Below are 71,663 nucleotides of genomic sequence, written 5' to 3'. Positions count from 1 at the left end.
CTGTTGGAAGGATGTTCCCTAATTCCTTAGTGGTGTTTTAGCCAAAACACACAGTAGAAATACACTTTATGGGAGATCTGAGTGCACTTCTGGATGTACTGACTCTACGTCTTTCCATTCTCTTGAGCAACTTGATCTCTCTGTACCCCGATCTATCAATTGATCGATCATTCGTATTCACCGAGAGCTTACCGAGCATGGTACTAAGTGCTTGGGAGAGTACAATACAACAGAATTGGCAGATAAGTTCCCTGCCCACAACAAGCTTGCAGTCTAGAGGCGGGGGACAGACATTAATATAAAAACTTAAATTACAGATGCAGAAATAAGTACTGTGGGGCTGAGGGAGGGATGATAAGGGGAGCATGATCCAAGTGTGAGGGTAAGAGAAATAAGGGCTTAGTTGGGGAAAGCCTATTGGAGGAGATGTGCTTTTAATAAGGCTTCGAAGGTGGGGAGAGTGATCGTCTGGCAGATATGAATGAAGAGGGAGGGTGTTCCAGGCCAGAGGTGGGAAGTGGGCCAGAGTTCGGGGGCGAGGTAGACGAGATCGAGGTACAGTGAGTAGGTTGGCTTTAGAGGAGCAAAGTGTGTGGGCTGAGTTGGAGTAGGAGATCAGGGCGGTAAGATGGGAGAGAACAAAGTAATTAAGAGCCACAGTTTCCTCACCTATAAAATGGGGATGAAGTGGATTGTGAGCCTCAGCTGGGGAGAGGGACTATAATCAAACAATGGTATTTAATGAGGACTTACAATGAGCAGAGCACTGTACTAAGCACTTGGGAGAGTATAATATGGCCAAGTTGGTAGGCACATCCCCTGACCGCAAGGAGCTCATCAACATCTTCCAGAGATCCCAGAGAGGGAAGTCAAGGGACAGAGCAAAGACAATGGTGCCATCTCTATAACCTTGTTCAAAAGAATGTTTTTGGAGTGATTCTGGTCTTGAGTTCCAGCAAGTGAGTCAGCTAAATTTAGAGCTCCCCCTGCTATGGATAGCATGCTCAGCTTGGCCAACAAAGTCTTCAGGATGATCAATTTGTTTTATGGTACTTGTTGGGCGCTTACTGGGGGTCAAAGACTGTTCTCTGCACTGGGCTAAGTACAAGTTAATTCGGTCACACACAGTCCCTGTCCCCCATGGGGGCTCACACTCTTTATAATAATAATAATAAATGATTATGGTATTTCTTAAGTGCTTACCAGCGCTTAGAACAGTGCTTGGCACATACTAAGTGCTTAAATGCCATCATTATTAATTACTGTGCCCAAGATCACACAGCAGACAAGTGGTGGAGTCGGAACTAGAACCCATGACCTCTGACTCCCAAGCCCGGGCTCTTTCCACTAAACCACACTGCAAGCCCAATGTGGGACAACCTGCTTACCTTGCAACTACCCCAGCACTTAGAATAGTGCTTGGCACCGCAGTAAGCCTTGAAAAAAAAGCTCTCGTGGGTGTCAGGAGAGAGAATTTGAGACCTAGCTCTGACATCAGGCTGCTGTGTGATCTTGGGCAAGTCACAACCTCCCTGAGCCTCAGTTTCCTCTTCTGTAATATGGAGATAAGACACTTAATTTCCCTGCCTCTCAATTGGTAAGCCCCATGTGGGACAGGGACTTTGTCCGATCTTATTGTCTTGTTTTGACCGCAGTGTTGAATATGTAATAAGCTCTCAATAAAAATAAATCCTGCAATTCACGCCTATCGTTGCAATAGGCTTTAAGCATCAGTTGACCCAGGTGGAACGGTTTCAAATTTTGTCCCTGTCTCCTGACCAGTTTGAAAAAATTTCTTCCGACGTCCTGAGTTTCAGAGGCCTTAAGGAGGTTAGGTCAGGTCAGCCAGAGTCTCTCATTATTCATTCATTCATTCAATCCTATCTATCGAGCACTTACTGTGTGCAAAGCACTGTACTAAGTGCTTCGGAGAGTACATCGACAGACACATACCCTGCTCACAAGGAGCTCTCAGTTTAGAGGGGGAGACAGACGTTAATATACATAAATAAATACATAATTGTACATAATTGTTGTGGGGCTGGAAGGGAGGATGAATGAAGGGAGCAAGTCAGGGTGACACAGAAGGGAGTGGGAGAAGAGGGCTTAGTTAGGAAAGGCTTCTTGGAGGAGCTTTGCCTTCATTAGAGAAGCCACATGGCTTAGTGGATAGTGCACAGACCTGAGAGTCAGAGGACCTGGTTCTAATTCCAGCTCTGCCATTTGCCTGCTGTGTGACCTTGGGCAAGTCACTTCACTTAGTTTTCTCATCTGTAAAATGGGGATTAAGAATGTGAGCCCCATGTGGGATAGGGACTGTGTCCAACCCAATTTGCTTGTATCCACCGCAGGGCTTAGTACATTGCCTGGCATATATTATTCATTCAATAGTATTTATTGAGCGCTTACTATGTGCAGAGCACTGTACTGAGCGCTTGGAATGAACAAGTCGGCAACAGATAGAGACAGTCCCTGCCGTTTGACGGGCTTACAGTCTAATCGGGGGAGACGGACAGACAAGAACAATGGCAATATATTAAACGCTTAACAAATACCACAATCATCATCATCATCCAGGTCCAGCTGGAAATTGGTGGGGAGGGAATGCTCTGAACCCCCCACTGGATTGGAGGAAGAAGCAGCGTGGCATAGTGGATAGATCACGTGCCTGGACTCGAAGTCATGGGTTCTAATCCCAGCTCCGCGACTTGTCTGCTGTATGACCTTGGGTAAATCGCTTTACTTCTTTGTGCCTCAAGTTTCCTCATCTGTAAAATGGAGATTGAGGTTGTGAGCGCTATGTGGGACAGGGACTGTGTCCAGCCCGATTTGCTTGTATCCACCTCAGCACATAGTACGGTGCCTGGAGCATAGTAAGTGCTTAATGAATACCCCAATTATTATTATTAATATCACCTACTCTCCCACTTTTCCATTGTCCCACTTTCTCATTCCAACATCTTGCTTTCCCCACTCCAGCCCCACTTTTTCTGAAAACGTACATCAGCCTACTTGAATCGACCCGGAGGCTATGGGGGGAAAAAAGCTAATTTTATCCCCAGTTTAAAGCAACAGAGAGGTTAGGTTACTTGCCAAAATCACCCAGTGAGACACTAGTAGTGCTGGGACTGACTCTAATCTAGAAACCCAACTGCCTCTTTAGCTCTGGACTCTAGAAGCTCAATATCTTATCCGCACTCGAAGGAGCAGCAACAGCAAAGTTTCTGGAAGAGAATAATAATAATAATTATAATATTTATTAAGTTCTTTCTATGTGCCAAGCACTGTTCTAAGCAATGGGGTAGATACAAGATAATCAGGTTGTCTCACGTGGGGCTCGAATCTTAATCCCCATTTTCCAGATGCGGTAACTGAGGCATAGAGAAGTGAAGTCATTTGCCCAAAGTCACACAGCTGATAAAGTGGCAGAGATGGGATTAGAACCCAAGACCTCTGATTCCCAAGCCCGGGCTCTTTCCACTAAGCCAGAAGGTGATCTGGGGTACGGTGCAGGGGTTTTTCTCTCTCTGCAGCTCTGGTTTCAGTAGTGGGGAGTGGGTGGCGGAGGTGGACGGGGGGCGGGAGAGGGAGGAAGGAGTGGGAGCTGGAAGTGAAGAGCAGGAAGCTGTGTCCCGAGGCTCAGATAAATGAGTCTCGTGCTCAAGTCAACACTTGAAATTTACTGATGGCTTGCGCAAATATTTATAGGGTTGCTTCCTCCCCTGTTGGCCTGGATCCAGCCATCCCAACAATATGGGGGTTTTTGCAGTTGTCTTCAGAGGGATGGGATTTTGGAAGGAAGGCCGGGGGCAGTGCGGGGGAATGGCTAGGGAACAAGCTTGGGGAAAAGTGCCTTAGAAGCGAACAAGAGAAGCAACATGGCATGAGAAGCAGCGTGGCATAGTGGCTAGAACCCAGGCCTGGGAGTCAGAAGGAGCTGGGTCCTAACCCTGGCTCTGACACATCTGCTGTGTGACATTGGGCAAATCCCTTAACTTCCCTGTGCCTCAGTTCCCTCATCTGGAAAATGGGGTTAAAGACTGTGAGCCTCATGTGGGACAGGGATTGTGTCCAAGCTTTGTTTGTATCCACGCCAGCGCTTAGTACAGTGCCTGGCACGCAGTCCCCACCTAATTACCACAGTTATTCTTATTATCATTATTATTATGGGACAAAGCTGGACCAGGAGAAAACACCCCAGTCTCCTAGATCTCATCTACCTCACAGCCGACTCCTCGCCCGCTTTCTGCCTCTGGCCTGGAATGCCCTCCCTCCTCAAATCCAACAGACAATTACTCTCCCCAGCTTCAAAACCTTAATGAAGGCCCATCTCCTCCGAGAGGCCTTCCCTGACTAAACCCTCCTTTCCTCTTCCTCTCCCTTTTGCATCACCCTGACTTGCTCCCTTTATTCTTCCCCCCTCCCAGCACCGTGGCACTTAGGTACGTATCTATAACATTTATATTAATGTCTCTTTCCTCCAGCACTAGACTGTAAGCTCGTTGTGGGCAGGGAACGTGCCTGTTTATTGATGTGTTGTACTCTCCCAAGCGCTTAGTACAATGCTCTGCACACAGTAAGTGCTCGGTAATTATGACTGGATGAATGAATGAGGAAGGGGGCAATGTCCATCCCTCCCTTTAAACTGTAAGCTCATTGTGGGAACATGTCTACTAATTCTGATGAATGGTCCTCTCCCAAGTGCTTAGTACAGTGCTCTGCACATAGTAGACACTCAATAAATACCACTGAATGTGCTCTGCACAACCATCTCCAGGTTCTCAAAGAGAAGGACGGAGTCTACTTCATCCTGCTAAACTTCTCCTTTAAATTGAGACTTCCCCCCTTCTCCCTCCGCTTTCCCCACCCTTATAGTAATTTCTGTCTCTCCCCACCCACTGCTCTTGACTGGAAGCTCGTCGTGGGCAGGGAATGTTTCTATTTATTGTTATATTGTCCTCTCCCAAACACTTAGTACAGTGCTCTGCACACAGTAAGTACTCAATAGATACGATTGAATGAATGGATGATAGTTGCCAAAGCAGCCACCACTGCCTTGCCCCTTTCTGCCTTTTCTCAATTTTCCAGCTCCCCCATTTCTTCCTCTCCAACTCATTGCCTCACTGGGTCTCTCACCTTGTTTTGGTTATTTTCGATGGTATTTGTTAAGCGCTTACTATGTGCCAAGCAGTGTTCTAAGCACTGGGGTAGATACAAGATAATCGAGTTGTCCCATGTGAGGCTCACAGTCTCATCCCCATTTTCAAGATGAGGGAATTGAGGCACAGAGAAGTGAAGTGACTTGGCCAAGATCACACAGCAGACAAGTAGTGGAGCTGGGATTAGAACTCACGTCCTCTGACTCCCAAGCCCATGCTCTTTCCGCTAGGCCACTCTGCTTCTACCTTGTTCACACCCTTCCTCCTGCCCGGAGCTCCCTCCCCTTTCATATCCAGCAGACTGCCACTCTCCCCATCTTCAAGTTTCTTTAGGAAGTCGCGACTCCTCCAGGAAGCCTTCCCTAATTCGTTTCATCTCTCCATCCTCTGTCCTCCCCTCTGCCGCTTTGGCACTTCCACATCATCACCTAAGCACTTGGATACTCACTGCCCCTCTTCCCCACCCCCTCATAGTACTTCTCTGCCTATCTTTAAACTCTATTGCTTCCCCTACCTGTAATGTATTTTATAATAATAACACTTATTACGCATTTACTATGTGCCAAGCTATGTGGCCGATAAAAGATAATCATGTTGGACACATGTATGCCTCACACGGAGCTCACAGTCAATGAGGGAGGGAGAACAGGTATTTTATCTCCATTTTACAGTTGGGGAAACTGAGACAAAGTTCAGTGGCTTTCCTGAGGTCCCAAAGCAGGCAAGTGGAGGAGTTTGGATTAGAACCCATGTCTTCTGACTTCCAATACCATTCTCTTTCTGCTAGGCTACACTGGCCCCTCCCAGCTAGTTGTAAACCCAGGGAGGGAAGGGATTTTGTTTTCCAACTCTAACTTTTTAAATAGATTTTGTGTTGTTTCTGCCCTCAGGAACCAAGTAGTATTTTGTTTTGTGGTGGTTGGTTTTTTTTTAAATGGCATTTGTTAAACACTTACTCTGTGCCTGGTACTGTACTAAGCACTGGGGTAGATACAAGATAACCAGGTTGGACACGGTCCACATGGGGCTCACAGTCTTAATCCCCATTTTACCAAAAATGTAATTGAGGCACAGAGAAGTGAAGCGACTTGCCCAAGGTCACACAGCAGACTAGTGGTGGATCCGGATTAGAACCCGGGGTCTCCTGACTCCAAGGCTCTTGCTCTAGCCACTAGGCACATTGATTCTCTGTGCGGTTGCTAAGGGGTCACTGTGTCGGTTGCCTTAATGTTGGTATTTGTTAAGCGCTTACTATGTGCAGAGCACTGTTCTAAGCGCTGGGGTAGACACAGGGGAATCAGGTTGTCCCACGTGGGACACGTTGCCTTGATGGTAGCTGATGCGCAGAAGGCCTTTTCAGACCTCCTACCCAATAACTCCATTAAAAAAAAACACAAAATAATCAAAACACCTATCCTCCCCACCAGGCAAGATTGTACCTGCTAATTTAATTGGATTTGTTTTTCTTCTCAGTTCTCATTGGTATTTTAAAATTCAAGTGTTAATTTAAAAAAAGAGAAACTGTATTACAATCACTCTGTGTAGAGCGAGAGTTTCAATTTTAATTTTGGTTCATTATCTTTTTCCCTTATTAAGAAAGGTAAATCTGTTTTGTGTTTTCATTATTCCATTAGCTCAAGGAAGCTCATCAGTAACTCGCCAACCTGCCAACATAAATAGCACAATTTTCATATGTGTGATGGAATAATTTACTTACGTGCATATTCAGGAGGGGCCGCGGCTAACAATTAGAGAAGGTGCATGATTTGAAAATGAGTTAAAATTGATTGTGTTTCAGTGTAAACGAAGTTTGGAATGTGTTAATTGCATTTCACCTAAACATCTGAGCCAAAATGAGGCAGTTGGTCGAATAACTGGATCTTCTCTGGAAATGGACAAAAAATTGCTTAACGTAATATGGGAAATCCAATTAAAGCAAAGTGCTAATGACCTCGTTACATTTCAGGGGTGACAGACTGAGGGGTCTGACTGCTTCTCCTTTGGACTCCCAAACTAAATTGGCTGTAAATTTAACAGCTTCCTTGAAAACCCAAAATGAAGACGTGGGTCTTGAGATTTTCTGTCCAAGATCTAGGGCCAATGAGGCTTTTGATCCCCTGAGAAGCAGCAGGGCTCAGTGGAAAGAGCATGGGCTGGGGAGTCAGAGGTCACGGTTTCAAATCCCAGCTCTGCCGCTTGTCAGCTGGGTGACTTTGGGCAGGTCACTTCACTTCTCGGTGCTTCAGTTACCTCATCTGTAAAATGGGCATTAAGACTGTGAGCCCCATGTGGGACAACCTCATCACCTTGTATCCTCCTCAGCACTTAGAACGGTGCTTTGCACATAGTAAGCACTTAACAAATGCCATCACTATTATTATTAAAGATGGGCAGGTTGAATTTCCCACCAGGAAACCAACAGAACAAAGCCTTACCTATCCTCTCTCCTCCCCCACTACACCCCAGCTCGTTCTCTTTGTTCCTCTCAAGGCAACCCAACCCTCTGTGCTTCATTCTCATCTCTCTTGCCGCCGGCCTCTTGCCCATACCCTCCCTCCTGCCTGAAATTCCCTCCGCCTACTCATCTGGCTAACCATCACTCTCCCCATTTTTAAGGCTCCTCCAGGAGGACTTCCCTGATTTTTCTTTCCCATCTGGGCCAGGGCCTGGGAGCTAAATACCAGCTCTGCCACCTGTCTGCTGTGTGGTTCTTGGACAAGTCACTTAACTTCTCTGGGCCTCAGTTCCCCCATCTGCAAATTGGGGATTCAAAACCTATTCTTCCCCCTACTTAGACGGCGAGCCCCTGTGGGAATCTACCCCAGTGTTTAGTACTGTGCTGGGCATATAGTAAGCACTTAAATACCCCAATTATTAAGTAGGAGGGAGATCAGGTACTGACTCCACTTTACAGATGAGGAAACTGAGGCACACAGAAGTGAAGTGACTTGCCCAAAGCCATACAGCAGACTAGTGGCGACGTCGGGATTAGAACCCAGGTCCTTCTGACTCCCAGGCCTGAGCTCTCTCCACTAGGGCACGCTACTTCCCTTTTCAAAACTCTCCCCAAACCTCACATCCTCAAGGAAGTCTTGAACAGATCTGGGAGATTCTGAGCAGAGAAATACAGGTTTTTTTCTTTCTTCCACTGAAAGGAGAACAATGTGGCTTAGTGGCAAGAGCACGGGCCTGGGAATCAAAGGACATGGGTTCTAATCCTAGCTCTGCCACTTGTCTGCTGTGTGACCTTGGGCAAGCCACTTCACTCCTTTGTGCCTCAGTTACCTCATCTGTAAAAAGAGAACTAAGGCTATGAATCTTATGTGGGACAAGGCCTGGGTCCAACCCAATTCTCTTCTATCTACCCCAGCGCTTAGTACAGTGCCTGGCACAGAGTAAGAGCTTAACAAAAAACATTTAAAAAAAAAAAGAGGGGACTAGGGGAAAAATTCTCCTTCTGGCTTCCATTTTCTTGCTTCTGAAAAACAGAAGAGATTGAGTCATATGGTTCAAAGTTTTTCTTTCAGCTGAGAGGCCGAGTGGCAAATTTTGAAACCAGGATAGATCTTTCTTTCGGTCCCAGCCGCACCAAGTTATGATGAAAACCTCTCTGAACCGGAGAGGCTTCCAGGGAGAGTGTTGACAGGCTCTTGTGGATAGGGTTACAAATGCAGCGTTATGGGCTCAGAAATGATCTGTAATTTGCTACTAAGACTCAGTGTAGGTGGCACAGTCTATCTTGGGATCCTCTTCTCGGTCTTCATAAGACTTATATGCTTAGATCACTGAGGATAAAGTGGGAGGAGAAGGAGTTTCAATCATATTTATTAAGCGCCGACCGTGTGCAGAAAACTCCACTCAGCGCTTGGGAAACTACAACAATAAACAGTGACTATCACTGCCCACACTGAGCTCACAGTCTAGGAACTAGAGAAGCCAGATATTTGCTGCACTAATAAATAAATAATGAAAATAATAATAACGGTATTTGTTAATGTGACGAGCCCCTGGTTTGTACCAACCAGGGCCTTCCTGGACCGGGGGAGCCTCCCTGATACATAATACTGTCAAATCGCAGCGTGGCTTAATGGAAAGAGCTCGGGCTTGAGAGTCAGAGGATGTGGGTTCAATCCCACCTTTGCCACGTGTCTGCTGCGTGATCTTGGGCAAGTCATTTCACTTCTCTGTGCTTAAATTACCTCATCTGCAAAATGGGGATTAAGATTGTGGCCCCACGTGGGACAACCTGATTGCCTTGTATCTACCCCAGCACTTGAACAGTGCTCAGCACATAGTAAGTGCTTAACAAATACCATCATCACCTCTGATCACGGAGGTTATGGTAGAAAGTTTTTTGCTTAGTTTTACCAACATGCAAGGGAGTGACAGATACATAAACTCACTCTACCGCCCATGGGTCCAATACCAGTCTGTGGTGAAAGGAGCCCGGTCTGCCGATGCTGCTTCTTTCTGCTTTCAAGTGCTGCAGCCATCTGCTGCTCTCCTGCTGCTTTCTTGCTCCCGTGCTGACTCTCTTCTACACGTGCCTCTGTGTAAGTCAAAACGACCTCCTTTTATGCCGCTGTGCCGCTACGTAGCGGTCACTGATCGGTCCAGGCCCATTACCAGGTAGAACAGGGAGAGAAAGCCACGCCTCCCTCCATGCTCCTCCCCTAAAGACCAGCAATCACCTGCCCTCAAGTAGAGCCCATCAGTGCCTTGGCCAGTCTTTTCCTTGTTGTTATTTGCAGGATCACAAACAATCACTAATAATAGTAATAATAATGGTACTTGGTAAGGGCTTACTATGTGCGCAAGCACTGTTCTAGGCACTGGGGTACATAGAAGGTCATCAGGTTGTCCCACATGGGGCTCACAGTCTTAATCCCCAGTTTGCAGATGAGGTCACTGAGGCACCGAGAAGTGAAGTGACTTGCCCAGGGTCACACGGCAGACAAGTGGCGGAACCACAACTGATTCTCAAGTCGGTGCTCTTTCCACTGAGCCAAGCTGCTTCTCTAAAAAGGCAGCTCGTTGTGGGCTCACCAAAGTTGAGTGCTTATGATGTGCCAAGCACTGTTCTAAGTGCTGGGGTAGATACAAGGTAATCAGGTTGTCCCTCATGGGACACAAGGGGCTCACACTTTTAATCCCCCTTTTTCCAGATGAGGTAACTGAGGCACAGAGAAGTGAAGTGACTTGCCCAAAGTCACACAGCTGACAAGTGAAAGAGCTGGGATTAGACCCATGTCCTTTGATTCCCAAGGTCACTTTGGGTGTCCGATTAATCAGTGGTATTTATTAAGCATTTTATTAAAGCACTTAATAATTAGAGAAGCAGCATGGCTCAGTGGAAAGAGCACAGGTTTAGGAGTCAGATGTCATGGGTTCTAATCCCGGCTTTGCCACATGTCAGCTGGGTGAATTGGGCAGGTCACTTGACTTCTCGGCGCCTCAGTTACCTCATCTGTAAAATGGGGAATAAGACTGTGAGCCTCATATGGGACAACCTGATTACCCTGTATCTACCCCAGCGCTTAGAGCAGTGCTCAGCACAGAGTAAGCGCTTAACAAATACCAATGTTATTATTAATATTATTATAATGGTACTTGCTAAGCACTTACTTTGTGCCAAGAAGTGTTCTAAGCACTGGGGTAGATACAAGTTGTCTAGGTTGGATACAGTCCCTGCCCACATGGGACTCACAGTCTTAACCTCCATTTTATATGATGAGGTCAGTGAGGCTCAGAGAAGTTAAGTCACTTACCCAAGGTCACACAGCAGACAAGTGGCAGAGCTGGAATGAGAACTCAGATCCTTCTGATTGTCAGGGCTGTGATCTATCCACTAAGCCATGCATTTACTGTGTCCGGAGCACTGTACTCGTAGACATGTTACCTGCCCACGGCGAGCTTACAGTCTAGAGGGAGCAGCGAGGCCTAGTGGAAAGAGCACAGATCTGGAGTCAGAGGACCTGGGTTCTAATCCCCGATCTGCTATAAACCTCCTGTGTGACCTTGGACAAGTCATCTCACATCTCTGGGCCTCAGTTTCCTCATCTGTAAAATGGGGATTCGATGCCTGCTCTTCCTCCTACTTAGGCCGGGAGCCCCATGTGGGACAGGGACTGTGCCCTGCCAGATTTACCTGTATCCACCCAGCGCTTAGAACAATGCTTGACACATAGTAAGCACTTAACAGATACGATAATGACGACTGGGATTCGCCTTCACGGCCATCCTGTAGCGTCGGCTTGAGGTTGCTGTCCCTCACCTGGACCTTCGCTGGCTAAGGTACCCATGTTGTGGGGGAATTTAAGTCAGTCCATCATATTTACTGAGCGCTTACTATGTGCAAAGGACTGTAGTAAGGGTTTGGAACGTGCAGGAGGAATAAATAAGGACTAGGCTTCCCCGGCCCCCAGCCAAAAGGCTTTATAAATGGGGAAACCTAACTGGAAGTGGAGCACTGTGGCCTAATGAAAAGAGCATGGGATAATCCCACCTCTGCCACTGACCTACAATAAGACCTTCTGACTCAATCAATCACTCAATCAATCGTATTTATTGAGTGTTTACTGTGTGCAGAGCATTGTATTAAGAATTTGGGAGACTACAGTACAACGATATAACAGACATATTCCCCACCCACAGTGAATTTACAGGCTAGAGGGGGAGACAGAATACGCATGAATAAACTACGGAGACAGAATTAATAATAAATGTTATTATTTATTATTATAATAATAAATGTATTATTAATATCGGTTACCGATTTGTACATTCCAAGCACTTAGTACAGTGCTCTGCACATAGTAAGCGCTCAATAAATACTATTGAATGAATGATTATAATAATAATAATAATTGTGGTATCCATAAGCTCTTACTATGTGCCAGGCACTGTTCTAAACCCTGGGGAAACAAGTGAATCAGGTTGGACACAGTCCCTGTCCCACACAGGGCTCACAGTCTTAATCCCCATTTTACAGAAGAGGAAACTGAGGCCCAGAGAAAGAAGTGACCACACAGCAGCCAAGTGGAGGAGCTGGGATTAGAACACAGGTCCTTCTGACTCTGAGGCCTGGGGTCTAACCATTAGGCCATGCCGCTTCAGTTAATATGAATAAATAAATTACAGAAAGGTCCATAGGTGTCATGGGGCTGAGGGGATTCCTAGTTTCAGGCTCTTTCCATGAGGTCACACTGCTTCTCGCCTCCACTGTCTCCCTCCCTCTGGCTCTTACTGTCTTTCCCAGGGGCCTGTCAGGAAGGAAGAGGAGATGGGGACTCATCAATCAGAGTTGGATGTTTGTTGGGCTTTATGGGAACCTAATATGATGAAGAGAAAGGCTCGAACGGACACTCGCGTTCCCTTTCAGCTCTCCCCCCGTCCCCTGCTAAATCAGCCGAGTTGATATTCCCAACTCGAACTAACGAGGCAAACGATCAAACCACAGTCTCTCCAACACAGTCAGATCTATCTTGCGGCGGGGTTTCCGTACTGTCGTTGCCTTTCCGATTAGCCAACTATTTAATACGTTGAAATGTCGATCGGGGTTCGGGGAAGGGGTGGTGCAGAGACCGGGGGCTTGGGTTTCCCTGATTCGCAGTGGCCTGGCTCCGTCGAGAAGAATCCAAAATGGGAAGCACTTGGGTGGTCCTGGGAGGTAGGGAGGGGGAGATGGGAATTTGAAGTTTCTTTAGCAAGGGGTGCCTGTTCCTTTGGGGGTTCGGTCTGGGAAGCCCCCAAATCCCATAATGAATGTAGTCTTTGCTAAGCACTCACTGCGTGAGAAACAGCCAGCGTGGCCTAGAGCATGGGCCTGGGAGTCAGAAAGACATGGGTTCGAATTCCAGCTCCACCTCTTGACTGTTGGGTGACCCTGGGAAAGTCACTTCATTTCTCTGGGCTTCAGTTACCTCAGCTGTAAAATGGGGAATGAGACTGTGAGCCTCATGTGGGACACGAGGTGTGTCCAGCCCGATTGGCCTCAGAGAAGTGAAGCATCTTGCCTAAGGTCACACAGCAATCAAGTGGCAGAGCTGGGATTAGAACCCACATCCTGTGACTCCCATGCCCGGGCTCTTTCCACAAGACCACGCTACTTCTCATGGGGTAGAATTTATGCCAGGTCAGTAGGAAGAAAAGCGATCTCACTGATTTTTTTCCTTAAGTTTCCTGTTCGGGCAGGCTGGTAAAGTGGACTTGTGGTCTGGTAAATTGTTCATTCTTTACTTTCCAGCCTGGTTCAAGCACTAATCTTGCCAAGATGTAGGAAGAGGAAGTAAGCGATTCTTAACCTGATTTCAGTTCAAGGGTCTTAGTTCTCCAATTCCCTTTTTTCTCCCTAATGTTGTACTCTCCCACTCATTTAGGACAGTACTGTATAGACAGTAGAGGCTCAGTAAGTACTATAGAGAAGCAGCGAAGCAGCTTGGCTCAGTGGAAAGAGCCTGAGCTTGGGAGTCAGAGGTCGTGGGTTCTAATCCCTGCTCTGCTGCTTGTCAGCTGTGTGACGTTGGGCAAGTCACTTCACTTCTCTGGGCCTCAGTTCCCTCATCTGTAAAATGGGGATGAAGAGTGTGAGCCCCACGTGGGACAACCTCATTCCCATGTATCCACCCCAGTGCTTAGAACAGTGCTCGGCACATAGTAAGCACTTAACAAACACTAACATTATTATTATTGATTGATTTCATTTAAGATATTTAAGTGCTTACTATGTGCCAAGCACTGTACTAAATGCCAAGGTGCTTACAAGCTAATCCAATTGGATACAGTTCATGTCCCACATGGGGCTCACACATTTACTCCCCATTTTACAGAAGAGGAGACTGAGGCCCAGAGAAGTGAAGTGACTTGTCCAAAGCCAAAGCCAACTACAAGAAGGCATCAATACGTAACTTCATCGCCCTGTGAACAAAATATTCAATTATGGGTAACGTGAAACAAACTAGTAGGAAAGGGCAAATGACAATCATTTTAGGGTACCCTTCCAGCCCACCCAGGACATTAACCAAGCAGGGAAATTTTTTACCCTGCTGTTTTCCCCCGTGTACTTAATAGCATCAAATAAAAAGATTTTAGATAAGATTTCATTGGTGAATCAATTGGAAAACCACACAGTGCCTTAGCGAACATTCAGCCCTCCATCTAATGGAAATTTTTTAGGAGAATGTCAATGCTAAGTTGGTTCCTAGAGTGGAAAGCACATACAAAGGATCCAATTACCACTGGAAATCTCTTGCTCTTTGGAAGATAAGGTTAACCCGGTGCCTGCTGGAATTGGGTGGAAAATCCAAGTCATTTCAGCCTCTGACCCTCCACCCGTTTGGAGTTGTTGTTTTTTTAATGGGCAAGACAAGATTTTTTAAGTGTTTATTATGTCCCAGGCGCTGTACTAAGCACCGGGGTGGATACAAACTAATCAGTTTGGAAACAGACCATGTTCCACATGGGGCTCACAGTCTTAATCCCCATTTTACAGATGGGGGAACTGAGGTCTGGAGCAGTTAAGTGACTTTTTTATTATCATGGTATTTGTAAAACGCTTACTATGTGCCAGGCACTAAACTAAGCTCCTGGGGTAGATACCAGCTAATCAGGTTGGACATAGCCCATGTCCCACATGGGGCTCACAATCTTAATCCCCATTGCAGAGGTGAGATAACTGAGGCACAGAGAAGTGAAGCTACTCGCCCGGGGTCACATAGCAGATACTTAACGGAGCCAGGATTAGAACTCAGGTCCTTCTCACTCCCATGCCCGTGCTCTATCCACTAAGCATCATCATCAAAGGTATTTATTGAAAGCTAATTGTGTGCAGACCCTGTACCAAGACCTTGGGAGAATACAGTCATCATCAACCACGGTATTTACTGAGTGCTCACTATGTGCAGAGCACTGTACTCAATACCACAACACAACCCTTTTCCCCCAATCAAGTCAACAGCTTAGCAAGATTATAAACTCATCCTCTAGACCTTAAACTCGTTGTAGACAGGGAGTGTGTCGGTTTATTGTTGTGTTGTAGTCTCCCAAGCACTTACTACAGTGCTCTGCACACAGTAAGTGCTCAATAAATATGAATGAAATACCATCAAAAAAAAAAAAGAAAGATCACCCTCTATCCCGTAAGGGAATGAAATCTTGTGGAAGGGCTTCCGTGGGATAATCACTCTCCGGACTCCAACGCTCGTAAGCAGCGTGGCCAAGGGGCCGGAGAGGGAAATAAGCTCAATTTGTTCAGGGAGTCTGACAGGCTACCACGGCCACGGTCATCACGTGGAAAGGCTGAAGTGAGAACCAGGCCAGAATGCCTTTGTGCCCTCTTCCCTTCCTTCCCCGTGGTTTTTTGGTTCCTTGTCGTGAACAAAGGCAAGAGGAATATGGACCCGGGGAATCTCTCCATCTCTGCTGATTTTTGTTTGCACTCGGGCCGCGGACATTTGAGACATGTGGGAATGTCAGACATGGGTTGTGGAAGCCAAACTTTCTCACTTAGCCTTCCATTGTTCTGTAGACTCGTGTTGGCAGAGGAGACCCGGATTCTGCCCCCGGGGTCCTGCTCCGTGGGGAGGGGGAGGACCGATGACCTCTCTCTTGTCGGGCTACGGCGAGGACTTTCTCTGGAATCCTCTGGTCCTCAGGAGGCTTTGCTTTTAGATTTTCCTGCGTCTCGAGGCCTGTCGTAGGACTGGTGCTTTTTCAGATCTGGCAACCGTTTGTTCAATAATATTTATTGAGCGCTTACCGTGTGCAGAGCACTGTACTAAATGCTTGGGAGAGTACAATGCAACAATAAACAGACACATTCCCTGCTCAAAGTCTAGCTTTACTTTCTGGAGTGGGGGAAACAAGCGTTAATATAAATACATGTAATAATAATAATGTTGATGGTATTTGTTAAGCGCTCACTACGTGCCAAGCACTATCCTAAGCACTGGGGAAGATACGAGGTAATCATGTCGTCCCACGTGAGGCTCACATTTTACAGATGAAGTAACTGAGGCGCAGAGAAGTTAAGTGACTTGCCCCAAGTCACCCAGCTGACAAGTGGCAGAACTGGGATTATAACCCATGACCTCTGACTCTCAAGCCTGTGCTCTTTCCACTAAGCCACGTTGCTTCTCTGAGCCACCTTCCCTCCAAATCAATCATTCAGTCGGTTAATGGTGTTTATCAAGGGATTACAATGTGCAGAGCACTGTACTAAGTGCTTGGGAGAGTATTCCAGCTCCGCCACTTGTCAGCTGTGTGACTTTGGGCAAGTCACTTGACTTCTCTGTGCCTCGGTGACTTCATCTGTGAAATGGGCATTAAGACTGTGAGCCCCACGTGGGACAACCTGATCACCTTGTATCCCCCCCCAAGCGTTTAGAACTGTGCTTTGCACATAGTAAGCGCTTAACAAATGCCATCATTATTATTATTATTACAGTACAACAGAATCATCAATAAAATTGTGGGTTTTGTGAAGCACTTACTATGTACTAAGCACTGTTCTAAGTGATGGGGTAGATCCAAGCTAATCAGGTTGGACACCGCCTCGGTCCCACATGGGACTCACAGTCTTAATCCCATTTTACAGATGAGGGAACTGAAGCCGAATGACTTGCCCAAGGTCACACACATTCTCTGTCCATATCGAGATTACGGATGGAGGGAGAGATAGACATTAATAATAATAATGTTGGTATTTGTTAAGCGCTTACTATGCACACAGCACTGTTCTTAGCGCTAGGGTAGGTACAGGGTAAGCAGGTTGTTCCACATGAGGCTCACAGTTAATCCCCATTTTACAGATGAGGTAACTGAGGCACAGAGAAGTGAAGTGACTTGCCCACAGTCACACAGCTGACAAGTGGCAGACCCTGGATTTGAACCCATGACCATAATGATGGTATTTGTTAAGCGCTTACTTGTGTCAAGCACTGTTCTAAGTACTGGAAAAGATATAAGGTTATCAGGTTGTCCCACGTGGGGCTCCCAGTCTTCATCCCCATTTTGCAGAGGAGGTAACTGAGGCCCAGAGAGATTAAATGATTTGCCCAAGGTCACACAGCTGACCAGTGGCAGGGCCAGGATGAGAACCCGCCACCTCTGACTCTCAAACCGGGGCTCTTGCCACTGAGCCACGCAGACACCAAGCCCTCTTGGGGTTCACTTCTTCTCATGAGTTGAGAATGGAAGATTAACCTGGCCCCTTCCTTGAGCCAGTTTTCAGTCTCTTCCCACTTTTGGCGTCATCAGTTTCTATGACCTCATCAGTGACGTCACCAACGAGGTTTTTCCTATGCCTTGGGCGCCCTCTGGTGGCAATGATTCAGTACTGCACAAAAGCATTATTTTTAATAGCAATGATCATTCATTCATTCATTCAATGGTATTTATTGAGCGCTTACTATATGCACAGCACTGTACTAAGCCCTTGGAATGTACAATTCGGCAACGGATAGAGACAATCCCTGCCCAATGACGGGCTCACAATCTAATCGGGGGAGACAGACGGACATGGTGTTTGTTAAGCGCTTACTATGTGCCAGGCACTGTAATAATAATAATGATGGCACTTGTTAAGCGCTTACTATGTGCAAAGGACTGTTCTAAGCGCTGGGGAGGATACAAGGTAATCAGGTTGTCCCATATGGGTCTCACAGTCTTAATCCCCATTTTACAGATGAGGGAACTGAGGCACGGAGAAGTTAAATGACTTGACCGAAGCCACACAGCTGACAAGCGACAGAACCGGGATTTGAACCCATGACCTCTAGACTCCTAAGTCCAGGCTCTTTCCACTGAGCCACGATACTTCTAAGCTTCTAAGTGTTGGTGTGGATACGAGCAAATCGGGCTGGAAATAGTCCTTGTCACATGTGGAGCTCACAGCCTCAATCCCCATTTTACAGATGAGGTAACCGAGGCCCAGAGAAGTGAAGTGACTTCCTTGGGTCAATTACCCATCACTAGACCCTATATTGTCTTCTTTTTTTAAAAAAATGGTATTTATTAAACCTTTTCTATCTGCCAAGCATTCATTCAATTGTATTTATTGAGCACTTACTGCACTAAGCTCTGGGGTAGATCCAAGCTAATCAGGATAGACACAGTCCATGTCCCCCATGGGGCTCACAGTCTTAATCCCCATTTTACAGATGAAGTAACAAATGCAAAGAAGTGAAGTGACTTGCCCAAGGTCATAGAGCAGAAGAATGGCAGATCTGCGATTAGAATCCAGGTCCTCTGACTCCCAGACCACTACCCACTAGGTCACCCACTAGGTCACTTTGCTTCCCCCTGCATTCCTCCATCCCTCCCTCCATCTCTCTCTCCTTCTTTCCTTGCCTCCAACCATCCCGCTCTAATAATAACTGTGGTTTTTGTTCAGTGCTTACCATCTTCCAGGCACTGTACTAAGCGCTGGGGTGGATACAAGCAAATTTGGTTGGACACAAGTCCCTGTTCCACATGAGACTCCCAATCTCAATTCCCATTTTACAGATGAGGGAACTGAGTTCCAGAGAAGTGAAGCGATTTGCCCAGCAAACAAGTGGCGGAGCTGAGATTAGAAACCCTGACCTTTTGACTCCCAAGCCCGGGCTCTACCCCCTAAGCCACGCTGTTCTTTCACCTCCTTCCCATCCCTCTCTCTTCCTCCATTTACCCTCTCTCCTCTCCCTTTTCCCTCCCTTCATCCTTTTCTTCTTACCCTCACTCCCTTCCGATCTAGCAGAGGGGACCCGACTTGGTTTTGCCTGGCGTTCAGACGACATCTCCAAGCAGTTTTCAAATGTCACCAGCCCTCCAAGAACCCCAAACCCTTCTGTCCCATGGCACCTCATCTGCTCTGAAACTAGAGGGGATTTTAAAGGGAATTTCATCCACATGTTTCTAATTCATTTCTCCTTAACTCATCCCAGGATTTGCTCTGGTGGGAATGTCTGAGGTCTGTCGCATCCACGCTTTGCTCTCTACTTTTGGGAAGCAGGGATCCATCGTGACAACTGAAAGTGAACCCAGGCCGGGAAAAGATGCAGGTCGGGAAGCAGTCTTGCCTAGTGGATAGAGCACAGACCTGGGAGTCAGGGGGCCCGGGTTCTAATCCCAGCTCTGCCACCCGTCTGCTATGTGACCTTGGGCAACTCACTTCACTTCTCTGGGACTCAGTGACCTCATCTGTAAAATGGGGATTTAATCTTACTCCCTCCAATTTAGGCTGTGAGCCCTATGTGGGACAGGTACTGTGTCCAACCTGATAAATTTGTATCTACCCCATAGTAAGGACTTAACAAATACCATAAAAAGGTCTTCCTCCAATACTCTAACAATCTTTTTTATAGTATTTGTGGATTGCTTTATTATGGGTCAAACACTCTTCTAAGTGCTGGGGTAGGTACAGATTAGGTTGGACACAGTCCCCGTCCCACATGGGGCTCACAGTCTAAGAGAGAGAACTGGTATCGAGTCCCCATTTTACAGAGAAGGAAAGTGAAGCACAGAGGAGGTAAAGTGACTTGCCCAAGGTCACACAACAGGTACGTGGTGGAGCTGAGATTCGAACCCAGGTCTCTGACTGCCAGGCCCGTGTTCCTTCCAGAAGACCACACTGATCTGAGGGGTTTTTCACACCAGCTTCCCAGTGAGGCTGTCTGGCCTTAGAAGAAGAAGACTGGTCAGCCAGGGGGAGGACTGGATTCCAGACCCAGCTCCAACTTGGCTTGCTGTGTGACCTCAGGCCAATCACTTAGCCTCTCTGCGCCTCAGTTTCTATCTCCCTCTGCTCCTTCCCCTCCCCTCAGCACTGTGCTCATTTGCTCGTTTGTCTATATCTTTATTACCCTATTTATTTTGTTAATGAGGTGTACATCCCCTTGATTCTATTTATTGCTATAGTTTTTGTCTGTCTTCCCCGTTTAGACTGTGAGCCCGTCAATGGGCAGGGATTGTCTCTATCTGTTGCCGAATTGTACATTCCAAGCGCTTAGTACAGTGCTCTGCACATAGTAAGTGCTCAATAAATACTACTGAATGAATAAAATGAATGTATTAATGCTGCCCATTACCTGTCTCACAGGGTGCTGTGAAGACAAAATAAGATCGGCAATGTTCAAAGATCTGCTTTGGAAAAATATAACTCATATTATCATTATTATTATCATTATGTCTCCCTCCCTCCATAAATGCATTGGATTTTGCCTCAGTCTTCTTCCAGTTTTGCTCCGACTCCTTTCCATAGGAACAAAGGTTAATCCACCCTAAGACAAATGATATTAATAATAGTGGGAGACTTTGGGCTCCTTGTGGACTGCGATTATGTCTACCAACTCTGCTCCACTGTACTCTCCCAAGCGCTTAGTGCAGTGCTCTGCACACTGTAAGCGCTCGATAAATATCACTGCTTGATTATCACATGCCCATTGGGTACAATGCACTGTACTAAGCACTTGAGAAAGTGTAACAGAAGCATGAGATATGTGCCCTGCCCACAAAGAGCAGCGTGGCCAAGTGGATTAAGCCCAGACCTGGGAGTCAGAGGACCTGGGTTCTAATCCCAGCTCTGCCACATCTGCTGTGAGACCTTGGGCAAGTCACATCACTTCTCTGTGCCTCAGTTGCCTCATCCGCCAAAGTAGGAATCAAGGCCTAATCTCCCTCCTACTTAGACTGTGAGCCCCATGTGGGATCTGATAATCTGGCAACTATCCCAGCTCTTAGAACAGTGTTTGGCACACAGTAAGTGCTTAACAAATTAAGGAGCTTCCACTCTAATGCAATGTAGCCCAGAAATGGACTGTACCTCTCGTTGTACCCAATGTAAGCTAGTTGTGGGCAAGGAATGTGTCTGTTATATTGTTCTATCGTACTCTACCAATCACTTAGTACAGAGCTCTGCACACAGTAAGTGCCCAATAAATATTATTAATCGATTAATTGATTTCCCAGATTACAAAAAAAGGGGTTTTCCCAGCAGCCATCTCTTCCACTCAGCCCTCCTCGATCAATCAGTCGATCAATGAGAACTCACTGTGTGTGGAGCACTGTACTAAGCACTTGGGACTATGCAATATAAGAGTTGGTAGACATGTTCCTGGCCCACAACGAGCTTACTGTCTAGAAGGGGAGACAGACATCAATACAAATAAATAAATGACAAATATGGACATAAGTGCTGTGGGGCTGAGGGAGGGGTGAATAAATCCATACGGAAGGGTGACGCAGAAGGGAGTGGGAGAGGAGGAAAGAAGGGCGCAGTCAGGGAAGGCCTCTTGGAGGAGATGAGTCTTCATTAAGACTTTAAAGGAGGGGAGAGTGATCTCCACTTCCAGATTAAGCCCCCCTTTCCTCCCAGACTAAGCCCCTTTTCCCCCTGCTCCCCCACCCCTCCCCATCGCCCCGACTCCCTCCCTCTTTTTTACCCCCGTCTCCACCCCACAGCACTTGTGTATATATGTACATATTTATAATTATAATTCTATTTGTTTATATTAATGATGTGTGTACATCTATAATTCTTTTTTTTATAAGGTTGCTACTGATGCCCGTTTACTTGTTTTGAGGTCCGTCTCCCCCATTCTAGACTGTGAGCCCATTGTGGGCAGAGATTGTCGCTATTTGTTCCTGAATTGTACTTCCAAGCTCTTAGTAAAGTGCTCTGCACACAGTAAGCGCTCAATAAATACGATTGAATGAATGAAAGGAACAGTGAGCAGAGGCTGGAGCAACAACCCTCTTCTTTGCCCAACCAGATAAACATCTCCCTGTAAAGGGACGGCTCTGAAAGGGCAGAACTTTCACGGCCCTTCCACGGGGAGCAGAGTCCCGGTTGTGAGAACAACCAAGTGAAAATCACAAAGACCGAATCACAGGTGTCCTAAATAAATACTTTTGATTAATAATGATGGTATTCGTTAAGCACTTAATATGTGCCAGGACTATTCTAAGCAAAAGGTATAGATAAAGCAAATGGGGTTGGACACAGTCCCTGTCCCGCTTAGGCCTCAGAGTCTTAATCCCCATTTTACAGATGAGGAAACCTAGGCAGAGAGAAGTGAAGTGACTTGCCTGAGGTCACACAGCAGACAGGCAGCAGAGTCAGGATTAGAATCCAAGACTTTGGACTCCCAGGCCTGGGCTCTAGCCACTAGGCTGGGCTGTTTCTCAGCATGATTAGAAGTCATCGGAATTTCTGGCCGGTGATTGATCAGCTTATACATTTAAGAGAGAGTGGGAGGGGGAAAAGAAAAAGTATGAAAGAGAGAAGAGGGAAGGAAGGAGAGAGGGAAAAAAAGAGAGGGAAGGAAAGAAAGGAAAAGAAAGAAAGAAATTCAACAGAATTTCTGGCCAGTGACTGATCTGCTCAAGTATTTAAATGAGAAGGGGAAGAGGAAAAGAAAGACAGTGAAAGAAAGAAGAGAGAAGGAAGGAGAGAGAGAGAAGAAAGAGAGGGAAGGAAAGAGAGAAAAAAAGAGAAAAGAAAACAGAGAAGGAAAGAGAATTTATGTTCCTTGAGGGCTGGGATTTTATATTTACAGTATTTATTAAGCACTTACTATGTGCCAGGCACTGTATTAAGTGCTGAGGTAGATACAAGATAGGTCGGAGACAGTCCATGTCCCATGTGAGGCTCATGGTCTTTTCTTTTTATGGCATTTGTTAAGTGTGTACTGTGTGCTTGGCACTGCACTAAGCACTGGGGTAGATACAAGCTAATCAGGTTGGACACAGTCCTTGTCCCACATGGGACTCACAGCTTTCATCCCCCTTTTCCAAACGAGGTAGCTGAGGCCCAGAGCAGTGAAGTGACTTGCCCAAAGTCACACAGCAGACACGTGGCAGAGCCAGAATTAGAACCCACATCCTTCTGACTCCCAGGCCTGGACTCTATCCATTAAGCCACTCTCTTGTCTTCCTATTGTTCTTAGACCCCGCACCTGCGTCTGCCTGGCAACGAACCAGTATTTAATTAACGTTCAGAAATAAAATTTAAAAAGGCAATAGTTATTGTAAAAATAAAACCCCAGGAAAGCACTCAGGCACCACGGTCCCGGGGGAAGGGAACGCTCCGGCTCAGAAAACCTGGAAAAATATGACTCCGGCAGTAACGGCGTCTCCCTCGGGGCTGCGCTCGGACGGCTAGAAAAATACCACCTCCCACTAGTGAGGCACTGAGGCGCCGAGGCAGGAAAAATAAAGTCCGGCCTGGTTCTCGGACCGTGGCCCTCTCTGACCAGGAGGCCGGACGGAGCTCCAACGGTCAACAAGCACCTGCTCGGGGAGGGCTGGGTCTGGGTTGAGGCCGGGCCTGGGCCGGGCCGGGCTCTGCTGGTCCTTGTGTGGGTCAGGGAATCTATCTGATCTGATTTTAATAATGGTGGTATTTGTAGAGAAGCAGCGTGGCTCAGTGGAAAGAGCCTGGGCTTGGGAGTCAGAGGTCATGAGTTCAAATCCCGGCTCGGCCACTTGTCAGCTGTGTGACTGTGGGCAAGTCACTTTACTTCTCTGTGCCTCAGTTCCCTCATCTGTAAAATGGGGATGAACCGTGAGCCTCACGTGGGACAACCTGATTACCCTGTATCTCCCCCAGCGTTTAGAACAGTGCTTGGCCCATAGTAAACGCTTAACAAATACCAACATTATTATTAAGTGTCTACTATGTGCAGAGCACTGTTCAAAGCGCTGGAGTAGATCCAGGGTCATCAGGTTGTCCCACGTGAGGCTCACAGTTCATCCCCATTTTACAGATGAGGGAACGCTGCTGATTTTGTTATGTGGTAGTGTTTGGCCCTTGAAGAACTGCTTAACAAATACCACAGTATCAATCATTCGATCATTCAATCATATTTATTGAAAAAAGGGTATTTGTTAAATGCTTACTATGTGCCAAGCACTGTGCTAAGCTCTGGGGTAGATAAATAATGATGGCATTTGTTTAGCGCTTACTATGTGCAGAGCACTTTTCGAAGCACTGGGGAGGACACAAGGCAATCAGGTTATCCCACGTGGGGCTCACAGTCTTAATCCCCATTTTACTGTTAAGGGAACTGAGGTCCAGAGAAGTTAAGTGACTTGCCCAAAGTCACACAGCAGACAAGCGGCGGATCTGGGATTTGAACCCATGACCTCTGACTCCCCAGCCCACGCACTTCCCACTGAACCTCGCTGCTTCTCTACAAGGTAATCAGGTTGTCCCACTTGGGGCTCACGGTCTTACTCCCCATTTTTACAGATGAGGTAACTAAGGTACAGAGAAGTTAACTGGATTGCCCAAGATCACACAGCAGACAAGCGACAGTGTCAGGATTAGAACCCACGACCTCTGACCCATGATCTTGCCACTAGGCTATGCCGCTTCTCGAAAGTTCACTGTGTGCAGAGCTGTGTACAAAGCTCTTGGGGGAGTTAGATTAAACAGAGCTGGTGGACACGTTCTCTGCCAACTACAAGTTTACATTCTAAATTATTATTATTATCATTTTCCTGATTAATCGCTGGAGGAAAGAACACAGACTTGGGAGTCAGAAGACCTGGGTTCTAATCCCAGCTCTGCATTTGCCCGCTGTGTAATTTTGGTTAAATCACTTAATTTCTCTGTGGCTCCGCTTTCTCGTCTGTAAAGTGGGGATTAAATCCGACTCCTTCCTATTTAAATTGTGTCCAACGCTAGTTTTTAACTAATGCCATTAAATACGAAGTCCATCTCCCCGTCTTCCCATCTAGACTGTAAGCTTGTTGTGGGCAGGGGAAATATCAACTCTGTTAGATTGTACTCTCTCAAGCACTTAGTACAGTGCTCTGCACACAGTAAGTGCTCAATAAGTACAATAGATGAATAAATGCATTTATTATTATTATTATTACTATCATCATCATTATTATCATTACCTCCCCAGCGTAGGAGTCCTCCCCGACCCCCAAACACTTGTTATGCATCTTTTAATCTCTACTGCTTCTCCCCTCTTGAAATATATTTTAGTGTCTGCCTCCTCCCGCTTGATTATAAGCTTCTTGAGAGCAAGCATCATGTCTACCATCTCTACTGTCCTCTCCTGAGTGCTTAGTTCAGTGCTTTGCACCCAGTAAGTGCTTGATAAAGACCATTAATTAGTGGGTTGAAATTATGGGAACTGAGACTCAAGGTTCCTCTCCCAAATGCTCCCCGGGCTATTACAGCACACACGCAGCACTTCTTGCTGCTTCTTTACCCTAGTACTTAGCACAGTGCTTGGCGCAGAGTAAACACAACGCTGAAGAGAAGCAGCTTGACTTAGTGGAAAAAGCGCGGCCCTGGGAGTCAGAGGACCAGCTGCTAATCCCGGCTCCGACACGTAACTGCTACATGACCTTGGGCGAGTCATTTAACTTCTCTGTGCCTCAGTTACCGCTTCTGTAAAATGAGGTTTAAGACGATGAGTCCTACGGGAACAGGGACGGTGTCCAATCTGAGTATCTTGTATCTACCCCAGCGTTTAGCACAGTGCCTGGCACATAGTAAGTGCTTAACAAATACCATTAAAATATTGCCCACAGTTATTAGTGACTGACTGTGCGAGTGCATTTTTTTCTATCATTCCATTTGCTAATCTCTCCCCACCCACTTCGAGATGAAAACCCAATGGAATAAAAGAGAGATATTTGTGATAGCTTCCAATCGGAGATCTGGAAGAATTTAGCCGCCTCGAAGGGCTTGAAACCAAAACTAGGGGAAAAGAGAGGGGAAAAAAGACGTTTCCACTGGCAGAATGAAACAGTGCCAGGAAAAATATAATTGTTGACTTGGTACACATAATTGAATTTTCCTCTAAGAAATAATTTACAAGCCAACAAGGAGGAGAAATTATCAATAATGAGAAACCTTAGTAGTAATAAAACGTGCTTTGCTCGGCCCAGATCAATTTTTAATTGTTTTTCTTTTTCCCTAAAATGTCTTCAGCAGCTTTCTCCCTTGACTCTTGTGCTGTCTATTCATTCATTCATTCATTCATTCAATAGTATTTATTGAGCACTTACTGTGTGTAGAGCACTGTACTAAGCACTTGGAATGTACAATTCGGCAACAATGACCCCACAGTGATCATCAAAAAGGAACTCTTTCCTTCACCAAGAGCATGGGCCTGGGAGTCAGAGGATGTGGGTTCTAATTCCGGCTCTGCCACTTGTCTGCTGTGTGACCCTGGGCGCCTCACTTCACTGTGCCTCAGTTACCTCAGCTGTGTGACTTTGGGCAAGTCACTTAACTTCTCGGTGCCTCAGTTACCTCATCTGTAAAATGGGGATTAAGACTGTGAGCCCCACGTGGGACAACCTGATTCCCCTGTGTCTACCCCAGCGCTTAGAACAGTGCTCGGCACATAGTAAGAGCTTAACAAATACCAACATTATTATTATTACCTCATCTGCAAAATGGGGATTAAGACTGTGAGCCCCCTGTGGGGCAGGGACCGTGCCCAACCTGATTACCTCGTATCTACCCCATGTACCAGTACTTACTTGGTACATAGTAAGTGCTTAACAAATACCATAATTATTATTAATTATTATTATTATTGCCACTTCACTGCTGGTAAATTGTGACCTCTTCTTGCAAGTGAAACTAGAGGGAGGGAAATCCTTCCGGTCCTCTCTTCTAGAATGTTCCAAGGATACAGAAATGGTTCTGGAGCATGACCTGGTGGGTAAGTACAGCTGGCCTGAGCATCAAGGGACCTGCGTTCCGTCGCCGGCTCCGCCGCTCGCCTGCCGTGTGACCTCGGGCAAGTCATTTACCGTCTCTGAGCCTTGGTTTCCTCACCTATAAAATGAGAATAAGACACCTGTTCTTCCTTCTTAGACTTGGAACCCTGTTTGGGACAGGGACCACATCCAATCAGATTACCTTGCGCTTAGCACAGTGCTTGTCATCGATACCATCAATCAATGATTGATGAGGTTTGTTGAGCTTTTTTTTCTTTCATGGAATTTGTTAAGCGCTTACTGTGTGTCAGGCACTGCACTAAGCTTCTTCTGTGCAGAACACTGTGCTAAGTTCTTGGGAGAAAACGACAGTTAGTAATAATAATAATGATGATGGTATTTGTAAAGTGCTTACTATGTGCCGAGCACTGTTCTAAGCACTGGGGGAGATAGAGGGTTATCAGGTTGTCCCGCTATCTTAATCTCCATTTTACAGATGAGGGAACTGAGGCACAGAGGAGTTAGTGACTTGCCTAGAGTCACACAGCTGCAAGTGGCGGAACTGGGATTAGGGAGTAGACTCAATGCCTGACCTCAAGGAGCCTATAATATAGTAGGAAGACAGACACGAAATTACATAAATTTCGGGGATAGATTACAGCAATGAAGCGTAAAGATGAGTTCATAAATAATAATAATGTTGGTATTTGTTAAGCGCTTACTATGTGCAGAGCACTGTTCTAAGCGCTGAGGTAGATACAGGGTAATCAGGTTGTCCCACGTGAGGCTCACAGTTAATCCCCATTTTACAGATGAGGTAACCGAGGCACAGAGAAGTGAAGTGACTTGTCCACAGTCACACAGCTGACAAGTGGCAGAGCCGGGGAGTCGAACCCATGACCTCTGACTCCGAAGCCCAGGCTCTTTCCACTGAGCCACGCTGCTTCTCCTGCTGCTAAATGCAACGGAGATGTAAGTACATAAGTGTTTGAGAGGAGTGGAAGGAAGAAGTGGCAATTTTTTGTTTGTTTTTTTAATAGTATTTATTAAATGCTTACTATGTGCCCAGCACTGATTTAAGCACTGTGATAGATACAAAGTAATCAGGTTGGACACGGTCCATTTCCTTCAGAAGGCTCACGGCCTTAATCCCCATATTACAAAAGAGGTAACTGAGACACAGAGGGAGTGAAGAGATTTGCCCAAGGTCGCACAGCCGGCATGTGGGAAGCAGCGTGGCAAGCGCTTAATATAGTGCTCTGTACATAGTATGTGCTCAATAAATACTATTGAATGAAAAGCACATATAGCACAGGTTTGGGAGTCAGAAGGCCATGAGTTCTAATCCTGGCTCTACCACTTGTCTCGGCTGTGTGACCTTGGGCAAGTCACTTCACTTCTCTGGGCCTCAGTTACCTCATCTGGAAAATAGGGATTGAGACTGTGAGCCCCACGTGGGACAGGGCTGTGTCCAACCCAATTTGCCTGTATCCACCCCAGCGCTTAGTACAGAGCCTGGCACATAGTAAGCTCTTAACAAATGCAACGATGATGATTGCTGTTACAAGTGTTAGAGCTGGGATTAAAGCCCAGGTCCTTCTGACTCGCAGGCCTATGCTCTAACCATTAGGCCACAGTGCTTCCCTATTGCAATTAAGGGGCAGTAGCAGGGGAAGATGAAAGTATAATCAGGGAAGGTCTCCTCATCTTTAAACTCTATTCCTTCCTCCTACCTGCAACCCTCTGCTCGTTGTGCGCAGGGAATGTGTCTGTTTATTGTTCTACTGGACACTCCCAAGTGCTCAGTACAGTGCTCTGCACACGGGAAGAGCTCAATAAATACGACTGAATCAAATTGAATTTCTGAGGCCATTCCTTTCCCCGCACGGGACTTGCAGTGGGAAGGGGAGAGAGAGCAGTGAACTTATTTCCATTTTCCAGTTGAGGTAACTGAGGCACAGAGAAGTTAAGTGAGTTGCCCAAGGTCACACAGCAGACAAGGGGCAGGGCTAGGATTAAAACCCAGGTCCTCTGATTCCCAGGCCCGGATTCTTTCCCCTAGGCCAAGCTACTTCTAGTGCTGTTTTTTATTTCAGGTGCCGCTTCTTTCTCTGGGGTAGGAAGGTTGGACGCTGTCTGATTTTAAATCACTTCCGTCTGCTCCGAGATCCCACACGCCCTCCGCCTTGGGGGCCTATGGTTAGGAGAGATCCACACTCCAGTCTAGGGGAGCAAATTAGCCCTCCGCACTAAATCCAGCCGAGAAGGAAATGAAGCCAAACCTCAGAGAGATTAGGTCACGGGACTATCAGAGATAATAACAATAATTACAATAATTGTGGTATTTGTTAAGTGTTTACTCTGCACCAAGCACTGTTCTAGAGAAAATACAATCAGATCAGACCCCGTTCCTGTCCCACATGGGGATCCTAGTCGGAAGAGGAAGGGGAACGGGAATTTAAACGTTGTTTTACAGATGAGGTCCCCCTGTTCCCGACTGTGATCCCATTGTTGGGCAGGGATTGTCTCTATCTGTTGTGGAATCGTACATTCCAAGTGCTTAGTACAGTGCTCTGCACACAATAAGCGCTCTATAAATACGATTGAGTGAATGAATAAAGCCTCGAGAAGTGAAGTGACTTGTCCAAGGTCACACCACAGCCAAGTGGCAGAGGCAGGATTAGAACAGGCCATACTACTCGAGACCAGGATGAGAAAACGGACTTGGGTCCAGGAAAGGACTCCAGCTTGAGCCCTGCTCCTGTCCTATTGTTATTTTGTACTCTCCCAAGCACTTAGTACAGTGCTCTGCACAAAGTAAACGCTCAATAAATACGACTGAATGAACGAGTGAACGGGAGCTGCCGACTGCCAGCTCGGCCCCTCCGAGGGGTAGCCCTGAGCTCGCTCCACCCTCGGGCCCCCGGAAAAATAATCCGGCAGAAATAAAGCGTGGTGAAAGGGATTCATGCGAAGCAGATGCGAGTAGAGGCTCAGCCTCCTCTCATGGCTTGAGGAGACATCAAAGCTTCCGTGGGGCTGAGTGCAGGGCTTTGGAGCTGCCAGGTTCTGACAGCTGTTGATGAAAGGCAAAGGAAGGGGAGAGACTGATTTGGGGAAAAATCAGGCTTCTTGTTTTCATTTTCTGCTGGCCTCCGGCAAGGTTTTTGGAAGGAATCCATTAGAGGCGAACAGCAAAACGGGGGGAAATGGGTGAAGTGGAGAGGGAGAAAGTAATAGAGGGAGAGCAAGAGAGAGAGAGAGAGACAGGAAGCAAGAGAGAGGCAGAAAGTAAAGAGAAAGAAAGCAAAAGAGAGAGAGAGAAAGAGGAAGGAGACCCAGAAGGGCCACAGAGGGGAATTTGTAACTCAAAAATGAGGTTGTGGGATCATAGGCATTTATATTCCATTCAGACCTTGTTTCTTTCCTGGGGCCAAATCTAACCCGGGTACCTCGTCACACACCTCTAGAGAAGCACTGCGGCCAACACCAAAGAGCACTGACCTGAGAGTCACCGGGGTGGATACAAGCAAATCGGGTTGGACACAGTCCCTGTCCTATGTGAGCCTCACAGTCTTCATCCCCATTTTGCAGATGAAGTAACTGAGGCACAGAGAAGTTAAGTGGCAAACCCAAGGTCCCACAGCAGACAAGAGGCAGAGCCGGGATTAGAACCCACATTCTCTGACTCCCAAGGCTGGGGTCTTTCCATTAAACCACGGTGTTTCTCTACAACATTATACAGATGAAGAAACTGAGACCCAAAGAAGTGAAGTGATGATGATGATGGTATTTGTTAAGCCCTTACTAAGTGCCAAGCACTAGTCTATGCACTGAGGTAGATCCAACCTAATCAGGTTGGACACAGTCCCCGTTCCAAATGGGGCTCTCAGCCTTAATCTCCATTTTACAGGCGAGATAACTGAGACCCAGAGAAGTGCAGCGACTTGGCCACGGTCACACGGAAGGCAAGTGGCAGAGCCGGGATCGGAACCCAGGTCTCCTGACTCCCAGACCGGTGCCCGACAGCACGTTCAGAGGCTTCCAAGAAGGAGGGGTCTCTCCACCTGACCCATGGGATCAACACATAGGACGCAAATACCTTTTCTCAGGAAAACTTCCCTCTCCCTCCCCATCTCGATGCCCCGGGCCCCTTTCCTGCGGGAGACATTAGGGAGGATAGGAAGCAGTCTGTGCTAAAAGACATCCCCAAGCCAAAATAAACACAGGTCAGAAGATTAGGCTTCATCAAAATGTAAAATCTGACCCAAGCTAAACAAATGAGCTGTCATGCTTGGGTAAGAGGCACAGTTTGAGTGCTCTTGGCCCCATGGCCCAGCTGGTTAGGATGCCTAATAGGTTTTGCAACAAGCAAGCTCCAGATTTCGGTACTGGATGCGGCGTTTCTCCCATACCAAGCTGTGCGGCCTAGTGGATTGAGCCCGGGCCTGGGAGTCAGAAGAACCTGGGTTCTAATCCCGGCTCTGCCATTTGTCTGCTGTGTGACCTTGGGCAAGTTACTCTAATTCTCTGGGTCTCAGTTCCCTCGTCTGTAAAATGGGGATTAAGCGTGTGAGCTCCATATGGGGCAGAGACTGTGCCCAACCCCATTAACTTGGATCTACTCAGGTGCTTAGAACAGTGTTTGTCTTATAGTGAGCATTTAACAAGTACCATTATTATTATTATCAGTATTAATAATAATAAGCTCTGGGTTTAACCGGGTTCAGCAAGGCAGGAGGCTCATCCCAGCAACTGCCACCAAGGGTCAATCGATCAATCAGTGGTATTTATTGAATGCTTTCTTTTCGTGGTATTTGTTAAGTGTTTACTATGTGCTAAGCACTGTTCTAAGCGCTGGGGTACCTACAAAGGAATCAGGTTGGACACAGTCCATGTCCCACATGAGGTCTTACGGTCTTAATCCCCATTTTGCAGATGAGGGAACTGAAGTACAGAATAAATGAATTGTGGTATTTGTTAAGCGCTTACTATGTGCAAAGCACTGTTCTAAGCGCTGGGGGATACAAGGTGAACAGGTTGTCCCATGTGGGGCTCACAGTTTTAATCCCATTTGAGAGATGAGGTAACTGAGGCACAGAGAAGTTAAGTGACTTGCCCAAGGTCACGCAGCTGACTAGCGGCAGAGCCGGGATTAGAACCCGTGACCTCTGACTCCCAAGTGACTTGACCAAGGTCACACAGCAAACAAATGATGGAGCGGGGCTTAGAAGCCAGGTCCTTCTGACTCCCAGGCCCATGATCTATCCACTAGACCATGTTGTGTGAAGATTATAATGATAGTATCTATAACAGAGGTATTTGTTAAGCTCTCAGTATGTGCCAGGCACTGTACTAAGCAATGGGGTAGATGTAAGCAAATTTCATCGGACACAGTCCCAGCCCCACATGGAGTACATAGTCTTAGTCCCATTTTCCAAATGAAGGAACTGAGGCCCAGAGAAGCGTAGTGGTTCACCCCAAATCACACAGAAGACTCACTGTGGGCAGGGATTGTCTCTCTTTATTACTGCATTGTACATTCCCAAGTACGATCAAATGAATGAATGAATGAAGTGGTGGAGGCGGGATTAGAACCCAGGTCCTTCTGACTCCCAGCCCTGTGTTCTATCCTCTAGGCCATGTTGCTTCTCCTAGAGCAGTGTACTAACTACCTGGGAGAGTACAATATGACAGAGTCGGTAAACACATTCCCCGCCACAAGGAGCTTACAGCCTAGAGGTACATGGGGCCGATCGGACAGCGGAAGAAACTGTCAAGGAGGTCTGTATCCCACTGTCGTGAGCAATGGGGTGGTAATAATAATCATTACAGCGGTATTTGCTATGCACTTCCTATGTGCTAAGCACCGTCCAAATGCTGGGACGGATAATCAGGTCAGACACGCTCCCTGCCCCACATCGAGGAGGGAGAATGAGTATTGACTGCCCATTTTACAGATGAGGAAACTGAGGCCCAGAGAAGTTAAGTGACTCGCCCAAGTGCAAGAGGCATTGCGGGGATTAGAATCTAGATCCTCCAGCCTCCCTAAATCCCTAGCAGACCCAAGCATTAAGCACTCTTGGACAACCGATATTTATTTATTCGATTCAAATTAATGACTGTCTCCCCCTCTGGACTGGAGGTTTATTCTGGGCAAGAAATGTATTTGCTAATTCTGTTAATAATAATGATAATTATGGTACTTGTTAAGCACTTACTATGGGCTAAGCACTGAGGTAGATACAAGTGATTCACGTTGGTCACTGTCCCCGTCCCAGATTGGGCTCACACTCTTAATCCCCATTTTTTACAGATGAGGTAACTGAGGCCCAGAAAAATGAAGTGACTTGCCCAAGATCACACAGCAGACGAGTGGTGGAGCAGGGATTAGAAACCATGACCTTCTGACTCCCAGGCCCGTGCTTTATCCCCAGTGCTTAGAACAGTGCTTGGCACATAGGAAGCGCTTAACAAATACCATCATCATCATCACTACACCATGTTGTTTCTCAGGTTATATAGCACTCACCCAAGCGCTTAGCGCTTAGGTGCTCTGTACATATTATGCGCTCAGTAGATACCATAGATCGATTGAACCGAGCATTTTGCAGGCACAGATTTAGGTGTTTTGGGCCAGAGGCCCACGAGCACCGGGCTGCCGGTCTGATGGTTCGGCCATGAGTTTTCCCCTCAGGATCCTGGGCGTGGAATTCAGTGGCCAGTGGCCAGTGACCCTGAAAGCCATTTCCGAGCTGCTTTTACGATCCCCCCGCTGCCAAGCTGGCCTCCGGACAGCCCTGCGCAGCCTGCTGGGTACAGAAAGTGCCAAGGATCTTGTTTAAAAAGGGAATTTGACCCACGGGAGGAAACGAGTGTTTAGGGAGTCATTAGCACGGGGGGATGCTTTGAGGTGCGTCAATGAGGAGACCTTTCAGGTTTCATTAGGAGCCTGGCCTGGGAGAGCCAGGCGCCTGGGAGAATATCCACCTTCTGGATCAACAGGAGAGAAAAAGCCACGTCCATGAGCTCAGTCCGCAGCACAAACAGCAGAGGTGACTGTCTCCTTCTCGCTCTCCCTGCCTCCTTGGCCTGGATGTCCTACAAAACTTCAAGGATCAGTCTTCCCTCTCCTTTGTTGGTGTTTTTTTTTAAAAAGTATTTATTAAGCACTTACTGTGTTCCGGGCACTGTACTAAGTGCTGGGGTTGATACAAGATAATTGGGTTGGACACAGTTCCTGTCCCACATGGGGCTCACAGGCTTGATCCCCATTTTTTACAGATAAGGTCACTGAGGCACAGAGAAGTGAAGCAACTTGCCCAAGGTCACATAGCAGACAAGTGGAGGAGCTAGTATTAATAATTATGGTATTTGTTAAGTGCTTACTATGTGCAGAGCACTGTTCTAAGCACTGGGGTAGATACAGGGTAATCAGATTGTCCCACGTGGGGTTCACATTTTTTTAATCCCCATTTTTACAGATGAGGTAACTGAGGCTCAGAGAAGTTAAGTGACTTGCCCTAGGTCACACAGCAGACAAGTGGCAGAGCTGGGATTAGAACCCAGGTCCTTTTTTCCTTTTTATAGTATTTATCCAGCGCTTAGTAAAGTGCCTGGCATACAGTAAGTGGTTAACAAATACCATAATTCATTATTATTATAATAATTATTATTATTATGCACTTACTATGTGCCAGGCACTATACTAAGCACTGGGTTAGATACAAGCTAATCAGGTTGGACACAGTTCCTGTCCCACATGGGACTCATACTCTTAATCCCCATTTTACAGATGAAGTAACTGAGGCACAGAGAAGTGAGGTGTCCATCCCCTTGATTCTATTTATCGGGATTATGTTGGCTTGTTTTTGTCCATCTGTCTTCCCCGATTAGACTGTAAGCCCGTCATTTGGGCAGGGATTGTCTCTACCGGTTGCCAAATTGTATATTCCAAGTGCTTAGTACAGTGCTCTGAACTTAGTAAACACTTAATAAATACTATTAAATGAATGAAGTGATTTACCCAAAGTCGCACCGCAGACAAGAGGCAGGGCTGGGATTAGAACACAGGTCCTTCTTTTTCTTTAATGGAATTTATTCAATGCTTACTATGTGCCAGGCACTTCATTAAATTCTGGGGTAAATACAAGTTAACCAGCTTGGACACAGCTTGTCCCACATGAGCTCACTGATTTAATCCCATTTGCCCAAGGTCACACAGCGGATAAGTGGCGAATTAGAACCCGGGTCCTTCTAACTCTCGCGCTCTATCCGCTGAGCCGCACTGAGACCTCGTAAGCAGCTTCCCCCTGGACTGTAAGCTTGTCGTGGGCTACCAACTCTGAAATATTGTAACTCCCCAACGCTTAGTACAGTGCTCTGCACACAGAAAGTGCTCAGTAAATGCCCTCGATTGTTCGATTCCTAATTCACTTTGTTACTTGGAGCATTGTACGTGTCTCTATCTGTTGCCGAATTGTATATTCCAAGCGCTTAGTACAGTGCTCTGCACATAGTAAGCGCTCAATAAATACTATTGAATGAATGAATGAATGCTCTATTATCGAAGCACTTGGTCCTCCTATTTGTAAAGTATTGATTGCTCTCTTCTGGGGGCTTGATGGATTTGGCTACGACACTGTGGACCACCCCCTTCTCCTGGAAACATTCTCCAACCTTGGCTACGCACAAACCGTCCTCTCCTGGTTCTCCTCCTATCTCTCCGACGGCTCCTTCTCAGTCTTTTTCGCTGATTCCTCCTCTGCCTCCCACCCCCTAACTGTGGGGGTCCCTCAAGGTTCAATTCTGGGTCTCCTTCTGTTCTCCATCTATATCCAATCCCTCGGAGGACTCATTCACTCCCCCTTCTTCGACAGTATGACAGAATCGGCAGACACATTCCCTGCCCACAAGGAGCTTAGAGTCTAGAGGCGCACAGTGTCGATGGGAAAGTGAAGGACCTGCCAAGAGGGCCTGTACCCCGCTGTCCTGAGGAATGGGGTGGTAATAATAATCGCAGATGATTCCCAAATCTGCCTCCTTCTGCAGTCTCGTGTTTTTCCTCCCGCCTTCAAGGATCTCTCTACTTAGATGTCCTGCAGGGATTTCAAATTTAACATGTTGAAAATAGAACCTGTGATCTTCCCCCCCAAACCCTGCCCTCTCCGTGACTTCCCCATCACTGTAGACAGAGAAGAAGCACGGTGTAGTGGATAGAGCAAGGGGCTGGGAGTCAGAAGGTCATGGATTCTAATCCCAGCTCCACCACTGGTCTGCTGTGTGACTTTGGGCGAGTCACTTCACTTCTCTGTGCATCAGTCATCTCATCTGTAAAATGGGGATTGAGACTGTGAGCCGCATGTGGGACAGGAACTGGTCACCTTATATCTACCCCAGAGCTTAGAACGGTGCTTGGCACATAGCAAGTACTTAACGAATACCATTATTGTTATCATTATTTCCACCATCTCCCTGTCTCACGAGTCCGTGACATTAGCCTTATCCTCGATTCAGCTCTCTCATTCAACCTAGATATTCAACCGGACACCAAATCCTGTCGGTTCTAACTTCACGTCACTAACATCCTCCTTTTCCTCTGCTATCACGTTATTCCAAGTCTTTATCCTATCCCGTCTTGACTACCGAATCAGTCTCCTCGCTGACCTCCCTACTTCTTGTCTCTCCCCTTTGCAGTCCTTACTTCACCTTGCTGCCCTAATCATTTTTCCAGAAAACTGTCCATTTCATATCACCCTTCCCCTCAAGAACCTCCAGCGCTTGCCTATCCATTTCTGCATCAAACAGAAACTCCTTACCATCAACTTTAAAGTACTCAATCAGCTTGCCCCCTCCTATCTTACCTCGTTACTCTCCTACATTGACCCGGCCCACGTACTTCATTCCTCTGACAACCTACTCACTGCACCTCCATCCTGTTTAAGTCGCACACCAGCAGAAGCATACGAGCACACAAGAGAAGCAGCGTGGCTTAGCGCCAAGGGCACGGGCTTGGGAGTCAGAGGACGTCGGTTCTAATCCCACATCTGCCACTTGTCCACTGTGTGACCTTAGGAAGCCACTTAACTTCTCTGTGCCTCGGTTCCCTCATCTGTAAAATGGGGATAAGACTGTGAGCCCCACGTGGGACAACCTGATTACCTTGTATCTACCCCAGAGCTGAGAACAGTGCTCGGCATGTAGTAAGCGCTTAACAAATACCATCATTGTGATTATTATTATTATTATCATTGTTATTGCAACCCCTTGCCCACTTCCTCCCTCTGGCCTCGAAAACCCTCCACTTCATATCCAACAGACCATCACTCTCCTCACCTTCGAAAGAGAGAGCGAGAGAACAGACCCAAGATCCAATCAGTAGTATTCTATTGAGCACTACTTTGTGCAGATGGCAGGTATCATGTCTACTCATTCTTCTGGACTCTCCTATTGGCTTTCTTCTCTGGATTTGCTCTCTCACGCTATCTTTTATTTCCCCCTACCGCAGATTTATTTTAATGTCTGTTTCCCCCTCTAAATTGTAAGCTCCTGGAGGGCAGAGATGCGATCAAATAGAATGAAAGTAAGGCTTTGAAGTAGGGGAAAGTAAGTTGGTGTGAAGTGAATGCTGTTCCCTCCCCTCAATCAATCAGTGGTTTTTACTGAGTGTTTACTGCGTGCAAAGCACTGTACTAAGCGCTTGGGAGGGTACAATATAACAGTATAAGAGTCCTTGCGCATAAGAGCTAAACGTCTAGAGACAGGTCCTTCTGACTCTCAGGCCCAGGCTTTAATGGGAGCCACTGCAAAGTCTATGAAACTGACTCCATTTTCAGCTGACTGACAAATTCTACCATATTCTCCCATCAGCTTTCTTCTCCGGATTTGCTCTTACCTGTAATTTATTTTAGTGCAATCAATCAATCAATCTTTCAATCAGTTAATAGCATTTACTGAGAAACTGTTGTGTGCAGAACTTTATATTAAGCATTAATATAAATTAATATTAAGAGAGATCTCATGCCTCCTATTTCTCCCAACCAGTAACGTATTTTAGTATCTGTCTCCCCTCCAGACTGTAAGCTCCTTGAGGGCAGGGCTTGTGTCTATCAGTCAATGGTATTTAATGAGCACTTTCTTTGTGCAGGACACTGTACAGCGTGGCTCAGTGGAAAGAGCCCGAGCTTGGGAGTCAGAGGTCATGGGTTCGAATCCTGGCTCCGCCATTTGTCAGCTGTGTGACTGTGGGCAAGTCACTTCACTTCTCTGGGCCTAAATTCCCTCATCTGTAAAATGGTGATTAACTGCGAGCCTCACGTGCGACGACTTGATTACCCCGTATCTACCTCAGCACTTAGAACAGTGCTCTGCACATAGTAAGCGCTTAACAAATACCAGCATTATTATTATTATTACTAAGCGCTTGGGAGAGTACAAAATAACAGAGCTGGTAAGCACATTCCCCATTCCCTGACCACAATGAGTTTTACAGCCTACCAACTCTACTGTGGTCTTCCAAAGGCTTACTATGAAGTTCTGCACACAACAGTTTTTCAGTAAATGCTATTAACTGATTGAATGATTGACTGATTGCACTAAAATAAATTACAGGTAAGAGGAAGAAGGAAAAGGGATATGTGCAGAAGTCAGTGTTCACTGGGTGATGAGTGTGTAAGATAGGTACGTAATTGTTTCCCCCACTCTAGACCATAAGCTCGTTGTGGGCAGCGAATGTGTCTGTTCATCGCTCTATTGTACTCTTCCAAGAGCATAACACTGTGCTCTGCACCCAGTAAGCGCTCAGTAAATACAATTGAATGAATGAATGAAGCATTGTTAAAGGAGGTAATGAGTACACATCTGCAACCTCGTCTCTAGACTGTAAGGTCATGGTGGGCAGGGAATGTGTCCGTTTATTATTACATTGTACTCTCCGGAGCACTTAGCACAGTGCTTTGCAGCATGGCTTAGTGGAAATAGCACGGGACTGGGAGTCGAAGGTCGTGGGTTCCCATCCCGACTCTGCCACTTGTCAGCTGTGTGACTATTTCTAACTATTTCTAATAGTAACTCTTTTGTTACTATTTCTTACTATGTAGCGTGGCTCAGTGGCAAGAGCCCGGGCTTGGGAGTCAGAGGTCGTAGGTCCTAATCCCGGCTCTGCCGCTTGCCAGCTGTGTGACTTTGGGCAAGTCACTTAACTTTTCTGTGCCTCAGTTACCTCATCTGTAAAATGGGGATTAAGACTGTCTGTCAGGCCCACGTGGGGCAACCTGATCACCTTGTGTCCCCCCAGCGCTTAAAACAGTGTTTTGCACATAGTAAGCACTTAACAAGTACCACCATTATTATTATTATGTGCCAAGCACTGTACTAAGACCTGGAGCAGAAGCAAGGTAATCAGGTCAGAACCAGTCCCTATTCCAGTGCAAGTGAGAAGGAGAACTGGTATTAAATCCCCTTTTTACAGATGAGGAAACTGAGGCACTGAGAAACAACTTGCTCAGGGTCACACAGCAGGTAAGTGGTGGAGCCAGGATGAGAACCCAGGTCTCCTGACTCCCAGGCCCATGTTCTTTCCACTAGGCCAAGCTGCTTAGATCTTCAGTTAGATCTGAAATGAGATATCGTGCTGGTGCCGCATTCTGTCTGACAGATTCACCGGAAAACATGCTGGCTATTTATCAGTATCGTAAGCTCACAGCCAAAAGACATTTTGATATAAAATAAACCCACCGCAGTGGGGAGTTTCCCTTGGAAATTTACAAAAATAAAAGAATAACTATCAGATCAGGTTCATTGAGATGCAGCCTTGCCTGAAGGAAGGAAGATGGGCTAGATGACCTCTAGAAGGACTGGATTTTCTACTTTTACGATATGTTTACTTATCGTAAACCGCTTACTGACCGCTTACTGTATGCAGAGCACCGTACTGAGCCCTGTATGCAGAGCACCGTACTGAGCGTTTGGGAGAGTACAATAGAGTTGGAGGAAATGCTGCCCATAATGAGTCCAGAGGGGGAGGCAGCTAGTAATACAAATAAAGAATTTATGGATATGTACATAAGAGCTGTGGAGCTGAGGATGGGGCCAATACCAAATGCCGGAAGGTCACAGATCTGAGGGCAAAGATGATGCAGAAGGGAGAGGGATTTGGGGAAAAAAAGAGGGCTTAATCAGGGAAGACCTCTTGGAGGAAATGTGATTTTAACTAGGCTTTTGGTTGGGGGGAAGAGTGATGTGGGGCATATAAGGAGGAGGGAGGAGTTTCAGGCCAGAGGGAGGATGTGGAAAAGGGGTCAGTGGCAACTAGCACTAGCTCGCTGAGGGCAGGGAATAAATGTGTCCATTTATTATTAAACCGTACTTTCCCGAGCGCTTATTACAGTGCTCTACACACCTTAAGCGCTGAATAAATACGATTGAATGAATGCATGAAAGGAACAAAATGTGCGAGCTGGACTTTAGTAGAAGATGGATTGATTGACTGAATTAATTTGAATTGGGTAAAAAAAAAACAACCTTCCAAGAAGACTTTTCTCTTCCCCGTCCTCCTCTCCAAAGACTAACTCTGGCCCCTGTTGGCTAGAGCACTTCAGCCAGCAGACAGCAACAGCCGGTGAACAAGGTGTCAGCCTCATTTGGGACAGGGACTGCTTCTCTAATAATAATAATAATGATGGTATTTGTTAAGCGCTTACTATGTGCAGAGCACTGTTCTAAGCGCTGGGGTAGACACAGGGGAATCAGGTTGTCCCACGTGGGGCTCACAGACTTCATCCCCATTTTATAGATGAGGTAACTGAGGCACAGAGAAGTGAAGCGACTTGCCCACAGTCTCACAGCTGGCAAGTGGCAGAGCCGGGATTTGAACTCATCACCTCTGACTCCAAAGCCCGGGCTCTTTCCACTGAGCCACGCTGCTTCTCTATTTCCCCTAGCACTTCGTACAGTGCCTGGCACATAGTAAGAGCTTAACAAATGCCATAAAGAAAAGCAGAAGATGGTGTTTGTGGTGGCGGGGCTCCATGATCTCTGAGACGACCAGCTCTTGCTCCCTATACGAATGAAAGAATGAATGAATGAAGCATTGTGGAGAACAGGAAACACTTCCCAAACCATCCCAAACATCCACCCTTGAATGCCCAGGACACAGGAGTCCTGACCCTAGTCTCCCCGCCCTCGGCCGAGCAATGGAAAAGCAGGCAGCCCCCAGCTCTGGGTTTTGGAAGTGACCTCTCTCCAAAGCCGTCCCCCCCAGGCCCTGCAGTTTCTGCCCAAGGATCGGCTTTCGCAGTGCCCTGCTGGCAGTTCAACAAACTCACTTGAGTGCTCCCACATAAATGTCACACCTGCTTCGCTGGACGGGAGCCAGGGCCGTGGAGTCCTGCAGCCTGAGGTCTCCCTCCAGGCCAAAAATAATAATAACGATGGTATTACTATGTGCCAGGAACTGTACTAAATGCTGGGGTAGATACAAGTAAATCGAGTTGGACATAGTTCCTGTCCCATGTGAGACTCACAGTTTCCATCCCCATTTTGCAGATGAGGAAACTGAGGTTGAGAGAAGTAAAATGACTTGCCAAAGTTCACACAGCAGACGTGTGGCCGAGCCAGGTCTAAACATTGAGGCACACTGCCCTAAGTTGGCCCCCCACTGACAGAATCCCGAATCCATCCGTGGGGGATCGTGGCAGAGCCCGCCTCGCCTTGGGGTGAATGGCTCCTGGTCAGTCAGCCAATTGTAATTATTGAGGGTTTACTGTGTGTGAAACACTGTACTAAGCACTTGGGAGAGTACAATAGAAAAAAAACAGACATATTCCTTGCCCACAATGAGCTTACAGTCTAGAGGAGCTGTGGAACCAGTAGGCATCCCATCACCTGAAAGAAACTCACTCAATCCGTCAATCAATGTGAGTGAGTTTCTTTCCCGTGATGGCGATAATAGGGGTGGAAATTATGGGTATAATAATAATGATAGTAATAATAACCACAATAGTGTCATTTGTTAAGCACTTATTACTTGCCAAGCACTGCAATATGAGCTACGGTAGATACAAGTTAACCAGGTCCCACAGGGGCCTCACATTCTAAGTTAGGAGGGAGAACAGATTAATTGAAAATCCAATTTGCGGATGAGGGAACTGAGGCACAGAGAAGTTAAGTGATTTGCCCAAGGTCACACTGCAGGTAAGTAGCAGAGCTGGAATTAGAACACAGGTCTTTTGACTCCCAGGCCAGGGTTCTTTCCACTAGGCCACGCTGTCCTCAAGGAGTTTACAAGTGAACAATTTTAGTTAAAAAAGAATTAGCAGACCTCTTTACCTCTCCCCCTGGCCTCCGCTCGAGTCTGGTGCTACAGTGGTTCAAGAATCCAGGCCCGGTGCCAGCACAACTCTCCGCTCTCCCTGACGAAGAAGCTGCAGACAGGACAGACAAGATCATAATCACCCACTGGCGGGAGAAAAGGCATCCTTCAGCCAGCAAGTCAGTCAGTTGTATTTATTGAGAGCTTACTGTGTGCAGAGCACTGTACTAAGCCTTCAAGAGAGCCCGATATAACAATACGACGGACACATTCCCTGCCCGAAACGAGCTTACAGGCTAGAAAGGAAGACAGACGCTAACAGAAATAAATTACGGACGTGGATCTAAGGGCTGGAGGCCTGGGAGAGGGGATAAATAAAGGGGAATGAATAAAGGGACTGAGTCAAGCTGACGTAGAAGGTAGTGGGAGAAGAGGAAAGGAAGGCTTAGTCAGGGAAGGCCTCTTGGAGGAGATGTGTTGAGGGCAGGAATGTGCCACTGCTGTTAAATTGTACTCTCCCAAGTTAGTACAGTAATTTGCACACAGCAAGTGCTCAATAAATACGATCAAATTGAATGAAAGTAGGGCTTTGAAGTAGGGGAGAGTAAGTTGCTGGGAAGTGAATGCTGTTCCCTCCCCTCAATCAATCAGTGGTATTTACTGAGTGTTTACTGCATGCAAAGGACTGTACTAAGCGCTTGGGAGGGTACAATATAATAGTATAACAGACAGATTCCCTGCACATAAGAGCTAAATGTCTTAGAGACAGGTCCTTCTGACTCCCAGGCCCAGGCTTTAATGGGAGCCACTGCAGAGTCTATGAAACTGACTCCATTTACAGCTGACTGACTCATAAAAACTAACTAATCTCCTCAAGGAGAAGGGGAGATTTCAAATAATAATAATGATAATAACTGTGGCATTTGTTAAACCAGGTGCTGGGTGCAGGGTCCTGCACTAAGCGCTGGGGTAGACGCAAGCAAATTGAGTTGGACACAGTCCCTGTCCCACGTGGGGCTCACAGTCTCAATCCCCATTTTCCAGATGAGGTAACCGAGGCCCAGAGAAGTGAAGTGACTTGCCCCAGGTCATATCCCCAGACAAGTAGCAGAGCTGGGATTAGAACTCATGGCCTCTGACTCCCAAGCCAGTGCTCCTGCCATTAGGCCATGCTGCTTTTCCAGTTCTTCAAATGCTGCAGTTCATGTGGCAGAAATAGCCATCACTTCACAGCCTCAAATCTCAAAAATCTTCAAATCCAACAGACAATTAATCTCCCCTCCTTCAAAGCCTTACTGAAGGACATCTCCTCCAAGAAGCCTTCCCTGACTAAGCCCCCCTTTGCTCTTTTCCCACTCCCTCCTGTGTCGCCCTGCCTCGCTCCCTTTATTCTTCTCCCTTCCCAACCCCACAGCACTTTTATACATTTCTATCATTTATTTATATCAATGTCCATCTACCCCCTCCCCCAGACTGTAAGCTCATTGTAGGCAGGAAATGGGTCTGTTTATTGTACTCTCCCAAGTGCTCAGTACAATGCTCTGCACACAGTATGGGCTCAATAAGTACGATTGAATGGATGAATGAATGAATGATTTTTCCCAGGCCGGGCCCAGCGGAACAGTAGGGTGGAAGGAGAGTTTTCTGCGGTTTGATGGCACACGAGCTGGAAAGAAAAGTCAACCAAGAGAGCTGGATTCTCTGGATGCTGAGAGCTGAGGCAGCAACTCAGCCCTCCCTCCCTTCTAGCAAGATCTCAGGGAAAATCCACTCGGGTTCCTTGCCACGGTCTTGGCTCTGAGGTTGGAGGAGCTGAGGGAAGCTCAATGGTCTTTTTTCCTTGCAATCCCTTGGTTTGGTGAGAAGTAGAAGGGGTCTAGGAAGGTGTGGGAGGTCAGGGGCCATGGAGGAAGGTTTTGAGGGGGATTAGGGGAAGGAAGCATGTTCGGGGTAGTTCAGGGATGGATGAGGAGGAGGGAGGGGTAGTGGTCGGGGAGAGAGGTTTGGGGTTCAGGAGAGGGAAGGAAGATTGAGGGGTTCAGAGATGGGTGACGGGATGGAAGGAGGTTTGGGAGAGTTAGGGGAAGTAGGAATGATGGGGGGCGGGTCAGGGATGGACAGGGACAGGGACAAGAGAGGGAGGGATTTTGCGGGGAGGGGTCAGGGTTGTGGTTCAGGGGAGGAGGGATGTCTGTGAGAGTCAGAGGTGGGGTTAAGGGAAGGGAGGGATATTTGAAGGAGCCAAGGGATGTTTAGAGAGTTTGGGGAATATTTTAGGGGATTCAGAAGGGTAACAGGGGATGCTGGGGAGGTCGGGGGTGGGATTCAGGGGAGGGAGGGAGAGTGCAGGGCTGGGAATGGGGGAGGGCAGCCTCACCAGCAGCCTCCACGCTCAAGAATCTGTCTCTGTGGCCACAGCCCTGTTCTCTGCTGCACTGCGTCAGCCCGGCCCTTGACAGACCGATGCCAGGAGGAAGCTTGGAGGAGGAAGTCAGGCAGAGAGCTTTCCCGGGGAAATAATGGGCTGGGGAAGCTAAGAAAACATTGTGAAAGGAGAGGAAATAGAAGTCCACTCCTAGAGATTTATCGGGCCCCTTGGCCAGGCCGGGAGTACCCGTTCTTCGTCGAGGCCTGCCTCAGGCTGGGGGGTGGCGTCTGCGGTGGGGAGGGGGAGGTCTCCCACACTCAGCAATGGTGGGGCCGGGGGGGCGGAGGGGAGCCATCCATCTCATCAGCTATTTTCCCTGTAACTCACCTGGCAGATCCTGGAAAGGGTTTCACTCGAGCCCACTGGGAAAAAGAGAAAAGCACTATTGAGCCCTTGGCCCTCCTGGGTCCCAGCCCCCCACATCCGGGCCCTAATGCCCAGCCCCCCAAAACTCACTCCTTTGTACCAGTGACCTCCCCCGGCCCAGTCCCCCGAGAAAGGAGCAGGAAAGGGAGGAGTAAATGCGATTCACTTGTTTGTCCAAGCTAGCAAACTCAATGGGACCCAGGAGTCCTGAGGCTTAAAAGGAAAGCAAGAGAGGGTGGGGAGGAGGACCATACCTACCCCGCCAGGCTGAGAGGAATCCAGCCTCCGCTTCAAGGACCCCAGCAGGAGTTTCCGACCCCTCCAGGGCCAGAAGTAAGTTCTTCCTTAGGTCTAACCTAAATCCCACAGGGTAGACGGTCTTCTTAGCAAGGCCTAATGGATAGGGCACGGGCCTGGGAGTCAGAAAGACTGGAGTTCTAATCCAGCTCCACCACTTGCCTGCTGTGTGAACCTGGGCAAGGCCCTTCACGTCTCTGTACCTCAGTTACCTCAACTGTAAAATGGGGGAGTGAAACTGTGAGCCCTCTATGGGACAGGGATTGTGTCCAACCTAATTACCTTGTACTTACCCCAGCGCTTAGTACAGTGCCTGGCACATAGTAAGCACTTAACTACCACAGTTGTTATTATTATTATTAGAATAATAATAATAATAATAAGCCCTCTAGAATGTAAGCTCGTTATGGGCAAGGAATGTGTCTGCTAGTTCTGGGGTATTGTACTCTACCAAGCGTTTAGTACAGTGCTCTGATACAGAGGGGTGGAAAAGTAGGGGCAGGAAAAGAGCCGGTTCTATCCCTAGGACAGATCAGAAAAGGAACGATGGGCTGGATCCCCTTGACCCTGGCATCTGCAACAGAGAAGTAGAGTCACCCCTACAGGCTGTAAGCTCACTGTGGGCAGGGAATGTGCCTGTTTATTGTTGTATTATTCTCTCCCAAGGGCTTAGTACAGTGACTTGCACACAGTGAGTGTTTGATAAATATGATTGATTCATTCATTCATTTAATCATATTTATTGAGCACTTAATAAATCAAAGGACGTAGGTTCTAATCCCAGCTCTGCCACTTGACTGCTGGGTGACCTTGGGAAAGTCATTTGACTTCTCTGTGCCTCAGTTACCTCATCCATAAAATGGGAGTGAGATACCTGATGCCTGTTTACTTGTTTTGATTCTGTCTCCCCCCTTCCAGAGTGTGAGCCTGCTGTAGGCAGGGACTGTTTCTATTTGTTGCTGAATTGTACATCCCAAGCACTTAGTACAGTCCTCTGCACACAATAAGCACTCAAATACGAATGAATGAATGAATGAATGAATGAATGAATGAATGAATGAATGAATGAATACCTGTTCTCCCTTCTTCTTAGACCGTGAGCCCCATGTGAGACCGGGATTGGGTCCGAACAGATTATCTCATCTTTCTCCCAATCCTAAATACCCTGGGTCAGTACCCTAGAGTCATTAGACGTTATCCCTGCCCCAAAAAAGCTGGCGGTCTAGCAACTTGGATACACTTATCACTTACAATCCCTCCACCAAGAAGCAGGCAGGTTCAGGGCTGCACATTGAGATTGCAAACTAGTCCGGTTGCTCCTTAAGGACAGTGATAGATTCCTACGTACTACATTGTCCTTTTCCAGGCACTTAGTACAGTACTCCGCCCACAGAAAGTGCTCCCCACTCATAACAAAGGACACCAGAGCTGTAAAATACCGGGATTTTCCTTTTAAACAGATTAAAAGACAAAAGAAGCAGTGTGGCCTAGTGGATGGATCGCAGACTTCAGCGGCAGAGGCCTCTAACCCCGGGGTTTGCCACTTGCTTGCTCTATGACCTTGGACAGGTCACTCAACTTGTCTGTGCCTCAGTGACCTCATCTGGAAAAGTACTTTCTCAATCAATCAATGGTATTTACTGAGCTTTTACTGTGGGTAGAGTATCGTACTAAGTTAATGGGAGAAAACAATATAATAGAATTGGTAGACATGCTCCCTAGTGCTTAATACCCACCCTCTTCCTCAGCTCCCCTTTTCCTCCCCATCGCCCCAACTAACTCCCTTTGCTCTACCCTCCCTCATTCATTCCATTGTATTTATTGAGCGTTTACTATGTGCAGACCACTATACTAAGCGCTTGGAATGTACAATTCGGCAACAGATAGAGACGATCCCTGCCCGATAGCGGGCTCGCAATCTAAACCTGTGTATATATGTACATAATTCTATTTATTTATATTACTGCCCGTTTACTTGTTTTGATGCATATATAATTCTATCTATATCGACGCTATTGATGCCTATTTACTTGTTTTGTTGTCTGTCTCCCCCCTTCTAGACCGTGAACCCGTTGTGGGCAGGGATTGTCTCTCTCTGTTGCCCAAGCGTACTTTCCAAGCGCTTAGTAGAGTGCTCTGCACACAGTAAGCGCTCAAATAAATACGATCGAATGAATGGATGAAAAGGGGGATTGAGGCTGTGAGCCCTATGTGGGACAGGGACTGTGTTCAACCTGATTAGCTTGGATCTGTCACAGTGCTTAACGCAGGGTGAGGTTTCGGTGAGGGTTTGTGAGTGACAGCTCAGGCCAATCTCCTGGTGCCATCTAGTGGCAAAAAGCAATGCCGCCTGGTAATAATAATAATAATAATAATGATATTTATTAAGCGCTCACTACGTGCAAAGCACTGTTCTAAGCGCCGGGGGGATACAAGGGGATCAGGTTGTCCCACGTGGGGCTCCCCATTTTCCAGATGAGGTCACTGAGGCCCAGAGAAGTGAAGTAATAATAATAATGTTGGTATTTGTTAAGCGCTCACTATGTGCCGAGCACTGTTCTAAGCGCTGGGGTAGATACAGGGTAATCAGGTTGTCCCATGTGAGGCTCACAGTTAATCCCCATTTTACAGATGTGGTAACTGAGGCACAGAGAAGTGAAGTGACTTGCCCACAGTCACACAGCTGACAAGTGGCAGAGCCGGGAATCGAACCCATGACCTCAGACTCCGAAGCCCAGGCTCTTTCCACTGAGTTGCCCATAGACACACAGCTGACAAGTGGCTGAGTTGGAATTAGAACCCATGACCCCCGACTCCCAAGCCCAGGCTGTTGCCACTGAGCCATGCTGCTTCCCTAAGGGTAGGCCCTTGGGTCTTGTTTCTGCATTTCCCCAAAACCCAAACAGAAATAACGGTCTTGACTGTGCGCCCACTTAAGGAAAGCACAACAGAAAGAAGTGACACATTCCCTGACCAGAGTTCCCTGAAACTGTCTTAAGTGGAAACATGTCAGAACCAATTTCTCCACAGGGTACGACCATGATGATGACAATAGTGCTTGGCACAGAGTAAGCGCATGACAAATACCATCATTATTACTATTATAATAATAGTAATGCTTTTAAGCACTTACTATGTGCCAGATACTGTTCTAAGTGCTGTGGTAGAGATGAGATAATCAGGTTGGACAAGAGTCCCTGTCCCACATGGGGCTCACCTTCCTAATCCCCATTTTACAGATGAGGGAACTGAGGCACAGAGAAATGAAGTGACTTGCCCAAGGTCACACAGCAAGACAAGGGGCAGAGCCGAGATTAGAACCCACGTCCTTCTGGCTCCCGGGCCAGTGCTCTATCCATTAGGCCATCCTGGTTTCTGAACCCAGGTTGGATACCCTATTTTTACCAAAATAAACCAAAAGTGTGTACTCAATCAATTAGAGGTGAGTGATATAACCACATTAATGCATTAATAAATACATTGCTATATCAATCAATCAATGGTATATACTGAACATTTATTATGTGCAGAGGACTGTTCTAAACTCTTGGGAGAGTACAACAGAATTAGCAGACATATTCCCTGGCTGTAACAAGCTTAGAGTCTAGTGGGGGAGACAGACATTAATAAAAAATAAATAATATATAATATAAAATTTAAAGATGTATACATAATTTTCATATTCATTTTGAGTCTGAAACAGTAGATGCCAGTCTCTACTCTTTCAGAAATAAAGATCACAGTATCGACTCCCCGGGATGACTCGTTCTGGCCTCCAAGAATGGCAAAGGGGGAAACTGAGGCAGAGCGTGTGTGGCTTTGTGGGGAGAATTTCCAGAGGAGTGGAATGCTGAGGCCGGCACTCCCAGAGCTGCTCCACTCGGAGGCATCTACCCGAAAGGTGAGGCTGGGATGGGGCTCCCCTCCTGGGCTCGTGGTCCTCGATTGAGCTTGCAGCACTTTTTCAGCGCCCGTCACGGCAGACAAGAGCCATGGCGAGCCTTCGACGTCTTCAAAGCCAAATTCTGGAAGGTGAGGCTCTCTGCCCCGCTGTTCTGAGCCCGGTCGCCTCAGGAGATCCCGGAGGGCTCCATCCTATGGTAGCGGGCCCTGGCTGGGCCTCGTCGACTGCCGTACCAGCTGCAGATTGGCTCTCCCGTCAAGAACCTGACGATAAGGATGGGATTGGGTCAGGGGGTCCCGCTGGCTTTCCCGCGGCCCCTCATCACCTCCCCTCTGTCCGGGTTGACCCTTCCTCTGGCAAGAACCGATCTGCGGGTCCTCTTGCTCCCTCCGGCTTCTCAGGTCCGGCCTTCTCTGAGACGGTGGGTACGCCAGTACCGGAGACTGCTGGCTGGCCGGCTTCCGGCTGCTCTTCCCTCCCACCTGGAGGTCCGGGAGGCAGCGGATCAGCCCCGGGACTGTAGGTTGGATTGAAAGTCCAGGGGAGCTACAGTGGACCCCATGGCTCAGACCTCCCAAAGAGTGTCAATTGAGACTCTCCTAGAACTTCCCTTATGGCTCCGACAGACCCTCCAAAACTCCCTTAGAAGTGGTTCCAATTCACCATGGAGTCTCCTGGATATTCTAGAAGTTCCCCTGTGGCTCCAATTCACCATGGAATCTCCCGGAGATTCTCCTAGACCTTCCTCTGTGGCTCTGACCAACCAAATCTTGAGTCTCAAAGGAGATTCCCTTAAAAGTTCCTCTGTGGCTCCAAATCACCAAAGTCTCAATGGAGATTCTCCTACAAGTTCCCTCGTGGCTCTGACTGACCACAGAGTGTCAACCGGGACTCTTCTAGAAATTCCCTTGTGGCTCCGAACTATTCACCGGAGAACCTCAGTGGAGACTCCCTTAAAAGTGTCTCTGAGATTCCAATTCACCAGAGTCTCGAAGGAAATTCTAGAAGTTCCCCTGTGGCTCGACCCACCATGGAGTCTCAACTGAAACCCTCCTAGAACTTCCCTTGTAGCAAGCCCTTAACAAATGCCATTTTTTTAAAAAAAAAAGACGGCTTTATCACTCATGACGTGGGAGGAACCCTGAGGCAGAAGGACTTGGATCCTATGTGCTGTCCGGTTTTCAAATCCGCCCTGCATTCTGACCATCCCCTCCCCAGCTGTGACTCTGTCCACCGCACATACCGTTTCGTGCAGAACTGCTGGTCTATTTCCTCCAGAGACTGGCCTTTGGTCTCCGGGATGCAGAAATAAATAAACCCCAGGGCCATCACCGCTGCTAGGCCGTAGAGCAGAAACGTCCAGGACAGGCCGATGGCTCCTAAGGAAACAACGGGGCCGAGGGCCCGGGGTGGGCACCCAGATCCCCCAGCATCTTTTTCCCTTCCCTCCCCTTCTTTTGTGGGCACAGGTCAGGAAGAAGCTGATTTCTTCCCAGACATGAGGTTTCCAAGCTGAATATCTCGGTGGGAACGAGCGTAAACTGATACTGTTTCCATTATGCCCATTATGGGCAGGGAAAAATAATAATAATGATATTTGCTAAGTGCTATGTGCCAAGCACGGTTCTAAGCGCTGGGATAGATACAAGGTTATCAGGTGGTCCCACGTGGGCCTGACAGTCTTAATCCCCATTTTACAGATGAGGTAACTGAGGCACAGAGAAGTTAAGTGACTTACCCAAAGTCATACAGCTGACAAGTCACGGAGCTGTTATTAGAACCCACGACTTCTGACTCCCAAGGCCAGGCTCTTTCCACAGAGCCACGCTGCTCCTGTTCTCCCTCCCTCCTAGACTTGGAGTCTAGGGATCAGGTAATTATCCGATCTGATTACCTCAGATCTACCCCAGCACTTAGCACAAGCTTTGGTGTGTAGACTGCACTTAATATATACCACCACTGTATTCTCCCAAGTGCTTAGTACATTGCTCTGCACACAGTTAAGTGCTCAATAAATACAATAGATTGATTGATTCCCCAGCATGCCTGTGGGGAAATGACAGTCCAGAAAGCAGAAGGGGATCGTGTGGCTGAGTGGAAAGAGCCCGAACTTGGGAGTCAGAGGTCATGGGTTCGAATCCCGGCTCGGACACTTGTCAGCTGTGTGACTGTGGGCAAGTCACTTAACTTCTCGGTGCCTCAGTTCCCTCATCTGTAAAATAGGGATTAACCGTGAGCCTCACGTGGGACAACCTGATTACCCTGTATCTACCCCAGTGCTTAGAACAGTGCTCTGCACATAGTAAGCGTTTAACAAATACCAACATTATCATTATTATTATCTGTCTCCCAGGCACACAAGGTGAGTCAAAGGTAACAGGTAAAAATAGTAATTAATACGGCTGAATCCCCCCACCAAAATCTGCCCCTGGTCTCCCCTCCCTGCAACCCCACCTTCCGGGAGCTGGCTTAGAACCCCTGGAGAATATGATGATGATGGTGATGGTATTTGTTAAGCACTTACTATGTGCCAGGCACTGTTGGCTTAGTGATAAGAGCATGGGCTTGGGAGTCAGAGGTCGTGGATTCCAATCCCGGCTCCGCTACTTGTCAGCTGTGTGACTTGGAGTCACTTAACTTCTCTGGGCCTGTTACCTCATCTGTAAAATGGGGGTTAAGATTGTGAGCCCCACGTGGGACAACCTGATTTCCTTGTACTTGCCCCAGTGCTTAGAACAGTGCTCGGCACATAGTAAGAGTTTAACAAATACCATAATTCTTATTCTAAGCGCTGGGGTAGATACAGGGTATTTAGTTGGACACAGTCCCTGTCCCACATGGGGCTCACAGTCTTAATCCCCATGTGACAGATGAGGTCACTGAGGCCCAAAGAAGTGAAGCGACCTGCCCACAGTCACAGAGCAGACAAGCGGCAGAGCCGGGATTAGAATCCATGACCTTCTGACTCCCATGCTCTATCCACTACGCCACGTTGCTTCTAAAATGCACGGTTAAGCACAAGAAGTAAGAACTGGGCTCACCTATCAGATCCAGGAACGAGAGGCTGATCAGCAGGTTGGCCGCCCAATTAAAACTGTTGCAAAAGGCAAAAGCTCTTCCCCTTATTGCAGCAGGGTAGATCTCACTGAGGACCACCCAGGTCACTGAAAGAGAAATCGGGAGAACCAGGATTAGGGGGCAAAGGGGACTTAAGGAGCCACTTGGCACCAGCTCCTCAGCATTGTGAAACTGCTGCTAAACAGAAAAGTGGTGGGGTCAAGAGGATTGAGCAGCGGGATGAGAATAAAGAGACCTCGGTCCTAATTCCAGCTCTGCCGCTTGTCTGCCGAGTGACCTTGGACAGCCCTTTAACTTCTCTGGGCCTCAGTTTCCTCCTCTGTAAAACGGAAGCAAAACGCCTCTTCTCCCTCCTCAGACCGTGAGCCACCTGTGGGACAGACTGGATCGATTCTGATTATTGTTCATTTACCACAGTGCTTAATACAGTGCTTGGCGTATAATAAATGCATGACACTATTATTGTCATTATTATCGATTTTGGTTCATTATTAATAATCATGTTTGCTGTGTTGTTAATGCATTAAGCATTTGTTAACCTTTATTGTCATTGATGATGTTATTATTACTACTAGTGATAATAGTATACACTTCCTGAAGGAAAACGACAGGAAGCAGGTGGATTGGTAGAAGGAGCCCAGGAGTAGGAGTCAGGAGATGTGGGTTCTAATCCCAGCACCACCATGAACCTGCTGGGTGATTCTGGGCAGATTTCGTATTTTAATCATATTTATCATGTGCTTACTGTGTGCAGAACACTATACTAAGTACTTGGGAGAGTACAATACAACAATAAACAGACACATTCCCTGCCCACAACGAGCAGAGAGAACCAGTTAGCTTTTCTGCGCTTCATCTCTAAAATGGGGATAAAATACCTGTTCTCCCTCAGACTGTGAGCTCCATGTAGGACAGGGCCTATGTCCAATCTGGTTATCTTGTGCCTACCCTAGCACTCAGCACAGTGATTGGCACCCAGTAAGCACTTACTAAATACCATGATAATTAGGATGGAGAAGAAACTATTTAAAGTTTGCAAAAGAAGAGGGAGGTCAGATCCAGCCCCAGAACCCAGGTTTTCCCAGTTTCATGAATAATAATAATTGTGGTATTTGCTAAATGCTTACTAAGTGACAGGCACTGTACTAAGCACTGGGCTAGATATGAGGTTATCAGGTTGGACCTTGTCCCGCATGGGGCTTACTGTCTTTATCCCCATTTTACAGATGAGATATCTGAAGCCCAAAGAAGCGAAGTGACTGTCCAAGGTCACACTGCAGATAAGTGGCAGAGCCAGGATTAGAACCCAGGTCCTTGTGACTCCCGGGCCTGTACTCTATCCACTAGGCCATGTTGCTTCTCTAATGAAGATGATGCAATCTCTTCTCAGGTAGGGCAGGAAGAGGTTCCAGGATTGAGAATTCGTCCCATGCTACTGATATGCTGGGTGTCCCTTGGCCTCCCTCGTCTCTGCCTGTCACTTTCCCACTGGGACCTGGAGGCAGGGGTGCAACACATGGAAAAGGGTTCACGTGGGTTCTTCCCACCGCATCCCGTTGTGGGCCGAATCGGGGCTAGAACCTAGGCCTCCCGATTCCCACTGCAGCACTTTATCTACCGGACTACGGCAGGGCTCGATCTTGGATACATTTTATAGAATCCCAGGCTCTTCAGACCAGAAGTGATCCCGGAGACCGCCTCCTTGCATTCAGACCAGGCTGTTCTTAACCAAACCCCAGACTTCTTGTACCCGTCACGAAAGTAGTTATGGAGCTAGAGACCTAAATGGAACTGGATTTTCAGCATGGCCTTTCAGTAAAAATCTCGGATGGGTCTTCACATGTGGTTTCTGTTCAAACCAACGGCTTTGCTAGGAGTTCAGTGACCAGAACCAGTCAAACCATCCTATCTTCAACACTTCATTCTTTCATTCATTCATTCAGTAGTATGTATTGAGTACTTATTGTGTGCAGAGCACTGTACTAAACGCTTGGGAGAGTACAATACTACAATAAACAGACACATTCCCTGTCCACAACGAGTTTGCAGTCTAGAAGGGGCAGAGACAGACATCAATACAAATAAATAAATGACAGATATGACCATAAGTGTTGTGGGGCTGGGGGGGGTGGGGAAGGAAGAACACAAGGAGCAAGTCAAGGTGATGCAGAAGGGAGTAGGAGAAGAAGAAAGAGGGGGCTTAGTGTGGGAAGGCTTCTCGCTTATCTGCCATGTGACCTTAGGCAAGTCACTTCACTTCTCTGTGCCTCATCTGAAAAGGGGGGATTAAGACTGTGAACCCCATGTGGGCCAGGGACTGTGTCCAATCTGATCAGCTTCTATCTATCCCAGCACTTAGCACAGTGCCTGGCACACAGTAAGCCCTTAACAGATACCATAAACAAACAAATGAACAAATAAAAACAGCTAGCTGAGGAAAGCGATAAACCTATTACATTTAGCTGAGGAAAGCGAACTCTCGACCGATTCTCTCAGAGGAGACTGAGGAGAGCGGGATACATCCGGTGTCGATGAAACCGCCGACTGATGTGGGGTCTTTTGGAGGGAAGGGGGCGCCTGAGGCTGGGATGGCAGAGAGAAGGCCGATACTTACTCGGTCCAAATCCGACGGAAAAAGCACTGACAAACGCCATCATGAAGATCAGGGCCATCCAGTTCAGGAGTCTGTGCTCTGAAGGGGGAGGACGTCCGAGAGAAACAGGGGGGGACGAGGCGGTCACCTCCGGTCTGTCAGTGGGGAGCTGGATGAGATGGGCTGGATGTCCCCCAGAGGCCGACGGCCCGGCGGAGGGGGGACCGGGGTCCCCCCAGCTCTTGCCGACCCCCGGGCTGACGGGGAGGGCCGGCTGGCCGGAACCTACCCACGTGGAGGCGTTGGCCCGAACCGGTTCCCGGCAGCCCTGGAGGGTGTCCATCGAGACGGCAAAGCCCACGAGGCCGATGCCACCGACCGAGAGGGCCATCGCCGCGCAGCCGGCCATCAGCAGCGCCCTGCGGCCCGCTCGGTCCACCAGGCCTATGGCCGCCAGAGTGGAGACCGCCTTGACCGCCCCCAGCCCCACCGAAGCCAGGGTGGCCGAAGAGCCTCCCCGGAAGCCTACGGAGCGGAAGACGGTGGAGGCGTAGTAGAGGACGTTGGGCTGTCCCGTCAGCTGCTGGGACAGGACCAGGCCCAGGCCCACCAGCGTCCGGCGCCTCATGTTGCCTCGGGCCCTGAACAGGTCCAGGAAGGAATAGCGGGTGGCCTCCTCCTCTTCCTCCTCTCCGTCCCCGCGGGGAGACCCCAGGGGCAAGAGGCCCTCGGCCCCCGGCCGGGCCCGAGCCGGGCTCGGGGGGAGGAACAGGAGGCAGACGGTCTGCAGTAGGCCCGGGGCGACCGCCCAGCCGAACATGTGCCTCCAGCCCTCGTCGACGTCCGCCAGCGCGTAGTTCAGGGCGTAGGAGAGCAGGATGCCGGCGGTGATGCCCGTCTCGTACAGGGAGACCAGCCGGCCCCGCTGCCCGGGCCCCACCAGCTCGGAGACGTAGATGCAGCAGGCCGTGGAGGACAGGGAGACGGCGAAGCCCACCGCCCCCCGGCCCAGGACCACCCAGCCCAGCGAGCCGGCCAGCGTCAGAGCCAGGCTCCCTGCCAGGAACACCAGGTTGCCGAGCAGGATGGCTCTCTTACGCCCGGCCCGGTCGATGAGGACGCCCCCGACGAGGGAGGCCGCCAGAGCCCCCAGGAGCAAGACCCCCACCAGAACTTCCTGCTCAAAGCAGCCGAGGCCGAAGGTGAGCTGCAGCTGCAGGAGGGCCCCGGAGATGACGGCCAGAGCGTAGCCGAATGACATCCCGCCCAGCAGGGACACGGCGGCCGGCAGGATCACCCACGGGGCGACTTCTGGAAGGCAAAAATCAGACGGGCCACCTCTCGCCTCATGTTGACTCGGGCCTGGGAGTCGGAAGGTCAGGGGTTCTAATCCCGGCTCCGCCACTTTCATTCATTCATTTCATTCAATCGTATTTATTGAGCACTCTGTAAGTGCTCTGTAAGTGTATTGAGCACTTACTGTACTAAGCGCTTGGGAGAGCACAATATAACAACAGTCACATACTCGCCCACAATGAGCTCACAGTCTAGAGGGGGGAGACGGACATTAATGTAAATAAATAGATAAATAATAGACATGTAATAATAATAATAATGGTATTTGTTAAGGTCTTAATTTGTGCCAAGCACCGTTCTAAGCGCCGGGGTAGATTCAAGGTGATCAGGTTGTCCCACGTGGGGCTTACAGTCTTAATCCCCATTTACAGATGAGGTAACTGAGGCATAGAGAAGTTAAGTGACTTGCCCAAAGTCACACAGAGTGTTGTGGGGATGGGAGGGAAGATGAATGAGGGGCAAGTAAGAGGGGCACAGAAGGGAGTGGGAGAAGAGGAGAGGAGGGCTTAGGCAGGGAAGGCTTCTTGAAGGAGATGTCCCTTCAATAAGGCTTCGAAGTGGGGGAGAGCAGCCAATTGTCTGCTGTGTGATCTTGGTCAAGTCACTTCACTTCTCTGGGCCTCAATTCCCTCATCTGGAAAATGGGGACTGAGATTGTGAGCTCCACATGGGACAGGGACTGTGTCCAACTTGATTTGCTTGTAACCACCCTGGTGCTTAGAACAGTGCGTGGCATATAATAAACACTTAAATACCATCATCATTATTATTATTATGTTCAAATCCCTCCTCAAAGGCCACCTATTCCTACAGAACTTTTTTATGGTATTTGTTAATTAATTCAATCATTCAATTCAATCATATTTATTGAGAGCTTACTGTGTGCAGAGCACTGCAGTAAGCACGTGGGAGAGTACAATATAACAATAAACAGGCACATTTCCCATCCTCAGTGAGCTTACAGTCTAGAGAGCTATGAACCAGGCAGTCAGTCGATCGTATTTATTGAGCACTTACTGGGTGCCGAACACTGTGCTGAGCACTTGGGAGAGTACAACTGATCGATAAATGGGCACATTCCCTGTGCTGTCCTAAGCCCTGGGGTTGATACAAGCCAATCAGCTGGACAACTGTGTGTGAGCACACAAGGGGCTCACAATCTAAAGTAGGAGGTAGAACAGGTATTGAATCCCCATTTGGTAGACGAGGTAACTGTGGCTCAGAGAAGTGAGGTGACTTGCCCAGGGTCACAAAGTGGGCAAGTGGCAGAGCCGGGATTAGAAGCCACATCCTCTGACTCCCAAGCCCGCTTTCTTTCCATTAGGCCATGTTGCTTCTCATTACCAAGACTGTCCGATTTATCTGAAGCTACAACAGGCAGGCTTGTGTTAATTAGCAATATTGTTGCTGAAAGTCACAGTGGGCAATTTTTTCAACTAGACTATTAATCAGTGTTATTACCGAGCACTTACTAAGTGCTTGGGGGAGTACAATATAATAGAGTCCGGGGACTGAATTCTTGGAAATCTGACTTAAAGGGAATATTTCCCGGAGAAGGAGGCCGGAGCTGGGGAGGGGGCAGGAGGGGAAGGGGTGCTCCCTGAAGTCGGGGGGCTGGGGAGGGAAAGGAGGATGGGGAGAGGGGAAAAGGGGGATACAGGCAGAGACTGACTAGAGCGCTGGAGGAGGACCGTCAGTCAGTCAGTCAATGATATTTATTGAGTGCTTACCGAGTGCAGAGCACTATACTAAGCGCTTGGGAGTGTACAATACAACAATATAACAGACATAGTCCCTGCTTCCAAGGATCTTACAGTCTAGAGGGGGAGACAAACAATACTATAAATGAATAAATGACAGTTACAGATAGTTTACCGCAATCCCCTGGAATAACAGGAAATGCCTGTTTATTGGGAGAGGAGGAAAGGGGGGAATCCCGGCAGAGATGACTGGGGGTAGGAGGAGGAGGGGAGGAGGAAGAGGGGGGATCCAGGTAGAGACTGACTAGGGGTGGGAAGGGAGTAGGAGGACGACAGGTGGGAGAGGAGGAAAGGGGGGATCGATGTGGAGATCAATAAAATACGATTGATTGAATGAATGAACTGGGGGTGGTAGGGGAAGGGGAGGAGGAAGGAAGGAAGGAAGGAAGGGGGATCCAGGCAGAGACTGACTAGGGGGCAAGAGGGAAGGGGAAAGAGAACTGGGAGAGACGGTAAGGGGGGGATCCAGGCAAAGACTGACTGAGGGGAGGAGGGGAATAATAATAATAGCAATAATAATAATGGTATTTGTTAAGCACTTGCTATGTGCCAGGCACTATGCTAAGCATTGGAGTAATAATAATAATGGTATCTGTTAAGTGCTATGTGCCAAGCACTATTCTAAGCACTGGGGTAGATAGAAGTTAATTGGGTTATCCCACGTGGGGCTCACAGTCTTAATCCCCATTTTACAGATGAGGTAACAGGGACAGAGAAGTGAAGTGACTTGGCCAAGGTCACACAGCAGATGAGTGGTGAAGCTGGGATTAGGACCCAGGTCCTTTGACTCTCAAGCCTGAGCTCTTTCCACTAAACCCTGAGGCTGGGGATCTGAGGAGAAGAAGGAGGAGCGGGAGAGGGATTACGGGGATCCAAGGAGAGACTGAGTAGGGGGAGTAGGGGAAGGGAAAACGGGGGGCGGTCCAGGAAGAGGGGAAGGAGGAAAGGGGGGATCTAAGGAGAGACTGACTGGGGGAAGGAAGAGAAGGGAAGGAAGAAAGGGCGGGGGGATCCAAGCAGAGATTGACTAGGAGGAAGAGGGGATTAGGAAGAGGGAGATCCAGGGAGAGACAGACTAGGGGGTAGGAGGAGGAGACTGGGGGAAGGAGAGGAAGGGGTTCTCCCTGAAGCTGGGGATCTGGGGAGGGGAAGGATGACTGGGAGAGGGATTAAGGGGGGATCCAGGGAGAGACTGAGTAGGGAAGGAGGGGAGGGGGATCCAGGCAGATGGGAAGGAGAAAAGAGGGGGTCTAGGCACAGACAAACTAGGGAGAAGGAGGAAAGGGGGGGATCGAGGGAGAGACAGATTGGGGGAAAAAGAAGTAGAGGAAGAGGAGAATCCAGGGAGACACAGACTAGGGGTAGAAGGAGGAGACTGGGAGGAGGAGAGGAAGGGGTTCTCCCTGAAACTGGGGATCTGGGGAGGGGAAGGAGGACTGGGAGAGGGATTAAGGGGGGATCCAGGGAGAGACTGACTAGGGGGAGGAGGAGAGGGGAAGGAGGAAAGGGGGGGTTCCAGGGAGAGACAGACTAGGGGAAAGAGGGGAAGAGGAAGAGGGGGATCCAGGCACAGACAGACTAGGGGGAAGAAGGGGAAGAGGAAGAGAGGGATCCAGGGAGAGACAGACTAGGGAGTGGGAAGAGGAGACTGGAAGAGTAGGAAAGGGGGGGATCCTGGCCGAGGCAGACTGGGGGGGCTCTCCTTGAGGCTGTCGGGGGAGACTGGAGAGAGGAAGGGCGGGAGGAGCTGGACATTTCCAGCGGACTCAACCGTCCAGGCCAGAGAGCGAGAAATTGGGATTTTCCCTCCCTCTCCCGGAGCCGAGGCAGGGATAGCGGGAATTCCCGGGGCTTGGGACGGGATGGGGGGTGAGGCGGGGAGAGAGGGGGCGGGACTTTCCTTCCTTTCTTCCCAGGGTTTCCCCGGGTCACTTACCCATGGTGAGCCAGCCAGGACCAGCCAAGCTTCCCGGGGCGCGCTCCGGGATCTGGGAAAAGTTGGGGGCGCAAGGAAAAGAGAAAGGAGGAAGGAATGCACAGAGGAGGAGGAAAAAGGAGGAGAGAGGGAGGAGCGCATCCCTAAAGCCACCGCAACCGGTCGGGAAAAACTTTCCGGCACCGCCTCTTCCCTGCGCCCGGGCGCTGGGCCGCGTCGCGCTGTGCCACGTTGGCAGGACACTGTACTAAGCGCTTGGGAGGCTCTGCACGCAGTGAGCGCTTAATAAATACGATTGAGTGAACGAATGGGGCTCGGGGTGGAGGGGAGGGGGTGAATAAAGAGCGCAAATCCAAGGGCAAGGGTGACACATCAGTCAGTGGTATTTATTGCGCGCTTGCTGTGTGCAACGCACTGTACTGAGCGCTTGGGAGACGCAAATAGAACAATAAAGAGTGCCATTCCCTGCCCACGACGAGCTCACGGTCTGCGTGGGGGAGACAGACATGAATAGAAATAAATGAGAAGCAGTGTGGTTCAGCGGAAAGAGCCCGGGCTTGGGAGTCAGAGGTCGTGGGTTCTAATCTCGGTCCGCCACTTGTCAGGTGTGTGGCTTTGGGCAAGTCACTTCACCTCTCTGGGCCTCAGTGACCTCATCTGAAAATGGGGATTAAGACTGTGAGCCCCACGTGGGACAATCAGATAACCTTGTAACTACCCCAGCGTTGAGAACAGTGCTTGGCACATAGTGAGCGTTTAACAAATACCATTAGTATGGTTATTATTATTAGAAAGGGTGCAAATCCAAGAGCAAGGGCGACTTAGTAGAGTGCTCTGCATATAGTAAACTCTCAATAAATACGATTGAATGAATGAATGACTTACTCCAATCAGTGGTACTTATTGAGCATCTACTGAGCACTGTACTAAATGCTTGGGAGAGTACACGATAACAGAGTTGGTAGACAGGTTCCCTGACCACAGCGAGTCTAGAGAGGGAGACAGACTTTACTATAAATAAATAATGTTGGTATTTGTTGAGCGTTTACTATGTGCAGAGCACTGTTCTAAGCGCTGGGAGATACAGGGTAATCAGGTTGTCCCACGTGAGGCTCACAGTCTTCATCTCCATTTACAGATGAGGCAACTGAGGCACAGAGAAGTGAAGTGACTCGCCCACAGTCACACAGCTGACAAGTGGCAGGGCCGGGATTCGAAGCCATGACCTCTGACTCCCGAGCCCGGGCTCTTTCCACGGAACCACGCTGCTTCCCAAAAAGGATATATACATAAGTGACGTGGGGCTGAGGGGGTGGGGGACAAATAAAGGGTGCAAATCCATACTCCCCTCCCACAACACGGCCCCTGTTCTCTGCTGCCTTTGGCCAGAGAGGAACACAGCAAGGGAGCCTTTGTGGGGTTTGACTGTGGGAGGTGGGAGAGGGGGAGGTCTTGGGGTCCCTGAGAACCTCAGACAGCCTCTGCACTCCAGAACCTGGGGACCCCCACCTCCCCAGTCGGCTCCCTCTCCAATCCCTCCCTGCAAGGAGCTCCAGGCCCTCGGCCCTGGGAGGGGAGGATAATAATAATAATGATAGTATTTGTTAAGCACTTACCATGTGCCAGGCTCTGTACTAAGTGCTGGGGTGGATACAAGCAAATTGAGTTGGGCACAGTCCCCGTCTCATGTGGGGCTCAGAGTCTCAATCCCCATTTTACAGATGAGGTCACTGAGGCCCAGAGCAGTGAAGTGACTCACGCAAGGTCACACAGCAGAGAAGTGGCAGAGCCAGGATTAGAATCCATGATCCTCTGACTCCCAGGCCCATGCTCCCTCCACTTCCCCATGCTGTTTTGTGAGCAGACACAGTGCCCAGAAGCAACGCCCAGGGGCATTCTCTGACCAGGCGGTAATTCCCATCGTGGAGTTATTAGCACTTACTATGTGCCAGCCACTGTAATAAAGACAAGATAATCAGATCGGACACCTGCTCTGCCCCACACGGGTCTCACTGTCTAAAAGGAGAACAGGTATTTTTCCATTTGTTTGTACCCACTCCAGCATTTAGTACAGTGCCCGGCACATAGTAAGCGCTTAACAAATACCGTCATTATTATTACTATCTTATCCCCATTTTACAGATGAGGCCCAGAGAGGTTAAGTGATTTGCCCAAGGTCGCACAACAAGCCAACAGTCACACTGCTCAACCAACCATCAATCGGTGGCATTTTGGGGGGCGTTTACTGTGTGTAGAGCACTATATTAACTCTTAGGGTGGGAACTATCGTCGCTCCTTTGTCTCTCTCCCCCTCTAGGTGGTAAACTCCTTGTGGGCTGGGAACACGTCTCCTAACTCTGTTGTACGGTGCTCTATCAAGCACTTAGTACAGTGTCTCAGCACCCAGTAAGTGCTCAACAAATACTGTAGATTGAGACCTAGACTGGGGAACTCACTTTGGGAGAGGAAGGTGGAAGTAACTTATTTTAGGTAAACTAAGTTGATTTTAACTAAATCAATGTAGTCCATTCGATCCTATTTATTGAAAGTTTACTGTATTAAGCGCTTGGGAGAGTACAATTCAGCAATAAACAGTCACATTCCCTGCCCACAGCGGAATTACAGTCTAGAGCCGGGGAGACGGACATCAACACAAATAAATAAAATTATAGACATGTATATATATTCCTATTCAGGAATATGGAAATCAAGCTAAAAGCTTTTAGAGAGGGATTGACCCAATTTGCTGTATTGGCTGGGAAATTCAGACCTGATCCAGATCTCAAATCCACCATTTTGGGCAGTTTCGGGAATATCATCGGGATATTCAGGAAGCAGCGTGGCCTAGTGGAAGGAGCATTGACCTTGGAGTTGGAGGACCTGGGTTCTAATCCCGGCTCTGCCAATTCCTTGCTGTGCGACCTTGGACAAAGCACTTAATCTCCCTGCCTCAGTTTCCTCAGCTGTAAAATGGGGATTGAATACCTGTTCTCTCTCCTATTTAGACTGTGAGCCCCACATGGGACAAGGATTCTGTCCTATTTGATTAACATGTACCTACCCCAGCTCTTAGAACAGTGTTTGACACATAGTAAGCACTTAACAAATGCTGTTAAAAAAAAATCCAGGAACCGAAATCTGAGATCGGAGAGCAGGTAAGAGGTCGAGGCTGGAGGACCTGGGTTATAATACCAATGTGAGTTAAAGACAAGGATTACCAACTTTGTTATTTCTTTTTTGGTATTGGTTAAGAGTTTACTATGTACCAGGGGCCGTACCGAGTGCGGGAGGTAGCTACAAGCTTTCAGGTTGGGCACAGTTCATGTCCGACATGAGGCTCAGTCTAAATCTCCATTTTACAGATGAGATAACCAAGGCACAGAGAAGTGAAGCGACTCACCCAAGGTCCCACAGCAGATAAGAGTCAGAGCCAGGATTAGAACCCTGGTCCTTCTGACTCCCAAGGTCTCAATTCATTCAATCATATTTTTTGAGCTCCTACTGTGTGCAGAGCACTGTACTAAGCGCTTGTCCGTCTGACTTCTGATGCTGCTTCCAAATTGTGCCAGACCTGATTATCTCAGTGTCTAGAATGCGTTTGGCACATAGTTAGCGCTTAACAAATTCCTCAGTTATTGAGAACAGAAGCTAGGAGACCGCAATTTTCATCCCAGCTCTCGTGATGGAAGTGCACCCAAAATACAGGACTATGTTTAAAATGGGTCTTTCAAAACACCACATCAAGTCACCACAGCATCAAAGTCTGCCTTAACCCAGAGGAAGACAGATAAAAATCAATACAACATGAAAACAGGTTTTCAAAGGATTATGATCAGAAGGGTTCGGCACCATCAGATGCCTTCAGTAGCCACGGCAACGGTTTCACTGATATTAATCATCATGCTAATTAATGAATGTAGGAAAAAAACGGGTAATCAGAGGTGGTGTATTCTAAGGAAGCTTCAACTCCCGAGGAAAGGTGGGGAAAAAATCACATACTCCTACAATATCATAATTATAATTATGGTATTTGTTAAGCGCTTACTAGGTGCCAGGCACTGAACTAAGGGCTGGGATGGATATAAGCAAATTGAGATGTAGTCCCTGACCCATGTGGGGCTCACAGTCTCAATCCCCATTTTACAGATGAGGTAACTGAGACCCAGAGCAGTAAAATGCCTTGCCCAAGGCGACACAGCAGATAAGTGGTGGAGTCGGGATTAGAACCCATGACCTTCTGACTTCCAGGCCGGGGCTTGATTCATTCAATCGTATTTATTACGCGCTTACTGTGTGCAGAGCACTGTACTAAGCACTTGGGAGAGTACAATACAACAGTAAACAGTGACAATCCCTGCCTACGATGAGCTCACCGTCTAGAGGGGGGGGAGACAGACATCAATAGATACATCCACTATTCCATGCTGCAGTTGTGCACATGATAAACGCTCAATAAATACCATTGATTGATTCTGAGGGTAGGGTGGAATCCCCTCTCCTGGAGAAGACTGCCTAATCAATTAATCAGTGGTATTTATTGAGTGTTTACTGTGAGCCAAACACTGCACTTGGAAGACGACAGTACAATTGAGTTAGTAGACACCAGCCCGCAAGGACCTGAGTAGACATTTATCCCACTAGGTTTTGGCTTTGATTCAGTCCTGCCTGACGGATGACTGAAACAAAGCTTAGTTTAGTCTAATACCTGGGTCCTGGACCAAATGGAAAAAGAAAAGAAGACGGAATCTAGGGAGTATAGCTCAAACTAGGTTTTAGGTTTCCTGGAAAAAATGTAGACCCAGTGTCTCTGAACTCCTCCTATAAGGGTTTGCTTTATACTTCCATCCACAGAGTCGGAGAAAAGGAGGCACGGGAGAACATCGTCTTCCTAGACCATAACCCACCAACTACCATCTCAGCGATTCTGGTGCCAATTAGAGCTAAAAATAATAGTATTGCCTGGCTCCCTCCTACCTCATTTTGCTGTCCTTCTCCTACAATTCACTCAGCACACTTGGCTTCTCTAATGCCAACCTACTCACTGTATCTCCATCTCGTCACGAGCCCCACGTGGGACAACCTGATTCCCCTGTGTCTACCCCAGCACTTAGAACAGTGCTCTGCACATAGTAAGCGCTTAACAAATACCAACATTATTATCGTCTATCTCACCTCTGACCTCTGGCCCGCGTCCTTCCTCTGGCCTGGAAGGCCCTCTCTCCCCAAATCCAACAGACAGTTACTCTCCCCCACCCCTACTGAGCCCTACTGAGGGCACATCTCTGCCAGGAGGCCTTCCCTGACTAAGCCCTCATTTCCTTTCCTTCCCCTCCCTGATTTACTCCCTTTATTCACCCCCGACCCTCAGCCCCACAACACTTAGATACATATCCGTAATTTCTTTATTTATATTAATGTCTGTCTCCCCCTCTAGACCATAAACTCACTGTGGGCAGGGAACATATTTGATGGGTTCGAATCCCGGCTCTGCCACTTATCAGCTGTGTGACTGTGGGCAAGTCACTTAACTTCAGAGAAGCAGCATGGCCCAGTGCAAAGAGCCCGGGCTTGGGAGTCAGAGGTCATGGGTTCTAATCCCAGCTCTGCCACTTGTCAGCTGTGTGACTGTGGGCAAGTCACTTCACTTCTCTGTGCCTCAGTTGCCTCATCTGTAAAATGGGGATTAACTGTGAGCCTCATGTGGGACAAGCTGATGACCCTGTATCTACCCCAGCGCTTAGAACAGTGCTCTGCACATAGTAAGCGCTTAACAAATACCAACATTATTAAACAGTATGCGCTCAATAAATACGAATGAATGAATGAATGCAAGAGTGAATGAATGAATGCCGAACGTGACATGAGAGTGCCGACCCCGAGCCGGAGAGTGGCGGAGATTGCCGAACACCAGTTTCCGAGGCGAGCCGGAGAGGGGCGGAGCTCTCCGAGCCCGCGCTGCCGAGGAGCGCCGGAAAGCGACGGAGATTCCCGAGCGTGAGCCGAGCGGCCGAAGAGCGACGGCGACGGCCGAGCGGAGCTACCGAAGAGGGCCGAAGAGCGACGGGAGTGGCCGAAAAGCGGCGGAGATGGCCGAGCGGCTTGAGGGCAGGCCGATGGCGGCGCGGGAGGAAGGGCGCGATGGGGCTCTGTGGGGGTCCCTGGAGCCGGTGCAGCGCGGCGCCGAGGCGCTGGTGTCCCGAGGCCGCTTCCTGGGCCGGGCGGTGGTGGTGAAGGAGCGCTTGCCCAAGGGCTACCGGCACCCGGCGCTGGAGGAGCGGCTGAGCCGCCGCCGCACGGCGCAGGAGGCCCGGGCCTTGCTGCGCTGCCGCAGAGCCGGTGAGGACGGCATCCGCCCCCATCCGCCCGCATCCGCCTCCATCCGCCCGCATCCGCCTCCATCCCACCTCATCCGCCCCCATCCTACCCCATCCGCCTCCATCCGATCGCATCCACCTCCATCCCACCTTATCCCACCTCATCCGCCCCCATCCCACCTCATCCCACCTCATCCGCCCCCATCCCACCTCATCCCACCTCATCCGCCCCCATCCCACCTCATCCCACCCCATACTAATAATAATGATGGCATTTCTTAAGCACTTACTATGTGCCAAGCATTATAATAACAATATTGGTATTAGCTAAGCGCTTACTATGTGCAGAGCACTGTTCTCAATGCTGGGGTAGATACAAGGTGATCAGGTTGTCCCCCGTAGGGCTCACATTCTTCATCCCCATTTTACAGATGAAGTAACTGAGGCACAGAGAAGTGAAGTGACTTGCCCACAGTCACACAGCTGACAAGTGGCAGAGCCGGGATTTGAACCCATGACCTCCAGAGCCCGGGCTCTTTCCACGGAGCCACGCACAGTCTTCATCCCCATTTTACAGATGAGGTAACTGAGGCCCAGAGAAGGGAAGTGACTTGCCCCAAGTCACACCTGACAAGTAATAATAATAATAATGTTAATATTTGTTAAGAGCTTACTATGTGCCAAGCACTGTTCCAAGCGCTGGGGTAGATGCAGGGTAATCAGGCTGAGCCACATGAGGCTCACAGTCTTAGTCCCCATTTTACAGATGAGGGAACTGAGAAATTGAGAAATGACTTGCCCAAAGTCACCCTGCTGACAGGTGGCGGAGTCAGGATTAGAACCCACGACCTCTGACTCCTAAACCCGGGCTCCTTCCACTAAACCACGCTGCTTCTCGAATTAATGAACTGGGGCTGAGATGGTCGGATTTTTCTATAATTCTAAGAAAATATCTTTAAGGCCAACGCTTACAACGCCTCTTTGCGTGTTTCCCCGGACCTCCAGATAGCGTTCTAACCAGAACAAGCGCTAGAGGTCATGGGTTCTAATCTTGGCTCCCCCACTTGTCAGCTGTGAGACTATGGGCAAATCACCTCCCTGGGCCTCAGTCACCTCATCTGTAAAATAGGCATTAAGACTTTGAGCCCCACGTGGGACAACCTGATCACCTTGTATCCTCCCCAGCGCTTAAGCACTTAACAAATGCCATCATTATTAATAGCATCAATAGAAATAAATAGAATTAGAGATATATACACATCAGAGCAGGCAAAACAGGCATTAATATAAATAAAGAGAATTATAGATAGGTACATCTATACACAGTTGCTGTGGGGCGGGGGTTAGAAAAAAGGGAGCGAGTTGGGGTGAGGTGGATGGGGGAGTTGAGAAAAAGGGGAGCTTAGTCTGGGTTCTAATCCTGGCTGCGCCCCTTGTCTGCTGTGTGACCTTGGGTCAGTCACTTCTCCGGGCCTCAGTTCCCTCACCTGCAAAATGGGGATTAAGACTGTGAGCCCCACATGGGACAGGGACTGTGTCCAACCTGATTAGCTTGTGTCTACCCCCAGTGCTTAGTACAGTGCCTATAGGAAGCACTTAAATGCCATCATTACTATTATTATTACCATATTTAAAAAAGTTGGGAAATATACAGGCCAAGGGAACTGTCCCTCTAACAAACCCCCGTGTGTCTCTTGGCAGGGATCGCTACACCGGTGGTGTTCTTCGTCGACCACGCGGCCAACCGCCTGTACCTGGAGGACATCGAAGGGTCCGTGTCCGTCCGGGACTATGTTAGAGCCGCCTCTCAGGCCGAAGCCGGTCCCGGGAGCCTCGTCCCCTTAGCGGGGGTGATAGGGAAGGTTCTGGCGGAGATGCACGACGAGGACGTTATCCACGGAGACCTCACCACCTCCAACATGCTTTTGCGCCCTCCGTCTGAACGGCTGAACCTGGTGCTCATTGACTTTGGACTGAGTTTTATATCGGCCCTTCCCGAAGATAAAGGGGTGGACCTCTATGTCCTGGAGAAAGCCTTCCTTAGCACCCACCCTCACACCGAGGCTGTGTTCGAAGCCCTCCTAAAGAGTTACGCGGCCACTTCCAAGAAATCCGGCCCCGTGCTCAAGAAGCTGGATGATGTCCGCCTCAGGGGACGAAAGAGATCCATGATTGGGTAAAAAAATAAAATGACTGTGCCCCACTGAATCGCCCAGACCACCTGTTTCAAAGGAGTTGACGGCCGGAGCCGAGAGCAGATTTGGAAAGAATAAATAGGTTTATTTTGAGATGGGGCTGTAGTGAGCTTGTGTATTAAATCGGGTGAACGCCGGAATCATTCTTTCATTCATTGTTCATTCAATCGTCTTTATTGAGTGCTTACTATGTGCAGAGCACTGTACTAAGCGCTTGGAATGGACACTTCGGCAACAATTCTGGTGGACGTTCCTGCTTTGAGGGCTGCCCTTGTAGGAAAGAAGTGTCAGAAGACCTGGGTTCTAGTCCTGGCTCTGCCACTTGTCTGCCATGGGAGCTTGGGACAAGTCACTTCACTTCTCTGGGCCTCAGTTCCCTCATCTGTCAAATGGGGATTAAGACTGTGACTTTTATGTTAGCTTGTGTCCATCCCAGTGCTCATTCATTCACTCATTCATTCATTCAATCGTATTTACTGAGTGTTTACTATGTGCACAGCACTGTACTAAGCACTTGGCAAGTACAATACAGCAATAAAGAGGCAATCCCACTGATCCACACATAGTAAGCACTTGACAAATATCACTTTTTTTTGGTCCCAGATTTCCAATTTCCTCCCCAAGGGAGTCATTCACTCATTTAATAGTATCTCTTGAGCGCTTACTGTGTGCAGAGCACTGTACTAAGGGCTTGGAAAGTACAATTCTGCAACAAATAGAGACAATCCCTGCCCACAACGGGAGTCAGGAGGACTTGGGTTCTAATCCTAGCTCCACCACCTGACTGCTGTGTGACCTAAAGCAAATGACTTCTCTCTGCTTCAGTTTCCTCAACTGTAAATCGGGGACACAGTGCTCTGCACACAGTAGGCGTTCAATAAATGCAACTGGTTGACTGACTGTTCTCCCTCCTACTTAGAATTGTACATTCCAAGCGCTTAGTGCTCTGCACATAGTAAACACTCAATAAATACTACTGAATGAATACTTAGATTCTGAGCCCCATGTGGAACAGGACCTGTGCCTGACCTAATTAACTTGTACCTACCTGAGCTCACAGAATGGTGATTGACACATAATAAGCACTTAATAGACATAATAGGCACTTAAATAGCTTAATAAAAAAGAACCCAGGTCCTTCTTACTGTCAGGCCTGTGCTCTGTCCATTCGACCATACTGCTCCTCTGCAAACAGGGTTCAATAAATATCAATTGATTTAAACTCATTGCCCTTGTACTTTCATACCAACTAAGGTGATTTAGGTAATAAATTTGGAACCAGTCTGACCTTGTTCACGCATATTTTGAAAATCAATTGAACTTAAGCAAAAGCTGTCATCCATGGACATAGGAATACACTCTCCCTAGCCCTTATTTCAGAGCTCTGTAGGCAGTAAGCACTCAATATAATTCACTGATGGATGGAAATACTGTGAAAAAGCAAGAGAGAAAGGAAGCAGACAAGTTTCTCCGTTAAACAGAAATAAAACAGCACACATTCCCCAGAGAGGTGTTGAACAATTATATACTTAAAGGCTTGGTAGGAAATCGGTAATTAACAAATATTCCCAAAGAAATACATGCATTTCCTTCCTCTTCTCTAAGTGTGTACAGATGAAGATAAACTCATTACGGGCAGGGAACGTGTCGGCTAATTTTGTCATATTGCACTCTCCCAAGAGCTCAGTTCAGCGTCCTGCACACAGTAAGCACTCAGTAAATACCATTGATTCACTGCAAAAACAAAAGAGTATGAATCATAATAAAACTAGCAAAGCAGCGGGCACCACCTTGTCTGGTTGGTTTACACAAGATTTCTTTTCCTAAACTTAAAAATCATATTCTTCCCTTAACACTTTGGATTACCTTTAAATTTTTAAATGTAAAACTGGGAGGATTATCTCCTTTCCTCCTCCTCCCCACCGAGGGCTTCTAAAGCCCTCTCCTCCAAGAGGACTTTCCTTTCTACGTCCTCTCTTCCTTATTCAAGGCCCATCTCCTCCAAGAAGCCTTCCTGGATTAAACCCTCCTCCCACTCCCTCCTGCGCCGCTCTTACTTACTCCTTCATTCATCCGCCCTCCCATCCCCACAGCACATATGCATATACCTGTAATTTATTTATTTGTTTATATTCATGTCTGTCTCTCCCCTCCCCCACACCAGACTGTGAGCTCACTCTGGGCAGAGATGTGTCTGTTGATATAGTATACTCTCCCAAGAGCTTAGTACAGTTCTTTGCACACAGTAAGCACCCAATAAATTCATTTAAATGAATGCATTTATTTCTCTTCATGTCTGTCTCCCCCTCTAGACTGTCAGCTCGTTGTGGGCAGGGAATGAATCTGTTATAATGTTATATGTACTCTCCGAAGTGCTTAGTACACTGTTTTGCACAGTGTAAGCACTCAATAAATACAAGTTGAATGAATTTATTTCTCTTTATGTCTGTCTCCCCCCCCCCCAGACTGTCAGCTCACTGTGGGCAAGGAATATATCTATTATGTTACATTGTACTCTCCCAAGCGCTTAGTACACTGAAGCAGTATACATTAATACATTGAAGCAGCATAGCTCAGTGGAAAGAGCCCGGGCTGGGGAGTCAGAAGTCATGGGTTCGAATCCTGGCTCTGCCACTTGTCAGCTGTGTGACTGTGGGCAAGTCACTTCACTTCTCTGTGCCTCAGTTCCCTCATCTGTAAAATGGGGGTTAAGACTGTGAGCCTCACGTGGGACCACCTGATTACCCTGTATCTACCCCAGGGTTTAAAACTGCTCTGCACATAGTAAGCGCTTAACAAATACTAACCTTATTATTACCCCAGCGCTTAGAACAGTGCTCTGCACACAGTAATCGCTTAACAAATACCAACATTATTATTATTGCACTGCTCTGCGCACAGTAAGCGTTCAATAAATGAAGCAGCAGCGTGGCTTAGTGGAAAGAGCTCGGGTTTTGGAGTCAGAGGTGGTGGATTCTAATCCGGACTCCGCCACTTGTCTGCTGTGGGACGTTGGCAAGTCACATCACTCCTTTGGGCCTCAGTTACCTCATCTGTACAATGGGGATGAAGACTGTGAGCCCTTCGTGGGACAACCTGATGACCTTGTCTCTACCCCAGCGTTTAGAACAGTGCTTGGCACATAGTAAGCGCTTAACAAATACCAACATTGTTATTATTATAAATAATGGACGGATGAAATGTCTTTTTGGGTGTCACTTCTTAGGCCTCGGGTTGCCAGTTGTCACATGAGACACCAGGGGGCGCCAGACCCTGGCTCTCGGGCCTTTCTGCA

At 48.0% G+C, this 71,663-nt stretch overlaps 2 protein-coding genes across 2 annotated transcripts; one reads left to right on the top strand and one right to left on the bottom strand.

The window, feature by feature from the left end:
- Window positions 1-48,853: 48,853 nt before the first annotated feature.
- Window positions 48,854-59,863, bottom strand: SLC2A10 (solute carrier family 2 member 10). Its single transcript, XM_029070887.2, has 5 exons — window positions 59,860-59,863; window positions 54,829-56,118; window positions 52,178-52,300; window positions 50,380-50,515; window positions 48,854-49,399 (listed from the first exon to the last, which is right to left on the bottom strand). Exons 1-5 carry the CDS (start codon window positions 59,861-59,863, stop codon window positions 49,303-49,305), a joined length of 1,650 nt encoding a protein of 549 aa, XP_028926720.1. The 3' UTR covers window positions 48,854-49,302.
- A 5,969-nt stretch (window positions 59,864-65,832) lies between these two features.
- Window positions 65,833-68,508, top strand: TP53RK (TP53 regulating kinase). Its single transcript, XM_029070159.1, has 2 exons — window positions 65,833-66,195; window positions 67,875-68,508. The coding sequence occupies exons 1-2, from the start codon at window positions 65,946-65,948 to the stop codon at window positions 68,351-68,353; spliced, it is 729 nt and encodes a 242-aa protein (XP_028925992.1). The 5' UTR covers window positions 65,833-65,945; the 3' UTR covers window positions 68,354-68,508.
- Window positions 68,509-71,663: the final 3,155 nt, after the last annotated feature.

This window comes from Ornithorhynchus anatinus, chromosome 8, assembly GCF_004115215.2.
Source record: "Ornithorhynchus anatinus isolate Pmale09 chromosome 8, mOrnAna1.pri.v4, whole genome shotgun sequence".
Classification (NCBI taxonomy): domain Eukaryota; kingdom Metazoa; phylum Chordata; class Mammalia; order Monotremata; family Ornithorhynchidae; genus Ornithorhynchus; species Ornithorhynchus anatinus.
Note: the sequence above shows the minus strand (reverse complement) of the source record. Positions and strands in the feature narration are given on the sequence as shown.

Bases quoted from the DNA above. Each gene is read 5' to 3' on its own strand.
- SLC2A10 (XM_029070887.2), bottom strand. The intron at 52,301-54,828 runs GTAAGTATCGGC...TTTCTCTTTCAG, and splicing joins TTCCGTCGGATTTGGACCGA to TGACCTGGGTGGTCCTCAGT. The intron at 50,516-52,177 runs GTGAGCCCAGTT...TTGTTTCCTTAG, and splicing joins CTCGTTCCTGGATCTGATAG to GAGCCATCGGCCTGTCCTGG.
- TP53RK (XM_029070159.1), top strand. From the start codon at position 65,946: ATGGCCGAGCGGCTTGAGGGCAGGCCGATGGCGGCGCGGGAGGAAGGG. The intron at 66,196-67,874 runs GTGAGGACGGCA...GTCTCTTGGCAG, and splicing joins GCTGCGCTGCCGCAGAGCCG to GGATCGCTACACCGGTGGTG.